General features: G+C 35.8%; 5 protein-coding genes and 1 long non-coding RNA gene across 10 annotated transcripts; 2 read left to right on the top strand and 4 right to left on the bottom strand.

The window, feature by feature from the left end:
- Nucleotides 1–3,144: 3,144 nt before the first annotated feature.
- Nucleotides 3,145–12,007, top strand: LOC142617363 (putative disease resistance RPP13-like protein 1). 5 transcript variants are annotated; one of them, XM_075790188.1, is made up of 9 exons: nucleotides 3,145–7,241; nucleotides 7,935–8,171; nucleotides 8,285–8,381; nucleotides 8,871–9,063; nucleotides 9,312–9,474; nucleotides 9,607–9,730; nucleotides 9,935–10,143; nucleotides 10,476–10,804; nucleotides 10,927–12,007. In XM_075790188.1, exon 1 carries the CDS (start codon nucleotides 3,473–3,475, stop codon nucleotides 7,205–7,207), a length of 3,735 nt encoding a protein of 1,244 aa, XP_075646303.1. In that variant the 5' UTR covers nucleotides 3,145–3,472; the 3' UTR covers nucleotides 7,208–7,241; nucleotides 7,935–8,171; nucleotides 8,285–8,381; nucleotides 8,871–9,063; nucleotides 9,312–9,474; nucleotides 9,607–9,730; nucleotides 9,935–10,143; nucleotides 10,476–10,804; nucleotides 10,927–12,007. The 5 variants fall into 5 exon arrangements, with proteins under 5 accessions (XP_075646303.1, XP_075646304.1, XP_075646306.1 ...); XM_075790189.1 differs by having other exon boundaries at nucleotides 9,554–9,730; XM_075790191.1 differs by lacking the exon at nucleotides 8,285–8,381.
- A 9,468-nt stretch (nucleotides 12,008–21,475) lies between these two features.
- Nucleotides 21,476–25,434, bottom strand: LOC142616866 (potassium channel AKT1-like). The gene is made up of 11 exons (XM_075789625.1): nucleotides 25,400–25,434; nucleotides 24,968–25,333; nucleotides 24,790–24,847; nucleotides 24,372–24,692; nucleotides 24,002–24,247; nucleotides 23,778–23,876; nucleotides 23,558–23,591; nucleotides 23,243–23,439; nucleotides 22,758–22,952; nucleotides 22,578–22,653; nucleotides 21,476–22,332 (listed from the first exon to the last, which is right to left on the bottom strand). The coding sequence occupies exons 1-11, from the start codon at nucleotides 25,432–25,434 to the stop codon at nucleotides 21,476–21,478; spliced, it is 2,484 nt and encodes an 827-aa protein (XP_075645740.1).
- A 10,404-nt stretch (nucleotides 25,435–35,838) lies between these two features.
- On the bottom strand, nucleotides 35,839–36,916 carry LOC142614780 (uncharacterized). Its single transcript, XR_012840574.1, has 4 exons — nucleotides 36,746–36,916; nucleotides 36,354–36,520; nucleotides 36,051–36,240; nucleotides 35,839–35,923 (listed from the first exon to the last, which is right to left on the bottom strand). It is a non-coding gene; the product is annotated as an uncharacterized LOC142614780 (long non-coding RNA).
- Nucleotides 36,917–38,870: 1,954 nt separating this feature from the next.
- LOC142618082 (fumarate hydratase 1, mitochondrial-like) lies at nucleotides 38,871–40,653 on the bottom strand. The gene is made up of 6 exons (XM_075791049.1): nucleotides 40,508–40,653; nucleotides 40,056–40,166; nucleotides 39,822–39,905; nucleotides 39,528–39,578; nucleotides 39,388–39,437; nucleotides 38,871–38,975 (listed from the first exon to the last, which is right to left on the bottom strand). Exons 3-6 carry the CDS (start codon nucleotides 39,900–39,902, stop codon nucleotides 38,915–38,917), a joined length of 243 nt encoding a protein of 80 aa, XP_075647164.1. The 5' UTR covers nucleotides 39,903–39,905; nucleotides 40,056–40,166; nucleotides 40,508–40,653; the 3' UTR covers nucleotides 38,871–38,914.
- Nucleotides 40,654–41,754: 1,101 nt separating this feature from the next.
- Nucleotides 41,755–42,808, bottom strand: LOC142616865 (serine/threonine-protein phosphatase 7 long form homolog). The gene is made up of 3 exons (XM_075789624.1): nucleotides 42,537–42,808; nucleotides 42,354–42,444; nucleotides 41,755–42,180 (listed from the first exon to the last, which is right to left on the bottom strand). The coding sequence occupies exons 1-3, from the start codon at nucleotides 42,806–42,808 to the stop codon at nucleotides 41,770–41,772; spliced, it is 774 nt and encodes a 257-aa protein (XP_075645739.1). The 3' UTR covers nucleotides 41,755–41,769.
- A 4,143-nt stretch (nucleotides 42,809–46,951) lies between these two features.
- Nucleotides 46,952–48,977, top strand: LOC142616864 (uncharacterized). The gene is made up of 4 exons (XM_075789623.1): nucleotides 46,952–47,072; nucleotides 47,181–47,700; nucleotides 47,842–48,183; nucleotides 48,485–48,977. The coding sequence occupies exons 1-4, from the start codon at nucleotides 46,952–46,954 to the stop codon at nucleotides 48,975–48,977; spliced, it is 1,476 nt and encodes a 491-aa protein (XP_075645738.1).
- The last annotated feature ends 12,047 nt before the right edge of the window (nucleotides 48,978–61,024 follow it).

Below are 61,024 nucleotides of genomic sequence, written 5' to 3'. Positions count from 1 at the left end.
GGGATAAAATTAGTGATGTAAAGAAAAACTTTTATCTATATTTTGGGGGGGGGGGGGGGGGGGAAATGATATATTTTAAAGTTTAAGAATGGAAAATGAAACATTTCCAATAGTTTAAGGATAAAGATTTTTATTTTTTAGAGTTTAGAGACATGAAATTCATGCAAATATTAGGGATAAAAATAATATTTCAGTCCAGTCAATATTAATCACAAAATAGATTTTACTGAAATTGGGATCATCCAATTCAGTTTCACAAGTTTTCTTTTTCGATGAAAAAGATCCTTGCTCATGTTCACATTTGCTTCCTTTTTTTTTTTTTTTTTTTTTTTTTTTTTTTTTTTCTAGGTCTATAAGCTTGTTGACGGTTTGTTTTGCCTTTCCGAGGATAGTAGGAATGATATCGGATGGGGTCAAACTTTGGTTTAGATTTGGAAGACAATTATCATATCTGCAGTATTTTGTTGGATCCCAATTTGTTAGTTCAGAGAAATCATTGCCCATACTTGCGTATGTTGTTCAGGTGCTAGTGTATTGTTTGATACGGGTTGCTCTTTGCTTCTACTCATCGAGTATGGAATGATAAGTTACTAGATAATGGACTAGGATTTACTCATCTGTTTTGAAATTTAGTTCTTGAATATTTTTGTTTATAAAATTTTGGTGAAAAATAGAGAGAATAGGAAGATAAAATCAATATAGATTGATAGAGTATTTACACTCATGGAAGCAAGTAACTAATAATTTCAATCTCTAAAAATATGATTTACAACATTATCAAACTGCCCCTATGAAAAACCCTAATCTATATTGATGCTTCATTTGGCCCACTACGATTCGTCCTTGAAACCCCTAAACTAAAAATTGGTATTACTTTCTTATTCAAAATATGAGACAATATCTCTAACACTATTCTATGGTGAATATTTAGTTTCATGCATTTTAAAGGTGTAGTGTCTAATTTTACGAGACTTTGAGACATTTATTTTTAGATTTGTGAAGCACTAAATATTCACCAAAAGCTTTATAGCTCAACTAATTGAATCATCTAATGTGTATATAATATTTAAGGTTCAAATCTCCCCTCCCCGTTGTAACTATCGAATTATTGAATAAAAAAAGAATCTAAAACAATTGAGAGCAATTATATAATCATTTGATCTTCGTTGTCAATCAATGAACAAAGAAATGAAAGGCAGAGAGTAAAGAAAGGGGTGGACAAAACAAGAAAAGAAATTTCCTTATTCTAATTTTAGGATACAAATTCGTAGAATGAGAGCCACGATGTTAAAACTATCATAGGCAATTCATCCTGTCGAAGAAACAGTAACTACATATCGTGATCAATTGTATACAAAACCAGTCTTATATTATATTATATATTTATTTTCATAAAAAAAAAAACAGTGAAATAACATTTAAAAGGCTCTGTAAGGATCAATCAAACACTCCATCTCCATCTTCATACTGGATAGAACGAGCAATACCATCAGCAACCAAGAAACACGTAGAGAGCCATTCACATAGTCCCATCCAAACCTTTGTGGCCACCCAAAGTATTGCACTTGCTCTCATTGGCATTATAAATCCTTCTGCTTGTGCTTTTTCTCTCTTCTTCCAAATACTTGAACATAAATAAAAATGAAAATGAAAATAAAAATAATAAAAGAGGACTCAATAGAATGGCATGATACAACCTCTAATTTCTGTAAGTCTTCCTTGAAAAAGAAAAAAAAGAAGAAAAAGAGATGCATATAAAAGAATTTAGAGAACAAATTTAAAACCTCTTCCCAACATCTTGGAGCCTCCCAAAGGATTCATCCCTGTTAATGTGTGTAGGATTGGGGGGGACTGCAAACGCCAGAGGGAATTGTCACATACTCGAAGAGATTTGAATACCCTTGTTTGTCCCAAAAAAAAAAAAAAAAAAAAAACTAAACTAACAATATGTGGGTTGTTCTTATCCTCATTTTAGAGAATAAAACCTTGACTCCTACGAAGTTATAGGTTTATCCTGCTTAATAGTTGACATTTTTACAGGTATTTATTTCCTCCTAACTTAGGACAGTGACAGCCGTACTAATGAATGTGTCAACGTGGTTAAGCTGCTTACCAATTATGAAAAACATATATAGTGAAATGAAATTAATGAATAATGAGATTAGCATATACTTTGTGCGCAAACTATGTCAAAAGGATTTGTTTATATTAAATGTTTTAGAGTACCTGGATTCTTCCTATAAAACTCGAGTCTATCAAGTATCAATCCCTAGCAGTTACATACTTACATCTGCGTAGGTGATGATGGTGGCATGTGCTATTGGCGTTGGGATTTTAGAGTTACTATAGTATGATAGTACTAGTTGATTGTAAATAATTAATGTGTAAACCATTTCTCATTTTTTTAAATTACCTTCACCTTTATCTCTCAATGACACAATTTTTATTATGCACTAATCATATTAAATCTTGATCATATCAATTATTTATAAAAAAAGATTATAAACAATGTTGTGTTATTAAAATTATATCTTAAATTTTATTGGCTGATTATTTTCACTGGGGGGAGATTTTTTTTTTGGTCAGAGATGGGGGTGTTCATAAAACTCTCAATAGTAAAATAGGTTAAAACCCCTAGAACATTTTATACCGCTACGCCACTACAATAATATAACGTTTTTTCACACCAATTTTGTACATAAATCTTGATATCATAACAAATAGATCCTTTTTGTCTATTCTCTTACTATTTTAATTTTTTCCCCCGTAAATTGATTAAAAGAAAAATGAAAAACGACTCAATCAAGTTAATAACGACTATTATTCTTCTCAGTAAAAAAAAAAAAAAAGTTAACGATTATTATAATGGTTTTCAATATTGGCAAAAGTAAGAAGAATGCATACACATCACTTTTGATTTGATTGAAGATGGTACATAAGTGATTTTTCACAGAAATTCTATCATAAGCGTATTGCATTGTATATTTAAATATATAACTTTGGGATTTAGTCACCTAGAAACCAAACGAAAGAGCATGCACTTTCAATTCTACCATTGCTGCCACATTCCTAGAGAGTAGTGGCCCTCATCAATTAATCTGGAAAAAAAAATGTTTTCACTAAGGTAAGCATGTGGAAAGATTCTCAAAATTGAAAAAAAAATTCATAGAAATTGGCAAGGACTTTCTTCCAACGAATACGATTACATCTCATTATATTATTGACTCTCTGCCAATCATATTGGACATGTCTCCACCTCCCATCATAGTTTATTGATCATTCACGTGTGTTAGGTCAAGTCAAGCAGGCGGCTAGGTTGTCCATGTGCAACCCATGAACTCAGAAAAAGGATCTCTATCAATCTAAATCTGCCAAGAAGTTTAGACTTTTACATCACAAACTGCTTTCTGCCTTATTGCACTTTCTTCTCTCAACTCTTTTTTTCAAGCTTGTTCAACCAAGAACAGAGACTATGGCTGGGGCTTTGGTGGGTGGAGCTGTTCTCTCAGCATTTCTTCAGGTGGCGTTTGACCGAGCGGCTTCTCGCGAGGTCCTAGACTATCTCAACGGAAGGAAACTGATTGATCGTTTGGTGCAGAAGCTGAAGTTAGAGCTGATGTCTGCTGGTGCTGTGCTCAATGATGCGGAGGAGAAGCAAATTACAGACCCAGCTGTGAAAAAGTGGCTGGATGAGCTCAAAGATGCTGTTTATGTTGCGGATGACCTCCTCGATGAGATTGCCTACGAAGCTATGCGATGCAAGTTAGAAGCTGAATCCACTAGTACTAGTAAGGTAATGGATTTTTTCTCTACTTTTGTTAATTCATTTGACAAAAGGATACAATCCGAACTAGAAAACATTCTAGAACAACTAGAATCTATTACAAAACAAAAGGATGTTCTCCGTCTAGAAAAGGTTGCTACTGCTGCACAAGTACCATCACGACCATTGACAACTTCTTGCCCTGAAGAATATGGTGTGTTTGGCAGAGACAAGGATATGGAGGCGATATTTGATATGTTCCAATCAGATGATGCAAGTGTTAATGGTATATGTGTTGTTCCCATAGTAGGTATGGGTGGGGTTGGTAAAACAACTCTCGCTCGACTTATATACAATGACAAGAGAGTCGAGGAGAGTTTTGATCTCAAAGCTTGGGTTTGCGTTTCGGAAAATTATGATTATTTTAGGATAGCAAAAGCTATTTTTGAAGAGGTCACTTCATCTGCTTGTGACATTCAAACCATAAATTTGCTGCAAAATAAAATCAGAGAGAAATTTAATGGGAAGAAAGTTTTCCTAGTTTTAGACGATGTTTGGAATGAAAAATATGAAGATTCAGTTGAGTTACTCAAAGTTTTCAGATGTGGGGCACTGGAGATTAAAGTTATTGTTACAACACGCAGTAAAATAGTCGCATCTAATGTAGGCTCAGTTTCAGCTTATATTCTAAATGAATTGTCAAGCGAAGACTGTTGGTCCTTATTTGAAAAACATGCATTTAAAAATGGAAGCTCTAGTAAATTTCCCATTCTTGAGAAAATTGGTAGACAAATTGTCCAAAAGTGTAAAGGCTTGCCTTTAGCTGCAAAAGCACTTGGGGGTTTGCTGCGGTTTGAAGAAGATCCAACAAAGTGGACAGAGGTTTTGAAGAGTAATAAATGGGATTTACCTATAGAAAACAATAGTATCATTCCAGCTCTAAGATTGAGCTACCACTACCTTCCCCCACATTTGAAGCATTGTTTTGCATATTGCTCAATCCTTCCGAAGGATTATGAATTTAAAAAGGAGGAATTAGTCCTACTGTGGATGGCTGAAGATTTATTACAACAATTCGAAGGAAATGAAAGGATGGAAAGAACAGGTGAACAATACTTTCATGATCTAGTATCTAGATCGTTTTTTCAACAGTCAAGTAACAAAAATCCAAGTTTTGTAATGCATGACTTAATCAATGACTTGGCAATGTTTATAGCTGGAGAATTTTGTTTCAAGCTGGAGATTGATGAGTCTTGTGTAATCACAAGAAAGACTCGTCATTTGTCATATGTTAGAACTAAATATGATTCCTCTAAGAAATTTAAGGTGTCTTACAAGGCCAAGGGTTTGCGAACCTTCCTTGGATTAGATTTGCCACAATCTCAATGGTGGTTAAAAAGGATATCAATGATGATGATAGATGATTTGTTGTTGACATCTAAGTGCTTAAGAGTTCTTTCATTTTCTAGCTATAGAAACATGAGGGAGTTGCCTAATTCTATTGGCAATTTGAAACATCTACGCTATTTAAATCTCAGTGACACTTCAATTAAATGGTTACCAAATTCTCTATGTACTTTGTATAATTTGCAAACCTTGTTATTGTCAGGCTGTCACTCCCTTATCAAGTTGCCTACTGAGATGTGGAGATTAGTCAACTTGCGCCACTTGGATTTAGTTGGTACAAAATTGAAAGAGATGCCACTGCATATGGGTAAATTGGGAAATCTTGTGAAATTAACTGCTTTTGTTGTGGGCAAAGATACTGGGTCTAGTATTAAGGAGTTAGGGGAGCTCCATCATCTTTCTGGAGCATTGTCCATTTTTAACTTGCAAAATGTTCATCATGCTAGAGATGCAAGGGAGGTTAATTTGAAGGATAAGCAGTACTTATCTGAGCTAGTGTTTCAATGTGGCTTTGACAATGAAAGTTCAGAAAATGCAAGAGATGTTCTTGAGCAATTGTGTCCTCATTCGAAATTGGAGTCTCTCACCATTGAAGATTACGGGGGTACAAAATTTCCAAATTGGTTAGAAGATTGTTCTTTCTCCAATATGGTGTCTATACGCCTTGCCAATTGTAAGTATTGCTCATCATTGCCTTCACTTGGGCACCTACCTGTCCTCAAGAAACTCTATATTCAAGGTTTTCATTTTGTATTGCGTGTGGATCGTGAGTTCTATGGGGATGGTTCTTCTACAATTAAGCCTTTTAAATCCCTTGAAGTATTAAGCTTTAAAGACATGCCAGAGTGGCAGGAATGGTTTTTATTTGAAGGCGAATATGAAGATGAGGGTGGAGTTTTCTCTACTCTCAAAGAGCTTTGCATAATTGAATGTCCCAAGCTAAGCGGTGGTCTACCCAGTCAGCTTCCCTCTTTAATCAAACTTGAAATTGAAAAATGTCAGCAACTTGTTGCTTCAGTTCCTAGAGCTCCGACTCTCAATACATTGCAATTAAGTGATTGTGACAAGGTTGTGTTGAAGGAATTACCACCCAAGTTGGATGACCTCAAAATTAGAGGAGGTCGCATCTTCTTGCAGTCTTTTGTGGAAATTATGACGTGTCTCACAGTCCCACGAAGTGGTGTACTTACTACATTAAAATCACTTGAAATCGAAGGAGCATTTCAGATCACAACTGGCCATTGCTATCCTTCTCTTGAAAGTTTGGAAATAAGGGATGACTCTGACTCACTCTGGTCTTTTCCCTTAGATGCGTATCCAAAACTCAAATCTCTCCAAGTGTTTGAAAGTAAAACTCTTGAATCTCTTTTCGCATCAGAGGAATCTTACCGTGATGTTAGTTCTCTCTCTTATTTGGCGATTCGGTGTTCCCCTAATTTTGTATCCTTTTTTAGTGGAGGTATCTGCGCCCCTAATTTGACAACGATGACGATCAATTATTGCAACAAGTTAAAGTTATTGCCTGAAAATATGCGCACTATACTCCCATCCCTTGAGTTTTTGACAGTCGGTGGGTGTCCAGAACTGGAATCGTTTCCTGAGGGAGGTTTGCCCTTAAATTTAGCAACACTTAGTGTTTGGGACTGCGACAAACTATTTTCCCGTCGCATGGAGTGGGGATTGCAAGATCTTCACTCTCTTACCTATATCTATATCTCCAGAAACTGTAAAGAAGTGGAGTCCTTTCCGGAGGAAGCGTGGCTGCCTCCCACTCTTACCGATATCTATATTAGAAGATTTCCAAATCTAAAATCACTCAAGGGTTTTCAACATCTCACCTCTCTTGAAACCTTGTATATTGGTGACTGCGATAACCTCCAGTACTTACCAGAAGAGGGCTTTCCCACCTCCCTTTCTTCTCTAATTCTCAAAGGCTGCCCTCTTCTAAAACAACGGTGTGAGAGAGAGAAAGGGGAAGAATGGCCAAAAATTGCTCACATCCCCAACATAGTGATTGACGATGAATTGATCACATGAGCTATGAGTCAACAAGCGCTTCTGCCCAGATCAGGTAATTTTGTATTTATAAATGCACCATCAAGTTGGGAGTATTTGTTTGTTATCACCTGCAATTCCTTTTCAAAAAATTGGGGCTTTTTCTTATGGCACGTTTGATTTAGGCAGCATGAACATTTTTTGATAACCTCTTACAATATATTTCTTAAATTCTTTGAGAAGCTTGACACTGATTATTCAACCAATAAAAATAGAGAAAAGATTTTTCAAATTATTTGTCTGGAGGTGTACAGGATTATATAGCTAATAGTGGTCAACGATTAAATTATTTATTTGCATATTTTTCATCATTGTGTATAATTGTAAAAACAATTAAAATTGACTGTATAGTGATTTATTTAGAATAGGTCCTTTATGTATATAAAGATATCACATTCCTTAATCATAAGCTAGACATAGCATATCTCCTGAACATCCACAACAAGAGTAAAGCTTTCTAGTATTAAATATACTTGGAAGTCTCCAATGTTGGAGTTATTTTTAAAATATAATATATATATATATATATATATATAAATTGCAAAAAAAAAAAAAAAAAAAAAAACTCTGGGTCTTAGGAAATTTTAGGCAAAAAAAAAAAAATGGAAGCTTCAAATAATGGTACGGCTACATGATTTTTATAAACTATTTGATTTTCAATGTGGGGATGTCAATGTAGATACTAAGTTCTTTGCCTATTCTTTTGCAGTGTCACTAACAAATCCTCCAGGCTCCAAGCATCACTTTTGTGCTACCTGGCTGCTGGTCCTTTTGCGTTGTACAAACTACTGAATTCTTAATCTGTTTTCAAGTCACCTGTAGAAAGCTCATCCTTCTTTCCTCATAATGGTATAGCTGCAGTTACTTCATTTTCCGTTCACTACATTTCACCTTTGGACATTTGAAGTGTGAGACACAGACTTTGAAGGAATAATTATCCTAGATGGTAATTTTTTCTAGCATATATATGTCTTTGATGATTAATGAATTCTTTTTACAAGTACAGACTACAGAGTACTTTTTGTGATATTGGCTATTGACTTGGGCACAATATGGCAGGTTATTAATTTCAGGTGGACAATGGGGTATTTGAAGCTAGTGTTGCTTTAATACCTACAAACAGTATGCATGACAATCTTTTGATTGAATGATGCTGGTCAGTATTCCCTAATGCTTCCTCTTATATCTTTTAATTTTGGAGAGGAAAGCATGTAACTTACAAGGGAGGAAATTGAAATAGATTTAAGAAATAACATATTTGGAAAATCAGTGCAACATTTTTTTTCTTATTAAATGCTTGTGTGACTAAAATAAGAAATAAAACTGTGTAGCATAAATTTTTTCTCTAATGCTGAAAATTTTCAAATCATTTTTAAATACTTCTTTTAATGTTCCGTCAGCCCAAAATCTCAACTCATTTATTATTGCATTGCTTTTCAATTCATTTGGTCACTACTAGGATATCCCTGATTTAAAATTTTTTTCCTTGTCTTCCCCACTAATTGAAAATAATGTAATTGATGTTCAATTTCTGTACACTTAAATCAATAATTTCTTGCAATTGTTGATATCCTTGCCTCTTTAAATCTAATAAGAGAACAATAAAATTCTGGTGAATGTTTTATTTATTGATTTGTTTTTGCAGGATAAACTTTAACTGAGCAACCCAGAAAGAGGCATTAATATTGTTCAGTTACATGAGAAGGTCTATAGTTTCTCATTCATGAGTCAGAAAATAAATTATCAGGGTATAAGGCCAAGCACAATTCAAGCCTCCCCATCCCCCGTTTCACTCCACACAAGAGATAGCTAGCAACAAAACTCAATTTTATTGTCAGGTACTTCTTTACATCCAGCTTAGTATGAAGTTAGTTTACTACTTTTCTAAATGATTTTTAAAACTGATAAAACAGATATGAGAGGTTTCAAACTACAGCCAGAAATTGTAAAGGGGTGGAATTCTTATGCAGATTCACTTCAATTTTTCAACAAGCACAACACAAGCCCAGCATCTATTTGGCTTGATATCAGTGCTTATTTGTCCTCTTACATCAATCACACTCCTAAATTTCTAATATGCTACCAGGTCACTAAAAAGTCTTCTTATCTTGAGGATCTATGGTTGCTTGACTCCTTCGCCAACATTCCAATTGGAGGGACCTGCAGCATTATTCAGCTCCTTCATTTTGTGTCCAAACTTCCGGTGGTACAACAAGCAAGTGGGAGATTGAGGGATTGACAAGTCTCTGGTAGTTTTTTTTTTTTTTTTCTTTTTCCCTTAAGCTTATGTATTTAATGACTAACAGATTGTTTCTTTTAACAATTTAGACTATAAGAAGTTCAAAATGTGATTGTAACATTTGTCTTGAGAAATATGGCAGGCTATTTGACCATATTTGACAAGCGGCAGGTGGAACCTAGTGCAGAATTGTAGCTTCCATTATCACATTTTTTTTTACTAAAATCACTTCTCATGAGAGAAGTTCTTTTGATTGAACAATGCAGGTCAGCTTCACACTGTGCTTCCATTCTTATCATCTAACTTTGCTCTTCTCAAGAGAGGAAAGCAGTAATTACTTCTACTATGAATAAGAAATGGAATAAAAGTAGTAAAATGTTCTCATGGACAGTAAAAAATGGTATTAAAATTATTAGAAGTAATCAGGGTTGAATGCTCATCCGTATAATTATCTAAATGTCAAATTCCAGATGTAACAGACACATCATATGTGGGTGGATAGGCCTTCGTATGACATCCCTTGTTGGAGTGTCTAATCATGAAGAAATCAACTTATGGAGTCTTTTCTGCTGGAGGTCCTTGCTTGGAATTCTTGTTTTGTTGTCGATAATGAAAACTATGTTTTCCTGCAACTCTTGAAACACAAAAAATCCATGCTGGATGGATCATGAAATTAAAGGTGGTAAACTCATCTTGTTCCAACAATTTGTCATTATTTTCAGATTAGATTAGCATTTATGGGAACATCTTTTGTAACTAAAAAAATTCATCATCATTTTTACTTACTATTTTTGAACCTTTTGGTGTTTGATACTGCCAAGTTATATGCCTTTGATTGTCTTCTTTATTTATTTTATTCTTTTTATGTTATTTGCATCAATGACCTTGCTTGATATGACCAAACGACAATCATGCATTCTGTTATTTAAACATATGTGCAATACTACCACAGTGGCAAGTACATTTTGTAAATTCCATATGCACCTGTTTAAATGTTGTATACATTCTCAGGTCAACAAACTACCTCTCTCTAAGCTTTGGGAATTGATGGTGGATGGAAAACAGTCAGTCCTCTCCAGATTTTTGGTACTTTCTTCTCTTCCACACTCCAGAGAGTTCAAAAGACTCAGCACATCATTGATCTTGTTGTCCTTGCAGTCCTCACCAGTAGGGGATGTGCAACTCCATTGTTACTATCAATAATTCTAAATTGTCCTACGCTGAGAGTGTCATGCGAGAGGCATAGAGGGGGAAACTTTTCCAAGATGACTCAGGTGCTTGTTCCATGAAAGATCAAGGTCATTCTTGAGGCTGTGTCTTGTCACTACCAGAAATTACCAGTACGTGTTTTCAAACCACAGGGTGCTCGGTGGTTGATAGTTTTGTTCAATTGAGCTGTGTTTCCTACATAAGATTTGGACCTCCAATCCTGAATGATGTTTAAATCTTAACTATTTTGCAGGTTTTAAACAAAATATATGCAACATGCTGAGGCTTCTAACAATAACATCCCTGACAAATGCTTGACATCATCCTATTAATGAATACAATAATTATAGGCTTGGTTTTAAGATCTGAGGTGCCTGCTATCAACCAAATTTGACCTTCTACAACCAATGTTTCCAAAGAGATAAACTTACATCCAACAAGCAGCAATGATATCTGTCCTACCTGCCTGTTCTTTTGAACTCCATATCAAGTTTGAACCTCCTTTTGTGAATTGGTACAATGAAGAGCAATGGAGAGAATTGTGTAGCTCCATTTTTCTGATTCTAGATTTGATTGGAAACATTTCGCTTAGGAAATTTGTATAATATCAATTGTGATTATTACATTCAAGAACTTGATCATTTTCCAAATCAGTTTGCTCAGATGTAATCTAAAATATTCTTGAATTTGTATTTCGTTGGTACTTTTCCAATGCTATTGAGATTTCATTAGGAATCTAAGGAAACGGAAATGTGCACTCGACTCAACTGAGCATGGCAATGGAAATTTATATTTTGAAAATAATAATGAGACTAAAGATTTTCTTGGCAACAAAAGAGTGCTCAGTGGTTTAGTTTTGTTCAATATGAGTTGTGTTTCCTACATAAAATTTGGACCTCCAATCCTGAATGATGTTTAAATTCAATCTATTTTGCAGGTTTTCAAACACAATAAGTGCAACATGTAGGCTTCCAACAATAACATACCTGACAATTGCTTGACATCATCCTATTGATGAATACTATATTTATAGGCTTGGTTTTAAGATCTAAGGTGGCTGCTACCAACCAAATTTGACCTTCTACAACCAAAGCTTCCAAAGAGCTAAACTTACATCCAACAAGCAGCAATGATATCTGTCCTGCTAGCCTGTTCTATTTAACTTCATATCAAGTTTGGACCTCCATGTGTGAATTGGTACAATGAAGAGCAATGGAGAGAACTGTGTAGCTCCAGTTTTCAGATTCAAAATTTGATTGGAAACATATCGCTTAGGCAATTTATGTAATATCAATTGTGATTGTTACATATCAAGAATTTGACCATTTTCTAAATGAGTTTGATTGGATATACTCCGAAATATTCTTGAATTTAGATTTTGTCGGTACTTTTCCAATGCTATTGATCTATCATTAGGAATCTTGGAAACAGAGACATACAATCGACTCAAGTGAACCTGATTAACATTTTGGCAATGGAAAATTATATTTTGAAAATAAGAATACAAGACTAAAGATTTTCTTGGCAACACTACTATGAAAAGCCTTCCAGATGGTTCTATTGAGAACATGATTTGCTAAACCCCAAAAGTTGAGGGTTAGTGGTCAAAAACAATTACAGACATAAAATTACACCAAAAACACTATCACTGAGGAATTAGATGCTGTGAATAAGTGTAAACTGTGTAACTAATCTACTTCACAAAATTCTAGCACTAAAACTCCACCTTTTGTTACAGACTGAACTCTTTTACTCCCACCACTAATCTCCCATTCCACTGCTTCTATTATACACTAAACACTTGAACTCCAACCCCTAAAAGAGTCTGTTTGTCTTTCCAAAGACAATGAGCCTCTTGAGAATGGAAAAATGCAAACAATAACATGTTCCTCACACACTCTGCTGCCCATGCTATTTGTCATATAAAAAATCTTTTCAGCAGAATTATCCAGTTACTAGCTGTATAAGCACATTCAACAAATAAATAGTGAAGAATTCCCCAAGTTCAGTTCCAAACACACTCCTGGCCATTTTTAGATGAAACATGCCTACAAGTAGTAACAGTGCCTGAAAATTGACATCATTACTGGTTTTTTCTATCTAAAAGAAATTCCAAGAATCTGCAGATGTATATAGCTTCCAATAGCATCAGGTAACCAATTATACCGTCCTCTTCCTTGTAAGTTACCATTGGTAGATGTTCTTCTTAAAGTATGCAAGCTGTTTGGATCCAATATTTAATGGGTATGTGTGACCTGCATAAGCATAAAATTTAGAGTATGTTCAAGCACAAAATGCTGACATTATATTCTGCAGTTCAGCAAAGAATAACTTGATGATGTAAAAGAACCCCGGAGATAAAGAAACTAAAACTTCAAAACATTGTGTCCAGTACCACAATTGAAGTAAAGAGAAAGGAATACACCATATGTGAAAGTTTTATCACTTTTCCTCCTATGTCGACAGCACAACAAGAACCTACAAGCAAGAATCTAATATGTAGCATATATGTTGTGTATGCGTATAAATCAAACTGGAATTTGAAAAAGAAAACAAAAATCTTATATGATGACTATGCAAGCTATTGGATTATCTTGGGTCAAAAATCTTCTGTTTTCTCCTCTTTAAGCTGCTGCTTAGCATATAACAGTGGTAGATCCATAGCACAGCACAGCTAGCAGGCAGGCATTTCTTCTTATGAGGATGGGAATCTTTGGCAGGATCATCAGATACTTTACAAGATGATAATCTGCAATACAATGGCTACACGTACAAATGCATGCAGATGGAACGTTTTCAATCCAGGAAAGTGGTGTGGCAATTTTGTTAGCTTAGGATAGTTGTGAATCTCAATATCCCTCCCTTCAACTCCAGAAGAAGACCACTCCTCCCATTGTAGCATGCTGTCAAACTTTAAAGTCTCCAAGGATGGAAAAGGCATAGCAGAAGAACACCCATCCCTGCAGAACTCAATCCCTATTCTTTTTATTCTATCCATTCCTTCGACTGTGAGGTTTTTGAGAGAGGGTAGTTGCCCAAGTGGTGGCAGAGAACTACAATTTCTACAATTATTAAGTCTCAGAAGAATCAGATTAGATTCAGCTTCCAGCTTACATCTCAGAGTTTCAGTAGCAAGCTCATCCAATATGTCCTCTGCATCATAAAGAGCATCTCTAGCCATGTGCAGCCACTTCTCCACTGCAGGGCTATGGAATTGCTTCTCCTCAGCATCATTAAGCAATGCAGTGACAGTCAGCACTGTGATCTTCAGCTTTTCTAGCAAGTCATCAAACTTCCGTTAGTGCAGTAAGTCTATGAACTCGCGGGAAGCCAATCTGTCAAACAGCACTTGAAGGAAAGCAGAGAGAAAAACCTCTGCACTCGCCATGATTATCAAACCAGATACCAAAAACAAGAATGAAGAAAGACAATGCAAAGAGAAGTGGAGATGAAACTGAATATGATACAATGATTGTTTTTGTTAACCTTACTGATTTAAATCCCTTAATATCTAATGTTATGTAACAAATAAATAAAAAATTTAATCTCAATTTTTTTTTCGTGATAATTAGGCTGCCACGAAGCCAAAGAGATCACCCTTCTCTTTAAATAATTGAAAGATACCAAAAATAGTGACATAGTAATCCAAAACTAAAGATATTAATTGTTCAATGCAAAATGAAGCAGTCAAACAAGACTATTCCAATGGTGGTTCAAAAAGTCTCATGCAAACACAAGTCATGCTTCTGTTTTTGGAGTTCTTGCCAGTATATATATATATATATTAAATAAATAAAAATTTAAAAAAAAAGAGTTCCAAAAAAAGAAGAAGAAGACTAGTGGTGGCAAGTACTACTATAAGTTAGCTAACAGTCACTGGTTAAAGCATCTATATCACAGAGGCATATTTAGATGCAGCAAACAAAAACAGTGAGTCTGTGTAGTCAGGACTAATACAAACTAAAACATGCCCCCCATGGATTTAAGTTTACAAATAAGTAGTGGACACTTTCCCCAAGTTCACTGCCCAAAAACAATTCTTGCCTCTTCTAATCTACCAAAGACTTAAAATTGAACATGTCACAAGTCAATTAGGAAATTCAATTTCATATTAGGTGCTTCTCATTTTAAAAATTTTAATTGGTAATACCCCAACTTAAGGGAAAATACCCTTTTAATCACAAACACAAATTCTAATTAATTATTAGCATTTGATCATCATATCCAATGAAAGGTCCAAACCTGTAATTGGGCATTGCAGTTTCCCATATGCATCTTCGATTTTACATAAAGAAATTTAAATCATCAAAAGCCTCAAATTTGGTCAAAGTCAAAATGTATATGTGTGTAAAGCTCCCTCCTGAAGTATAAATTGAATGACCATTATGCCAAAGGTGTGCAATAGTAGTATTTTAGGAAAATCTTATTATGCTGTAATGACCATTACAACGTACCAAACGTGTCCTTTGTATTTAAACCAAACCCTAAAAGCAGAGATTTAAATTTTAATAAATAATTAAAAAATAATATTCGGCTCAATTTATAGTTTAAATCTTCAATCTAAGATCTCAACTACATGGTTTAATGATAGTTGGAAGAAATTAAATTGGAACAAAAAAATACCCAAAATCAGGGCATTAACCTAACCTTAACTTTGAAATTTCCTTAATTCCCACAAGATCAATCTAATTTAAGAAAAATTGAAATCAACTATTGAATGAAAAGTCTTGATTAATATATCAGAGAGTAAGAGAGGCAAGGAAATATAAACGGTTCCAAAGGTTCTATTTAGACAACGCAATTTAGAATTATAATATAGTTATTAGCCAAATGTCCATGCAATTAGGGACGGGGCTATTCCTAGGCTCCTAGGCTTTAGGGGGCAACCCTTTAAAATATACTAGTAGCTAATCCGCGCGATACACAGGAAAGCTATTGGTAATGAAGGTTTAACATTCTCAATTATTTAATAAATGTATGAAAGACAAATTTAAAGAACAAATTAATCAAGATGAACCACAACAATAGCAAATATGTTAACCCATCCAACAACAAAAATACAACTCATAAGCTTAAATTATATCCAAACACAAACAAACGGGAAAAAAAAGGTCTCATATTAATACAAAAAGAGAAACAAAACAAAAGGCTAAATGTAAATTAAAATTATAAAACATTAATAGTGGTCGTTGTAAACCACAAAACAAATACATGACTATTTAAAATCACTACTATCAGATGAACTGTCAAAAGAGATAGCACTATTAATAAAATAAACAATCAATACTTTTTTTTTTTTTTTGATAAGTGTATGCGCACTTAATATAAAATAATATAAAAAATAAAATAAACAATCAATACTAAATATAAAATAATATAAATAATAAAATAAATAATGCAAGCGCATGAAGTTAACACTTGATGGACGTGGCTGAGACATATACACTTAAATTTGAAAGCTTCACAGGCTTGATTAGGCAAAGGCACACAAAAGAAAATAAGGTTGAGAAGACAAAAAACGAAAGCAAATAGAAAGGAGCTTGAGCAAAAAAGAAAGAAAGGAGTCTTGGCGAAGAAGACGAAGAAGATGGAGGTGACAGCAGCTATCTGATATCGACTTCCGTTTTTCTCTACGCATTTTTTTTTTTTTTTGGTGGATAATATTTAAATGATCTGAGTTTTGAGTTTTGGGGGAAGAAGGTTGTAGAATGTAGCGTGAGAATATCAAAAGAATAATTCAGATGTTAAAATATTGAGGTTTATATTGCTTTTCTAGTATTCATAATTAACCTCACAAATTTGGAAATAATTTATCAACGTTTGAGTTTAAGTTAAAGTTAGATTTGTTAGAGAGATAGAGTTTCACTCTTTATTAATGAATATTATTAATTATAATATTTATTTAAATAATGCCGATCGAAAAAAATTTTATAAATTTAAAATATTATTTATTTCTAAAAACTTAATTAGGATTGGCTTGTTACCATATTTTCTCTCTCCACTTGGTTTATTATTATTTTTTTATATCAAAAACTCTTCACTTGGTTCATAATTCATTCTTAGACATGCATGACTTAAATGGATTTCAATTAGCTCAATTCAAAAAGTCTCTTAATAGACGTTATAAGTTGAAATAATCTCTAAAATCAAAAAACAAAAAATACATGCATGGGTTAATATTATTTATATGTTTACACTTTTTATTTTATCAAGTATATGTCTACTCTTTAAAAGAAGGGTTGTTTTTGCCAAATATTACTTAAAACTTGAGTTTGGTAAGGGTCTGTTTGGATACAGCTTATTTTGTTGAAAACTGAAAACATTGTAACAAAATAATTTTTAAATGTGTGAATAGTGCACAAGACCCACTGAACAGTACTTTATGTCTCCTGAAACACGTGCATAAAAAAAAAATTAAAAAAAAGGAAATGTAAAACGCTGGAAACGTGAACGCAAACTCTCAATCCAAACGCGTACTAAATTCGATATAACTTAAGTTTGTTAAACTCGATATAACTAAATAAGTTTAGAAGAGTAAAAGAATGGCTTAATATTATATATATGTTGACACTATTGAAGAGGAATAAAAGGAGTCACCTTAGGTGGAGGTCGGACAATGGATCTACTAGGGCTGAAGTCAAGCTGTGTTCCTTTCATAGGCTGCTCTTACTAGAGGGCAAAATCACTGGTTCAATCTGGACTGTACCTATATAAACAGTAAAATTGTTTAATTACTAGGCGATGTGGGATCAATATGTATGCTTTAAGGTTTTTTTTTTTTTTTTTTTTTTTCAAAGGTGCTTTACTCGCTTAAATTTTGATGAGGAAGTTACAATTTTGATTCTTATTTTAAAAGTAATTCTTCATTTGATTTTAAAATACACATTGATAATTATAGTAAAACAGTCATTATTGTTACAAATTATATTCCATCTCAAGCAAAAAAATTATTTCTATTCTATTCCATGCTTGCCATGTAATTAAAAATCAATTACTATCATTTTAGACTATATATAAACAGCTCTATCTTTTTACAATTTTTCGACTATGTTTTACCAGAATTTGGAAACGATGCTTAAATCTTTTGTACTTCAATTTTCTCTAAGGTTCTCGATTTATTATTATTATTATAAAAGCAGAGACCTCATGCGGGAGTGTATGAGGTTCTGCCAAGTGGCACATCATTTGCAATAGTCTTTTTATTAACTTTCCTCCCACCTTCTCTCAACTCTTCATCTCCCCCATCAAATCTAATTGGCCAACATTATTGTCACTAGCTTGGAATTAATAACCAATTACTCACATTCAATGCTTCTTAATGTTTTGGACTTTCCAGGTCAATTCATTTCACTATTACTAAATTTACTATTATCTTCCCCACTTTATTCTCTTCTTAACCTTCAGTTGTCCCTTGGAATTTTCACAGCTAACCTTCAGTTTTCTAAAACAATCAAGAAGGATACATGAACAAAATGATCTATACATCGCTAGCATCAACTTTCGTCTATTGGTACCATTCCTCTTTATGGTAGTCCCTCTCATATATCATATCTACGTACGAATCGACTCTTAAGAGTGATTAGGAAAGCACTGGGTTTTCATGAGGTTTTGCCAAGTGGCATATCATTTGCAATAGTCTTTCTATTGACTTTCCTCCCTCCATCTCTCAACTCTTCATCTCCCCCATCAAATCTAATTGGCTAACATTATTGTCACTAGCTGGGAATTAATAACCAATTACTCACGTTCAATGCTTCTCAATGTTTTGGACTTTCCAGGTTAATTTATTTCGCTATTACTAAATTTACTATTATCTTCCCCACTTTCTTCTCTTCTTAACTTTCAGCTGTCCCTTGGAATTTTCACAGCTAACCTTCAGTTTTCTAAAACAGTCAAGAAAGATACATGAACAAAATGATCTATACATCACTAGTATCAAATTTTGTCTATTGGCACAATTCCCTTTATGGTAGTCCCTCTCATATATCATATCTACAAATCCAGTGGATTTTCATTTTTTTTTCTTAATTTAGCCGGTGTTTAAGGTAAAATTCATTTTTTTTTAATTAATCTATTGTATAGGTAGCAATCAATTATGAAGAGTGATTATAAATATGGATATTCGGTCTTCGATTTATAAACTTGAAGATGAAGTTGAATAAATAATCAATGGAAACCTTTATTCTGTTAATAGTCTTCCATTACAATACATTTCTCATTGTTCGCTGTGCATTATTATGAAGATTGATAGTATTTGAATATCAAATTGAGTTAGCTAACTTAGAGCATAAAGTTTGATCCACTTGAATTTTCAAATAGAAAGAAAAAAAAAAAACCTACAATTTTGACTTTCTTCAGATTTTTTTAATGGTGGTTATTTTTTTCCTTTTTAAAATTGGTTTTTGATTTGTGGTGCTTTTGTAGTTGCCATTGGAGAATAATGTAAAAGTAGATCCAATAGTTGTGCAAATTGATAGGCTCGATTTTTTTTGGTCCTACAGGATAACTCTAATATGGATGCATATAAGTGTCTGGTCAGGTATTGTTAGTTGCTAACTTGCTCAATGTCATGTTGTTTTATATTAGAGTGAGATTCACTAGATTTTTAGTATGTTAATGCTTAAATTGTTTGTTAAAAATGTTTTCAAGAAATGAATGCACCCTGCTTTGCTCAGTTGAAATGATATAAGTGTTGTTCCATTTGCAATATATCGGGAAGTCTATATTAGATATTTAGCAAAACAAACATTGAAGATTTCCCTTTATTTGTTTTCAAGGAAAATTAATATTTTGGAAGCTAGTTTCAAAAATATATATATATTTTTTGGAAGCTATATGCTGGATATTCCTAAAATCTATGTGTCAAAAAAAGTGTTGTTGCTTTAGATTGAGAAGGAAGATAAAAGCTATTCTCCTTTGACTTTTATTTTAGTGAAATAATTTTTTTCCCTTCATTGTTTTGTTTTGTATTTATATTGTATTTTTCTCTTGAGAAAATATTGGAATTTAAATACCTCTCATTTTCCTTATGTCAAAGGCTTCAACAAAATCTTGGCAAAAACAAAAAAGGCTGAGTTGAAATTTATCAAGGAGTTTGTAAGTGGTAGTTAAGCAATATGAAATAGCCTATGGAGAAGAAGAGAAGTTTTGCTTCAAAATAGTTCCATCCATAGACACTCTGTGGTGATACTGGTAAGTGGATAAAAAAGTTCAACATGTACTAAATGCTTTTATTTTTTAATTAAGTTTTAAACCTTTCTTTTCAAAACCCATACTCTGATACTTCTTTATTCTTTCTCTCTTTATCTCTCATTTTCTCATGTTCTCTTGCATCATGTGGTATTCATAGAAAAATCTCAATATAGTAGCCAATCCCAAATCTAGGCAAATTAAGGAGGATTGCAATGGTTTAGTTAGTGTAAAATTTAGACACTTTATAAATTATCACGATTAGTCTTTTAAATATCCATAGCAAACCTTATAGTTTTGGGATTAAGGTTTTGTTGTTGTTATTGTTTTAATGTTAATCTCTTTCATGATAGATATAAAATGAATTTGATATTTATGAAAAAGCAATTTTCATCCCTGAGAGTAAAATCTGATCAATGATTTTCATGATAGTGTTGAAATTTTTAGAACTGAAAAGAGGAATGCAATTACAGCTTTCTTAATCATGCTTTCTAAACTTGTAAAACAAGTATTTTTAAAACTAAATAAAGCAGTGCTTATAGGCCAGCAGAGTAGTATTGTACACTAAATAGTAGATCAGTTCTATTGCACATTTCTGCAAATGTAAAGCAAGTAATTCTACTATATTAGTTTGTTAATGGACCCGAAATATCAATAAAGGACTTGTAAAATATGGAGATATTTAACAAAATTATAATTGCATGACGAACCCAAACCTCAGAAGACATGGAAAAACTGGACTATATATCTCCTCTGTTAATGTCATTGTGCAACTTGCTCAAGGCCCTGGCTGCCAATTTCAGTTGCAACCTATTTTAGAAGACATTTGCTAGCTGCAAATCACATCAGGAAGCATTTTGGTTTGGTATAGGAGTGTATAGGCTTTGTTGCTAAGGCTGCTAAGTCTTTACTTAGACTCGTAATGAGCTAGGCTTTTTTTTTTCTTATACTTAATTCATTTTGATGCTTGTAATTACTAGCCCCGTGACCGTTTCCTCTTAATTGTTAATATATCAGGAAACAAGTGCAACAAGGGGTACCAAGGTGCAAGCTATTTCGCTTAACTCAAAAGTATTCCATGACATTCAGAGCTGACATTATTCTGTATTGTTAGTAGATTATTGTAAAGGAATATGAATGTCCATTTAGCATGCGGAAATTAAATTTCAATGTAGCAGAAATTGGAGAAATTTTAACAGTGAAGAATGCTGACCCTATGTGGTGCTAGAATAGGGTCGATGGGTTCCCTTTATTAGAAATTTGTTTCTATTTATTTTTGTTTCGATTTGGTCGGGGTGTCCTTTTACCTTGGAAAATCGTACAGTTACCTCATGGGGAATTACCATTTGCCAATTTAGGGTGTGAAGTGTGAACAGAGCTCCCTAGAATGAAGAATGATAAGCAGTGTGCGAGAAACTGTGGAGTTCACACCTTGAAGGATGCTAAAGCCATAAAGAAATTAGTGCTAAGAAATTTGGGATTGTGCCTGCTAAGGTTCTAACCATCACATTGAAGGATGCTAAATAAAAAAGGAGGAAAAAAATAAAGATAAAATTCAATCTATGTATGTACCAAAAGCATCCATTGGTTTGAGAGCTTTTGCTGTTAGATTCCTAAATTCCAAGATAACTGACAAAAATAAGATGGTCACCATCTCTAATTGCCTCTATATCATCATTTTCAGCTCCATCTTTACTTAGGACCTTCGAAGGCAGGATCCCAAATTTCTTTGCAGCAATATCAAGTAGCTCTTGAAAACTCCCTGGAAGTAGCACAAGTTTTCCACTAGCTTGTTCTTTTTCTGGACAACTGATGGTCACTCTAGCAGCTTTACTTCCAGAGTCTCTAGCACTTCTTATCTGATTAGCAGGGAATAGAAGATCTTTCTCCTCAGTGTGTGCAGCTGACATAATGCCAAATAGTGAGTTGTGGAAATTATTAGCCCTACGCCTTGGACGGGTTTGGCTCCATGATTCAAATGTTATTCCTTCGAAAGAGACTTCCTGGGATAGAGGACTGATTGTTGGCTCACTATTAAATCTGCCAAGGAACTGATTGCCACTTCTCTGCTCAGGCATTGCAATGAAGGATTGATTTTTGGGCTCTCCACTAGATTGGAAAAGTAGTTGAATGTTTTCATGTCCTTGTTGTTCAGCTAGAGCCCTTGGGGTCCAACCATCAAAGTCTGGTTTGTCAATATCAGCACCTTTGTCCAAAAGAAATCTTACTATTTCAGTGTTGCCTTCACAAACTGCAATGTGGAGAGCTGTGGTTCCATTGGACTTAGAATGCGTTACATCTCCCCCCAGACGAATTATTTCCTTGAGCAACTTCAAGTTGTTTTGCTCAGCAGCAGTGCATGCAAATTGACCAATGTCTCCGGAGTGTAATTTTGCTCCATTTTCTAGTAACAGGTTGATCACTGGTTCATGACCACCCAGCATTGCCACCCACAGGGGCACATTCCCGTCTGAGTTTGCATACACAAAATTGAATTCATCGCCTTATATTACATATTGAATCAATCCCCAAAATGATCCATGCTTGACAATAACCCAAATTCCAAAATCAAATGAAATAAATGGAAATTTAACTAAACTGCATTCTTAAAACAAAACCAAGCTATATCATTGTCCCACATGGTTAATAGCAGAACATTGCAAGAATTAAAAACAGGAAAAAAGCAAAAGGTTAAGCTGTTGGGCTAGGAGGTACCTCTATTGTTAGGATCTGCCCCATATTCAAGTAATAGATGCACACAATTCTCACTTCCTTTGGCGGCTGCTATATGCTGATTTTACATAAAACAAGGGAAGAAATTTAAGAGAGAAAGTATCAGAATTCACATCATAAGAAGTTTAGGAATAAGATCAGAAGTGGAAGCATGTCACACACAAGAACTGTCCTGCCACTGCTGTCCAATTCATTTGGATCGAGACCCCATTTCAACAGCTGTTGTAACAACAAGTCATCTCCCCTAAGAGCTGCAAAGCATAGACTAAGAGGTAGGTCCATTCTACCACGAGCTAGCATGTTCTCTGTCTCCACTAAAACTTGTGACATTATTGGGTCATTAAGATCTTTCAAATGCTGCCCACCAAGAAGAAAAGGCATGTAGCACATAATATGTTAAAGTTTGTCATATTTATAATCAGAATTACTTCACATTACACAAGTTCTTTATATTATACAAAACCAGCATCTACTAAGCTTCATCAAAGACTAGGGAAATGGGATGAAAATCTTATACCATAAGGACACAATTTAAAGTGTAGTTCTAAGTTAGAAAAGGCAGCAAAGGTGCAGATTAGTCTAAGTAGGAAAAGTGTTTCTCCATTGATAAAGGTTTAGATGTCATGAGATACTATAACTTTACAGACCTGAAGGAGATTATTCATTATTATTGTCCCATCTCCAACATTGGACTGAACAATATTGAAGAATGTGGCACGGTTTAGCCTCAGTAGCTGGCTCAATCTTTTGGTCCGCACTGTAAATAGCTGTGGCCTATAACAAAGTACCCCAATCTCTCCACAGAGATCACCGGCTTTTGCCTCTCCAGCAACCAGCAACCTGCAATCATTTTTCATTATTTTATCAGTCAACATCTTGTATATCATGGACACCAGGAAAGATGTTTGAATTTCTCATGCATCCATTTAAAGCTGTTCAGAAAATTTGAAAGATCATACTTGCCTGTTCAACTCCATTTTTGAAGACCAATAGCTCCTGTGATGCAATTCAGACATTAGAGGAGAGGCCATTATTTGCTATATTAAAGAAAGGAAATAGCAATTCTCAATTGGGAAAAAAAAAATTGCAAAACAATAGTGCAGCTATATTTAAATTAACTAAAAAATTAAATTAAATTCAGGATTTTAAGATTTTGAGAAACAAAAAACACTGAATTATTACCACAGCACCAGTGACAAGTATGTAGAAGTCCGTAGGTGATTCATTCTGCAAGATCACATCTTCCTTAGGAGGAAAATATTCGGGTTTCATCTCCGAGACCTTTGAAATTTATATAAAGAAAAAATTGGTCACGTTAACATTTATTCAAGAGAGGCCACGCAAAAATCACTTTAAGGAGAAGCATTCAAAGATTAGAAGTTGAGGCAGCTTTAATGAAATATTACCAGCTGAAAAAGCAAATCATTTGAAATTCCTTGAAACAAGTACACCTTATCCACAAGCGAATAAAAAAGATTATTAGAAATGCTTGACCGGATGGCTTTAGGAAGGGAATCGAAAGTCTCTTGCTGCTGGAGCCCCTCAGAGTCTGTTCTGAACTTCAAACTTAAATGTGCAAGCATCTGTTCTTGCAAACGAAGAGGCAGTCGGTTCCTCTTAGCGAAACTTGAGGCAGCTTGAATGGTATCCCTCTGGATATTTGTCATAGAAGACAAGGAAATGGTACTAAGAATGTACCAGGAATCTAAATCCAAGTCTTTATGTTTATATATGTATGACAGAGTATCACTCTCAATTAGTACAGTTTTTACTCACATATTTACTGGTCCGACTGGCCCCATTGACAACCAAGTTTGTCATGTTTCCAATCAAATATGATGTCAATCCAAGGTTACATAGCATGAAGAATATGTCAAAGATCATCTCCCTTGTATTCACTGCATGTAAATCACCATAGCCAACAGTAGTTAGAGTAGTGATGGCCCAGTAAATCGCCGTCACATAGGAGATCCACAATTTCTGTTCGAGGAAGTTGTTTTCCATTGATGATCCAATCCATGTTCTTTTCGGGTTACCATAACGTGATGCCAGAAGATAAAAGAAACATCCAGAACAATGAAGCCAGAAAAGTGTAACCTGTATAAACAATATCCAAATCATAAGACAATTACATTGTGCATGCTTTTTCTTTCACCTATAAAAATAGTCCTCTGAGTTATTTAAAAAGACTTACACATAGAAGCTTTGTACATCGAACCCAAAAGTAGTTGTAGTTCTTATCTTTTTCCAATCTGTATTGAGGAACAAACAAACCCCATGTTAAGACTTAAGACAAAAACAAAATAATGTTCTTTCATATTGTTTTACAATGGCTCGAAGGCATTCATAAGATGGGAAAAACCTCTTCACACCTGGAAAAAAAGGCACTAAATCTTCGGAGACGCCAAAGGCGAAGCATGTTGAATAAGCCATATGACCTTAAAGGTGATGGAGATATCTTCCAAGCAAGCTCAGATGGGATTATGGATATGACATCAAAGACAAACCAGGAACATGCATACTTCCATGCTATCTTTCTTGGGTCATCCACAAGTAGGAAGGTTACTCTATCAAGGTAAGCTACAAAGAAACTAATGATAATATCCATAGCAAAGAATGCATTGACAACATTATCAGCAATGGAGAGAGGTGCATGTTGCTTCCTAAGGAATCCGAATTCAAACGGGGACACCCAAGCAGTATAGATGACCAGAAAAACAAGAAAATTTTCCCAAATCCTGCGATAATCAATGTAATCTTAGCTTAGCTTAGCAAAAAAAATATTGTCATTTCAAATTTTAGACAGGAATTTGTTAATCTTAGTAAGAGTGCATGTCATATATTGTTTTATTTTATTTTATAGATATAATAGAATTTAAACAAATATTGTAACTAAGTTTTGCTCCAAATATGCTCTAAAGTGTTTTGAGTGTGATGGAATGCGAGTATCTTGAGAGGTCTGGGGAAGAACAGGACGAGCTCCAACGGAGCACTAAGAGAGTTAAGGAGGTTTCAAACAGTGGGGACCAGGTTGAAGAAAGCCATGCTCTGGATGACACCAGGACTAAGTCCTACAAGGAAAAACTCGTGGGAGACTTCCCAGGAGCCCATGCTCAAATGTGCTTAGTAAACAACTACCAAGCTGGAGACGAGGAATCGTATAATGAGATGGATGATGTTACTGAAGGTGTTGCTGCCGTGATGCTTTCAAAAGAGACCAAAACAAGGATTAGAGGTGCATGGTCCAACGCTCTCATTGTCAAGGTTTTCAGCAGAACGGTGGGGTATCATTACCTACACAAAATGGCCATGAGTATGTGGAAACCGCAATGTAGAGTAGACTGTTTGGACCTAGGAAGCGATTTTTTCCTTTTCAGGTTCGAAGCCAGAGAAGACATGGATAAGGTGCTGGAAGGGGGTCCATGGTTCTTTGGAGGACACTTTGTAGCTGTGAGATTATGGGAGCCAAATTTTAAGGCTTCCACTACAAAGTTGAACTCCATAGCGGTATGGGTGAGATTCAATGAACTCCCCATCGAATACTATGACGCGTATGTGTTCTGGGAAATCCCACCTTAAATTTGTTAAAATCGATGTAAACACAGCGACAGGAACGAGAGGAAGGTACGCTCGTATCTGTCTTCAAATCGATGTTTCGAAACCGTTAATCAAAACAGTGCTCATTGGACGTTTGGCGCAAGAGGTAGTGTATGAAGGCATTGGGGCTTTATGCTTTGGGTGTGGAAGAGTCGGGCACAAGAAGGAAGGGTGTCCCTATGTTGTTCGAAGTCCGGCTCCTGCTATGGATAGTAAACAGGGACACGAGAATGCCATGACCGCGCAAGCAGAGGAAGGTGACGGTAAGGTTGAAGGTAGCTATGGTCCCTGGATGGTTGTTAGTCGGAGAAAGGCAGGGCCTAAACGAGCTGGGGGGAATGTGCAGATTAGCGGTGTGGATGGCATGAATATAGTAAGTTAGGCACTGTTTGAAACTATAAAGGAAAATAACAACTCGAGTTTTTGAAACTCGAGATTTACATAAAAAATCGAGTCTCAGAAACTCGCTTTATGCTCGCTTTGCGCGTGCTGAGGTGGACAAAATGCCACCTAGATCTCAAGTCTCTAAAACTTGTTTTACTCCAGATAAAACTCGAGTCTATAAAACTCGAGTTTTACTGTATCTTATTTTTAAATTATGTTTTCATAAGCATGAAACTCGAGTCTTAGAGACTCGAGTTTTTCCAGAGTAACTCGAGTCTTATAGACTCGATTTCCTCTGGACAGTTTATTTAAAACCCAGCCCGTGGCATTAACACTCACAGAGACTCACATTAACACACTCACAGAGAAAGCCTAAAACAGAGCTCCTCTCAGCCTCACTAACTCTCACTCATTCACCCTCACTAACTCTCACTCACCCATAACTCTCTCACACCACTCACTCTCACAAAACCACATTGTCCACTCTCTCAAAACCACATTGTCCACTCTCACTGCTCTTCCCTCTTAGCAAATTCATATCTCAGGTAAGGGTTTGCATAATTTGATTGTCATTTTAGTTGGATATGTTGTCTATGGGTGTGGGTTAAAGAGTTTTACCATTTATTTTGTAGATAGTTAACATAACTTAGTTAATTTATCAATATTGTGAATTATAGAACTTTGTTTTGTTAGTGTTAATTTTTTGAGTATTTATTTGTGTAGTTTTTGTTATCAAAATTTTATTCATCATTTCTAGGTTTTTATTTTTATCATGATCTTACAAATTTCTTTGACTTTATTTATCATTGGTTTGGGTATGAAATGGGTAGTGAATGAATGTAATGAATGGGAATGGGTATGTAATTATCAAAATTTTATTCATCATTTCTAGGTTTTTATTTTTATCATGATCTTACAAATTTCTTTGACTTTATTTATCATTGGTTTGGGTATGAAATGGGTAGTGAATGAATGTAATGAATGGGAATGGGTATGTAATTATCAAAATTTTATTCATCATTTCTAGGCTTTTATTTTTATCATGATCTTTCAAGTTTTTTTGACTTTATTTATCATTGGTTTGGGTATGAAATGGGTAGTGAATGAATGTAGTGAATGGGTATGTAATCATGCTCCTCTACCCACCTAGTTCTTTCAAAATCCTTTTAGGCATTATAGGTCACCACACAATGGAGTAATAGATAATTCCGTCTCTCCATCCACTAGGATTAGAAGGTTTACGTCTTGGCCTTTAGATATTAATGGGCACTCTATAACCTGGCTTGAATATGTTCATTGGTAAGATTGCATTACTTTTTTCCCTCACTTTACGACTATGTGATTTAACTAACATAGGACTTGACTTGAACAGGTTCACAATGCCTGATATTGTTATAATCATATACCACGGTGGTCCGCTTATCAATCCCAATGCGAACAAGGGATTGCCATTTGAGGGGCCGGGTATGAAGACCTATTATGCCCAAGTTGATCGTAGGTTGAAAACCCTTGATGAATTGAAGATGTTTGTCATGGAAGAGTTGTGTAAGAATCCTGATGTGCACAACATACAAATTACTTATCGTATGCCAAATGAAATCTTCAAGCACCGTATTAATTACAAGTATATGGTGATAGAAACAGACAAACATGTAAAGATCATGTTTGACAAGTTGGAGAGTATAGCTGAAGTAAGTAACATTGAGTTGAACATACAGTTGGAGCCGCGTGCAGGATGGCAAGAGGATATCCAACAAACAACCACAAGCTTACAAGTTACGATTCCGGATGCTCAATATGAGTATTCTACACATGTAGAGGATAATAATGTTCATGCCGATGGTGATGATGATGATGATGATGATGATGATGATGACGACGACGACGACTACGTTGATGAGACTACTGCCGTTAACAATGATGATGACAATGATGATGACGATGATGATGACGACTATGTTGATGAGAATCTTGCCATTAACGGTGAAGATTTTGCCGATAAAGATGAGTATGAAGACATGATTGACAGAGGGGACTTTCGGGACTTTGAGGACTTTGAGAGGGACATTGATGACGATGAGACATTGGATGGTACTGAACCTGATGCAGACAATGTTATTAGTGTCCAAAACATTACGAACACAATCCCTGCCTACGCACCTCCTGCGTTGTCATTCTCTGCAAATACTTGGAAAAATATGGTTGATCCTTCGCATATTGAGGTGCCATTTGTGTCTACTTGGAGAGAGGGGATGAATTTGTGCAAAGGGTTGACTTTTGCCAGTAAAGTGGAGGTGAAGCGCGTATTAACAATTTGTGCCCTCAAGGAAAACAAACACTTTAAGATCACTAGGTCGACGAGGAAAAATTTTTGTGCGAAATGCGTGCATGAGTCATGCAAGTGGTATGTCTATGCAGTTATGAAGCCCGAGCTCCAAAATCTATGGATGGTCACCGTGTATGTGGGTCCTCACACGTGTATACCGACTGGGGTGCGAAATGATGGTAGAATGATGAGTTGTAATTTTATTGCAGCAAAAATCCATAACAAGTTACGTGAGGATCACACCACTCAAATTAAGCATCTCAGATCTCTGATAGAGGCGAAATATAATGGCCATAAGCCTTCTTACTACAAGGTATGGGATGCGAAACAAAAGGCGATTGCGCTTATGTTTGGAGATTGGGAAGAATCTTACTAAAGGCTGCAAAAGTTGCTAATGGCGTATATTGATCAGGACCCGACTACCCAGTTTTGCTATCGTGTCACACCCACCGATGAAGATCACACTGTATTGTTGCATTATGTGTTTTGGTCTTTCGGTCCATGCATATCAGGATTCAAATACTGCAAGCCGGTTATCAGTATTGATGGGACCCATCTGTATGGTAAATATCAGGGAAAGTTGTTGGTCGCAATGGCAACCGATGCTAACAACAAGGTATTCCCTCTCACCTTTGCTGTTGTGGATTGTGAGTCAGGGTCCAGTTGGAGGTGGTTTTTACGATGCCTCAGAGAAACGATTGGCCACCTGATACCTGACGACGGCATTTGCATAATTTCTGACCGACATCTCGGTATCAAAAACGCCATTGCAAACTGGCCTAGAAGGGATGATGGAAAAGCAGGGGTATTTCATAGATATTGTCTTCGACATGTTGCTAGCAACTTCAACACCCATTTTCAGAACTCGACTCTAAAGTCAGCGGCGTTGAAAGCGGGATATGCTAGTCAGGTAGTTAAATTTGCTACCATAATGGACTCCATTAAGCAGGTGGAAATTGAGGCCATTAGGAAGAAGAAGAAGGTGACGGGGAGGGATGGTAAGGAAAAGAATCAAGATTATCTTTCATACACATACCTAATGAGCGAGGATGTGGACATGTGGACCCAGTCATACGATGGTGGGAGACGTTTTGGAGCAATGACAACCAATATATCAGAGTATTTCAATGGTGTGCTGAAAGGTGCACGGGGCCTTCCTATTGCCGCGTTGGTTGAGTTCACTTGGAACAAACTTGTTCAATATTTCCACGACCGGCACAAAGAATACCATTATGAGTTGTCAGAGGGTAAGAAATGGAGTGAATATGCCTTATCTATGTGGGATGGAAATAAGCGTAAATCTGAGAAACACTATCTCAAGCCATTTAGCAATGAAGAGCTGATATTTCAAGTAGTTACCCAACTCAACATGTGTAGCGCAGGAGGGGGAAACCACAGTTACGAAGTTCGGTTACGGGAAAAAACATGCAGTTGTGGGAAATGGCAAAATATAGGGATCCCGTGTTCACATGCAATTAGAGTATGTGACTATTTACATATTGATTCGACCACGTATATTCACCCATGTTATGGTTTGAACCATGCCCTTAACACTTATGAGCATGCATTTGTGGTTCCTAAGTCACAGTCATTATGGAGGAATCCCATGGGGCCAAAGTGGTTGCCTAATCTGGCATTGTTGCGGGCCAAAGGTCGATCGGTGAAGTCACGAATAAGGAATGAGATGGATGGAGTGAGGAATAAGGATCAAGAACCGGGATGACAGAGGGAGGACGCAGATTTGATAAAGAGTCAACCCAAGCAGACATGTGGACTGTGTCATGCTTCCGGGCATAACCGCAGAAAATGTCCGCAGTCCCGTGGTGCTTCCACAAGTGGCCATGTTCCACACTAGGTAGGTTGGCAAAAAGTTATGCATCGGTTAAATAATTGTTGTTCATTCGATGTTTACCTAATGTTTACTATCTTGTCTCCTAACGTAAATACTCTACGTTTTTCAGGCATCCTTCCATGGACGACGTTTTTGTCATGCGGACCGCTGATCTTAGGAAACGTGACTACGTTGTATTGGCTCTATGTGAACTTTTTGATTGTTGTTGAATGTACTTGTAATTCTCTATCCAATGTACCTCTATGAAGATTGTGATTTGAGTAGTATGGTTAGAATTGCAAATTAAGCGTGGTTGGACATGTTTAGAATGGTGATATATTGAGAATGACTTTTGTTGTGATTTGAGTGCATTTACATTGTAAAACTATGCCTGAAACAGAGCATTTTCTGCTGGGAAAAAAAAAATTTGCCCAGTGAAAATCGAGTTTTAGAGACTCGAGTTCCACTGGGCTATATTCACTGAAACAGAGCATTGCTCTCTGCCTGAAACAGAGCATTGCTCTCTGCCTGAAACAGAGCATGCTTCTGCTGGGGGAAAAAAAAATTTGCCCAGTCAAAATCGAGTTTTAGAGACTCGAGTTCCACTGGGCAAATTTTTTTGAAACAGGGCATGCCTCTCTGCCTGAAACAGAGCATGCTTCTGTTGGGGAAAAAAAATTTGCCCAGTGAAAATCGAGTTTTAGAAACTCGAGTTCCTTGGCAATCTCGATTCTTTAATACTCGAGTTATAGTGGAAAATAAAATCGGTCCATTTGGTCTAATTTGGTCCATTCAGTCCACTTTGTTCCATGTTGGTCAGTTTCGATCCATCTTTGTGTACTTACATATATAATTGGAGACAACAGGTTTAGGTTGAGAGCCCTTATTCTAAATCTAAATTTATTATAACAAATTCTCGAGTTTGGGGGTCAGCTGTCCACCATTGCTACACTGATGTTCGCAGTGCTACATGTGCTGCTCAATAGCTCGACACTGTTGAACCCTATCTAGTCATATCATTCACACTCATGTCAATACACAGATCTGCATCCTTTTGCAATGCACTGTTTTCAAGGATGCAGAAGACCCCTGAAAAGTTTATGATGCATTTAACACAACTCGGTATTGTCTTGTCAAGTTCATGTCAGATGAAACACAAGCATGCTAAATACTCTTCACATGAATACTGTCCAGCTGAATAGTCATGGCAGTACACTGCAACTACTGCCCAGAATAAGAGAATCTCACTGTGACATTGGGAACATTTGAACAAAAAATTCGTATCGTGGTTTTCCAGCCTGTATTGACATGACAAGCCTGAATATGTTAAATTTTATTATTGAATACACAGTGGAATGAGGTTATAAATGTACCACAATTCTTTTCTTATTCCTACACCACTAACTTTGTAGGTTGAGTAAGCTATGAGTCGCAACGCCTCAACATCATCTCGTACACGTAGAAACAAGTTTCAATCTACTTCAACAAATGAATTATCACAAGTTTCAGCAGATCAACAACTACAAACATACACAGACCACTATGCAGGGAAATGGGTTGGAAAGAAGAGAGATTTCGTTAATATGCCAATATACACGTACGAGAGTCTTGGAAGCGTTGGCCACATCATGGTCGGCAAACCTACAAAACTAAGTACAGATACCACCGCAATGGAGTTCACCGTAGCAAAACCACCATGGTCAACCCTATACGAGAAGAGGTGTGAGTTGGAGGTGTATTGTCGATGGCACGGGTTACGAGTTCCTAAGGCACGCTCAGCCGAGTTACCTAGAGATGAGCCTGCCAACATACTTGCTCGCCTTGAAGAAGAGAACAATCAAATGCAAAGGCGGCTAGACCGTTTTCATGCAGTCCAAAAAGCTAGGAAGCATCTAAAGGGGAAGGCGCAAGAGCGAGCCATGAAGTCTATTAATGAAATTACTGCGTTAGATGATGAAAGTGACATTTCAGACTTCTCAGATTCAAGCAATGATGACTTCCAAAAATTTCTACCTACGAACATTCAACGTTGTTGTTGATGTCTACACGTTTTGTGCAATACAAAATGTTGTTGATCGTGAGGGCAAATGATCCTATTGTACGTGCACCTTTTGCAAATCTAAAGATGAATTGTTCATTACTTTTGGCTAAGTTTATAGGAAATCACTTGCTCATTTTTTCCCTGTTGTTCGTTGTTGGTATGTTATGAAAATGTGTACTTGTATTAGTGTTTGCAAGAATTATAAGTGCTTGGTGAAAATTATGGTCTAAACTCACATAATGTACATAGCATATTTCGACAAGTTAAACTCAAATCGTATGCATATCAGCATATGGATAAAGTCAATTATTTCTCTCTAACTCCTGTCAGTCTCAAACCTTGGATCACTCCCAGCAGACAAAGTCTTAATTGCTTCAATAAAAACATCACACAGTTGGTATTCCCCACCATGAATACACAGTACTTGCTAACTCCAAAGTTGCAGTAGTTTTGAATATGGCTCTGCTAAATATTGAGAGTTTGACTTAGACATTAATATGCTACATAGTTGCAAACTCATGTTCGCATGTATTGAATTGTATATCAACTGATCAACATTCAATCGAGTTTTATCTTTATCTTTTTATCATTCAAAACACCAATAAATACCAAGCATACTAAATAATTAATGCCTTCAATAACCACAAGGTCCACAACTTACTCACTGAGGATTTCATTTTCATATTTCCCCCTTTCATTTTCACAAAATTTTGAACCATCCTATTCTTAAAAAGAGATGTTGATAATAAGTATCCATATTATTACTTTTCTTCTAATGATGGTATCAATTAAAATTTACCATGAATGTTTCACTAGATTCTCTCGATGTTTTTTTTCCCCCCCTTCTTCTTCTTTGGTTTATCAAAGGGATTTAAAATAATCTTCCATTCACTAAAAAGGAATCACAAGAAAAAAGAATTTACTCGCTTATCACCTTTACTAAAATATAAGTATTAAAATCTGAAATCCGATAATTGACCAATGAGCAAGAATATATGAATCAACAACGCCACCCTCAATGAGGTGCAAATATATCAATTTGTTCGGACCTGTAATTGGTCCAGAGAAGAGACTATGATGACAACAAGCAGCTTTCAATTTACTTAAACCCATTTAGATTGAATAATAAATATATCCAGCAAGATATGGTACATGAACCATTCTCAAATATAAAATGGTCTCTAATCATCTTCACAACAAATTTTGTATTCACTGTGAATGTTTTCTATGCCAACCCAGAAAATTAAGAACCCAAAGCCGAAGGATCCTTCAATTGAAGACACCAGCCTTGTACAATCTGCAGATTCTCAGAAGAGGAAATCATTAATGCACTTCTTACTCATGCTCAGGTCAATCCGCTCATCCATCCTCAACTTCCCCGCATTAAAACCAAACAGCCTACAATCACATGGAAAGGGTGAAGTGTAATTGTCAAAACTTGATAAAGGACAAGGTACAAAGCCTACAAATTAGTACGAGGCATGCATATGTGTGATCATTTAAACTAGAAATCTAGAAGCAACCAAAAATCTCCAACTAACAGAAACATCACAAGAAGATACAAAGTAATTTCATATTCTGGGTCTAGATGCATCAACAAAACTAATCCAAATCTCAGATAAAAGTTTCATGTGGGTATCAATGGCAAACTATGAAATGCCAACAAGTGTGCCTGTGTAAAAAGCACAAAGGGAATATTCTAACCATAAGCACTAACTCTAGTCATTTAAACTTCATCACATAAACAAATAACAAGAGAAGGTCAATTCAGCAAATACCACATGAAAGGACAAGATCACAACTACGTTCAATTTCATGCATAAAAAAAAGTACTCTAAAAACAATTATAGAAATCAGAACAAAAAGCTGCTGGTTCGTAGGTTTTCGAAAGCTGAGAAGCAAACAGTAGTTCACAAGACTTTTTAGTTTCTGACGGTATCGATCATTACAAATGCAGATAATAGGAATTTTGGAAATCTTGATGCTAGCAATAAGGTCAGCAACTCCACCCCTATCTCCAGCAGACATCCCATCAACCTCGTCCATAATCAGCACAGTTTTTGGATGCTTTGATCTGCAACTTCAACAATAAACTTTAGCAGAAATTTCAAACAATCATATTCTATGCGCTTATGTGAGATATTAATAAATGCAAGACCAACCGATCCATGTTGACACTGAAGGCCTCATTGCTGACAAGTTCCTTTCAGGGCCGGCCCAACAAAATTTGGGGCCTAAGGCGGAAACTTTATATAAGGCCTTTTTATATATAAACATTAATTAAATAAATATATATAATACTAATTAAATTAAGACTAATTTGATGTAAATACAAAAATTGATGAATAATAATAATTAAACTAAGGTTAATTTCATACAGAGGATTGAATATTATAGTTGAAACATAAATTTAAACAAAAAGAACTAGAAATTTTTTTTTTTTTTTAAACTTACTTTAACTTGGATATATAACTATGCATAGTTAAGTACAGTTGTAACCTAAATTTTAATTTATATATTCTTTTTAAGAGAAAGAGATAGATAAATATTATTTGGTGTGTGGCTTTGTAGGATATTAGTTTACAAAAATTAAGATCTCAAACTATTAGAGGAGATTAGTCATCATTGATGATCTATCACATTTGCAGCATTTTTTTTGAAACATTTTAGGGTTTCAATTGGTTTTAATTTCTATTGGTCTCCTATTTTGGAAGCCTTGTTAGAAATGAAAAAGAAAAATACTAAAGATACTGCAAAATGTTCACAATATAATGTGATAATGACTGTAATTGATGAAATTCAACAACTTAATTTATTTGTGTTTGAATTTATTTTTTATGTGATTGGTGACATGTTAGTTAAATTTAAACTTAAACCTATAGTAAAATTTGTGGTATCTTTAACATCACTTAAAAAAAAGTTCTAATTATTTAAAAATGTTATATTTTTATAAAATTTTGGGCCTTTACAAATAAAAATGGGGCCTTTTTTTAGTAGGGATTTTTTTTTTGGTTGTGGGGCCTTAGGCCTAGGCCTAAGTTGCCTAGGCCTTGAGCCGGCACTGGTTCCTTTATAGAATTCGCATTGCTTCCACCAATTCCTTTCTCAATTTTGGCATCAGCCTTCCCACCATTGTCACTAGCATTTACCTAAACGAAATAAGGGAGATCAGGAGGGCAAATGAAAAATCATACCATTGATTTATATGTCTTAGGGGTGAAACTCATGATCTAGATGCTCAATAGAAATGTGTATCTTGGTAAAAAATTACCCCACCTCTATTGCCTGGAAATCGAGCATCTGACTAACCAACTTTGCAGAGGTAGTTTTTCCTATACCAGGAGTTCCACTTAATAGCACAGCTTTTTTGGCACCAGAATCATTTTGTTTTTTTTCCCTTTTTCTTATTTCCAGTATCAAGAAATTGCTTCTTCCAATTTGTCAACCAGTCATGATGTTGCTTAACCTGCACATCATTCGATAACTAAATCCTTTCAATTCTTTTTCCAGATTGAGATAAATGAAGATATAAATTTAGTTCCAAAAGCAATGGCAGAAAATGAGAACTAACACACATACCAGTAACTGATTTCCAATAATATCATTTGGAACCTTTGGCCTATATTTTTCCGTCGATGTTAAGTCACTCTTAGCAACTGTTTTAGTTTTATGCTTAGCTGGGGACACCCCTGAGGTCCAGCCTTTGCTAGATACATTTGTTGCCAACGAGTTGCCAATGCTATCTTCTACAATAATCAATTTGCCAACATAGTAAGAGAAAACAAAGGAATAACACAGTGTGTCATGTGACAATCACTGGACATCAAATTCAAATTGTGTATATGGATTCATATTTCTTAACTATGTATGCAACACTAAATTTTAGATGGCCTTATGCATTTATTTCCATAGCCCTATAGTTGGCATCTAAACAGGTCATGTATGCTTGTGACTGAAAGGGGATGTAATACCTCCAAAACTTGCAAAGGATCCAATGATTCTCCATGATTATGTAGAAGGCGAACAGCAGCCTTAAACATTGGCTCCTTACCATCCTGTGGATCCAAATACATATCAAGTAACCTGAGTCATCATAAACAAAGGAAGGAGACAAAGTGCCTTAACCAAATGCTACACAATTGTTATATGTACACATATAAAAAATTTAAGGAGAAGAGACAAAAAACGAACTGCATATAGGCATCTGATATGCCAATCTCTGCACAGGTTTGATCTACAGCTCTGACAATGCCTGTACAGATTCTACAAATATTCAACACTTGAATCATGGGGACTTTTGAAAAAATAGACACTACATGATTTCAACCTCCCATATCATATTCTAACAGCATCGTTCTCTTAAAGAGTAAGGTGGAGAATAGGGATGAGGTAGTGACTTGTGGCTTCAAGACACATTAGACGAGCAATTAGTCGGTATTCTCTCTTCCATCAGAACTATCAGTGCTGGTATTCAGAAAACCAAAAGACTTGGTTCAGTGGTTGGTTTTGAAGGTCAGGAAACCAATATGCTCCAAAACTGACAGAGATGCCCCTTAGATGGGATGGGAGATAATGGAGATGTGAGAGAGGGAATCTCAGACACACCAGCTTGCTTGGTTTTAAAGGTCAGTCTGCAAAGAGTGAAGGAGAAGGGGTTTGGAAGGCAAAGAGATTGAGTGAGGAAGATAAGGTTTTGGGCCATTTAACTTGAGACCATGTTGATGGGGCTTAATGAGATGGTTTGATTTCCCAAAATTCTAGGCTATGCAAAAAGAAGACATTAACAGGCCCATTACTTATGCAAGAAATCAAGCCCACTGTTCTACATAGAAAAGCATTTAGGTTTGTTCCCTTAGTTTATCTCCATCATCCATTTGAATTTTCGATCCACTATATCCTTCTTTAAGAACTTTGACTGGAACAATGCAACATGAAAATTAAAGAACAGAAAAATAAAAGATAAAGAACCTAGGAGGCAGCACATATGTCTTGTTAAAGTCAACACCAAGTAAAAGAGGACCTCTAGGAGTTAGCACCTAGGGGCTAGGGTTGGGTGGAATCAGTACCATACCATTGAGAAAATTTCAAGAGAAATCTGTATTCGTCATCAAAAGAATCCATTGAGCCCATTCAAGCGCCTCTTGCTGCTTATCTTAGTTTCAAAGGTACTCAATCTACCACTACCAACAAAATCGACCAATGAACTGATATTCCATCAGTTTCAGTTGATTTGATTTTTTAATCTGACAACCAGTGATCAGTTTTTAAATTTTAGAAACTGATGATGTCGGTTCAGTGGAACAAATTCCTCAACACCAACAGAATTACACTCATAATAGTGATGCTTCAATAAACAAAAGCATCATCTTCCTGCACATCAAGCAGTCTAGGGAATCAATTAATTTTTTTTACAACTGAGATTTTGGCAAGCTACTGTTTGTGGTTCTAATAAAATTTTAAAATCACCCCCCCCCCCCAAAAAAAGAAAAAAAGAAAAGAAAATAGGTGAATAATGGAAAGCTCCAATGGCACAAATTCTAATAAAGACAGATTTAATTCTATTTGAGATGGGGGGGAAAATAAATCTCTCCTTACTGTATAAAGTACAAAAGCTGACAAAAATTTTAGCAAAAGAACAAATAAAGTAAGCAAAAAGTGTTATGATGATGGACTGTGCAAGATCATGCTGAGACACTATCTATTTCAAAATTCAAACAAGAATGAGCCATTTGAAATCCAATTAAAGTAATTGTTTCCAGAAGGAAGGTAAAAGGTCTGAAATTCTCCATTTCAAATGTCATTGAATAAACCTCTCTAACAAATTATTCATAACTATAGATAATGTCAATCTTAGTAGAAGGAAGTGCCATTTGAGTTGGAGCTTGTTGGCATGAGAGCCTATGTTAAATGATTTCAAATATGAGAGCCTAGGTTCAGTTAAGTAATGAAATTTGGGTTTTTAGTTAAAAAGGAAATAAATTAAAAGAATTGTGGAATAAGATGGGAGCTTTACAGGCACAACGTGGACCACTGTACAAGAGAAACACAGTGAAAACCTTAAAGAGAACCGTAAATAAAAAATGCAAGTCACACTAGGCATACAAACCTTCCTAATAAACGTATGTCATTTGAAATCTTCATCAGAGAAGCAACAATTGTGTTAAGGGCTCCACTGGTTTCAACAAAAGCATCATGTGCAGCCTGCCAAAAATGAAACATATGAGCATACAGCCCCACTCGGTCTCAAGTAGGACAAGATGAAAAGTAATGAATTGCTCATACAGTAAAACATCCCCACAACAGAAAAGGGATAGAAAATGAACAGACAAAAGGTTTAGAGGAAAGAATATAGAATTCATGTTCATTATTGCCAAATCCATGACATGATTTACAGTTTTATCAGAATAATTTTCTGAAACAATAAGGAAAAAGGTGTTACAATGGCAGATAGGGAGGAGGGGAAATCATCTACAGAAAGGGCAGAGAAAATTGATAAAACAAAGAAAATCAAGCCAGGGGAATGAGAACAAGTAAAGATACTTGTATTTAGAGCAATACACGTCACAAAATACCAAAATAAGTAAATTGCTTCAACCTCAAAGCAATAACATACCCTTTCTTTGTGTTCAATCCAGTGCCTACAGCAGTACCACCCTGTGCAAGCTGCTCAAATAAAGTCTCCAATCAGTCAGAACTAAAAGGAGAGAACAAAAGAAAAAATATTAAAGATTTAACACTTTAAGAGTTTATAACCTGATAGATCCGAGGTAGCGTGCAGAAGACACGGTCAATTCCATATTTTACCTGCAACAAAAGCACAAAGCAATCAGAAGTCCATCCCAGCAAAAGCAACAATAGAATGAATCTAATACAAAGTCAAACCACGTGACTCAAAGGGCTGAATCCAAGTGTACAACTCAAAGTTAAAAAGGTTATCCAAAGATGAAACATCCAACACAGTCTATAAGACATGGAGCAGCAACAACAGTCTAATTTAGCCATCATGTTTCAATCTGGTGTTGAAAAAGGATGAAATAATCATCAAACCTTTGAATTTAGTGAGGTATGCAAATGTTTCAAATTTGGTATCAATCTGGAATTTATTTCCATTGCAGCTGCAATATGCATTACCTGGATACAAGAAAACCGCATTACTTAACAAAAGACAGCAAGAAACCAGTTGATTGGACAAGGAAAACAAATAAAAACAGAAGGGAGGAGTGATTCCCTCCAAGTGGTGGAAATGAACAAGTTAAAAATAAAAGAAAAAAAAAGACTTACAGTGGGGAAGGTGTCATTAGAAGATTGTGATCTGTTCACATGGTCATTAGGGTGCACAACCTTTTCACCACGCTTATGGCCAAGGATCTCTGCTGCTCTATTTGCGATGACCTGGAATATTACATGATTAAAACACAATTTAGAGGCAAAAAATCATGTTGAAGACAAAACACTAGAAGTCAGAAATTCTAGACCACCCAAACACTGGTAAATCCACACCGTGCATAATTTGCAAAAGGTATATGCTTAATAGAAGAAGAACTATATGCTTCAAGGATAAACCACACCACATTTTGTCACAAACAATTGCTTCAAGGAAAAATCATGTAGAAGCACTATCACAAACAATTCAACAAGTAAAGAAATCAAAAAATTCCTAAAAAGCATGTGGCAAAAATGAATTAAAAAGCAGCCAAGCTTGGAATTAATTTTACTGTAACTCATTGCCTCACATTATCTACATCCACATCCACCACATTTCAGGTATTGCTTCTTTTTCAAGATTCACCAATTTTGCGTTTTTTAACCCTTATGTAATGTTTGGGCGCGGGGGGAGGAGGCTGTGGGGCATCATCCTTAGGCTCATCATCGTGCTGCAAAGACATTAGATGCATACAATCAATATTCGGTGTAATGATAAGAATAAAGTGAACCACAATATATATCATTACATTGTTGGTAATGTTATCATACCATAGAGCTGCCTTTGTGTCCTATTTTGTGTCCACCAGTCCCACAAGTGGGTGCTCTTCTAGTACGTTGTGGTCTACCTCGTGGGGGTGAGGGCTGCTGAGGGGGATGCTGGTCCGGTACATCAGTGTCAATCCCAACTGGAGGTCCTAAAGGGTCGGATGAGGATGAGGTAGGTGGGTAATGATGCTCTGTATAGCTAGGAGTGGGGATCATTGTCATGGGCAAAGTGGGTGCATTGGAGCTAGTGGGTGGGTATGAGGGTGTCTCAGGGTGCGTAGGAGGGGTCATATGAAAATCAAAACCAAGATCAAAACTGGGCTGCGAAGGTGGGGTGGGTGAAAGGACCTTGAGCTGAGGAGATGCATCTGGGATGGGTGGAGGAACCTCAGGTGGAGGAGATGCGTGTGGGATGGGTGCAGGTACCTCGGGACTAGTTACAACCCGAGGGGTTGTTGCACGCCAACCACGGCCCCTACCTACACTTGTGCTTGGGCTTGCTATAGCAGGCCGACCACGGCCCCTAGCTGCACTTGTGCTTGGGCTTGCTGTAGTAGGCCGACCATGGCCCCTAGCTGCACTTGTGCTTAGGCTTGCAGTAGCACCTTGAACACGGGTCGATGTACTTCGGGGTGCTGCATTTGTGCTTGGGGTTGCAGTAGTTGTTGACTCAGTCTCATGCCCATTGTTTGCCTGCCCATTTGCTGCAAGACCACCACCAAGCCCAGCCACATTATTTAGGACACGTCGGACATGGTTGTGTGCTCGGCTGCCTACAGGAAGCATCTCCAACAGTGCTAAATGGCTTTCAACCTAAAACGGAGAAAGAACCAGTACAATCAGATTTGATCTACTCAAATACTCAACTAAGAACAAAAAGTGTTATTAGAATACTATATGTAATAGAAAGTCTTTTTAATTGGAGGTCAGTCAGATCAAACTAGATTTGCTGAAAAAAGAAATCAATTGATTCTACGTTCCTACATGTACTGAAGAAAAAACAAAGTAGGCAATAAAATCTAATTTAACACATTACCATTATATCTAATTTAGCGCTGTTGCGGTCGACATACTTTCGAGTGACTAGACGGTACCAGCGGTAATAATCATGATTGCGAGGCATCTCACCAGTCTGAGGAGGTGCATGGCAAAGTCGTTGTTGTCTCGTATCCCATGTAAGGATATACGGTCCATGTTCCTCCCTCCAATTCTTTTCCACCTTCCCACGCAAGTCTATTCTATGCAGTCTATCATCGTACACAACATGATCGGGCCGCTCTTGCGCCAACCCAAATTGTCGAAGGACACGATCTGGGTGGTGTGTCTCTACTATGCAAAAACACACAAGTGGCACCCTTGCCGTCCACGTATCCCTCCCTGCGACGCAGAAGTCAGGAAGGTGGCCGAAGTCTGCCTCATATGGCTGCCATATAATCTACAATAGAAACAAAAAACAATTATCATAATATCTTAAAATGTGAAACAAAGGAGAATACATAGATAAAGGGAAAAACAAAAATTAAAATAGAAGATATGTTAAAGCAATGATTTCAACATATTCTTAAGGAAAATTAACATAACTTCCACAGAAATTTTGTATATTATTACCTGGTCCGGCTGCATTCTAACTAATTGCTCACGATAATGGATCAACGCCGTGCCGGATGGCCTACTCTTCGGGCTTGGCACCCGCACCCACCTACAGTTACGATCGAATAACATAAGATATTACCACTTAGTTACTAAGAATAGTACATTGCATAACACACTAAGTATCAGGAAAATACTTACTTAAATGCAAGTGGAGCTTTTGGCCATGGGCCATAATCGCATCCAGGTGGTGGCTCTATCCTCGGGCACAAGAATGGCAACCTCGCCCATGCCCAATACTGGACCAATTGCAACGCCCCACCAATCTGCGATGCCTCTTTATCACTTGCCCGACACAACTCTTTATACAACCATGCCAGGCAACCACTACCCCAACTATACTTTGGCGGATCATGAAGGTTCCGCAGGAACTCCATGAACATCAGATGCACCCTATCTCCCGACTTGTCCATGAAAATCTTATCCCCTAGTAGTGCTAAAATATAGCACCGGGCATACTGATGTACTTGCTCCTCCGTTGCATCATGAGGTAGTGGCTCTGCAATGCGCTCAACAAGGCGGCTAATAAGAATTCTTTGCCCCACCAAAGTTTTGTTGTCATTCTCCGGAACGCTAAAACTAAGCAACTCCACGCATAGTTGCCTCCAATTCCCATCCACCACAGTAGTCGGCCCAACCAAGACCTCACCGTCTATAGGAAGTCCAAAAATGACCTCCACATCTTCTAGGGTGATTGACATCTCACCATGTGGAAGATGGAACGTATGAGTCTCCGGCCGCCATCGCTCAACTAGGGCCGATATTAGGCAATGATCTATCTCTCTGGAAGGGACCCTAAACAATCCTTCTAACCCCACCAACTTGATAATATCAATCACCCGATTATCTTGCATCGTTATCTTTGCCATCTCCTTAGCGCGACCACGGCATGTAAGTGAGCCCGAGTCCTGTAAAATGGATAAAAATTATAGCGGTTGTTAGAATTAGATATACAACTTTCAAAGAACTTGCTAAAAGTCAACGACAACGTAAAAATTAAAGTAGTTGTTAAAACTAGATATTTCACCTCGCCATTCCAAATGTCCTCTGATCGATGATTTCGTTGTCGCGTCAACAATGAAGGATCTTCTGGACCAGGGCGCACAATCTCTGGCTCCTCATCGATCCCAGGCTCCATACTGCAAAGAGTGCAACAATATTCCATAGAATTAGGTCTTCATAAATAACTCTAATGCCCACAAACAATTATATTAAGCCTAGTTACATAACCTCAACAAACAAGATATGAAGAACATATATCCCAAGTCAAAATTTTGGAGCAGTTGTGGAATGGATTATCTTTCATTGTTACCAAATGCTACCAAAAGAGAGACTTATTTCAAATGCTACCAAAAGGTGGAATGGATTATCTTTCATTGTTACCAAACATGATTTTACTCATTTAATAGATTTTCACCTGTTTATATCTTTATTAGAACCTTCAACGTTCCAGGTTTTATAGTCTTACAAAATTTATGATTAGTAGGTTGTCTTCTCCAAGGATGCAACAGTGAAGATATTAGTAGCCTACTGAGCACATTTTATCGACAATACTGATCAGTATCTGAAGTCTCTCCTTTACTCCAATGTTCTCTACAATTCATCAAAGTACAACAAGTGTTTTGGAAAAGTTGAGATTAAGTACTACAGGGTTCCAGGTTTCAATTTGACAGGACCTGCTACTCAAAAGGGAACTAGTACAGGAAATGTTTACCTTGGGTATACCAGGGTAAACCATGGAAAGTATGCAGTTAGTGATGTGCGAGCCCACATTGGCACAAGCAATCTTATTTGGGATTACTTCTATACAACAGTTGGTGTCAGCTTTGGAACATACAACCCTGCCATTGTTTCACAACTTCAACAAATCTTTGATGCTGACTGGAGTTCGCCATATGCTATTCCGGTTGAAGAGTTGGATGTTGGTCATGCTTGTCCAAGATGAGGAGTAATTGAACTTGATGATTTGGGTTAGTTCCAAATCAGTATAATGGTCTGAAAGTAATTAAAGTCGAGGAGTAGCTGAACTTGTTGCTTTAGGCAAGTTCCAAACCAGAAAATGATAGGCTTGAAACAAAGGGTTTAGTACATTTGATGTAAATTAGTTAAGGAATTGGATTTGGTATTACGAGGAATAAAAGTTTGTAATTGAATAATTATTCTTATTCATGTTTTTGGTTTTAACACTAGAACAAAATTACATTTTCTCCAATTTTTATAGATATCCTTATAAAATTATATTTAAATTTTTTGTGGGTCTCAATTAGCATCATGTTGTATGAAAATTAAGCAATTGTATAGTTAATGTCTCCATGAACATTAAAAAAATTTGGTAGCATCTCTCCCCCAAAAAAATTATCGTGGCATTTAAACAAGATACTGTCAGTAAACATCCCTGGATTTTATATTAGAACCCCAATCAATGCCAAAACCAAGCTTAAGCCTTTGAAATATCTCTCACCTTCACTTTTATTTTATCCAACACAAACAAAATAAATAAATCCAAATGTGTGAAAAATAAATAAATCCCATAGAGGGAGAACCCAAATTCAATTTATGTAAGAATTCAGGACAAAAAATTGTAATCATTCATGAAAATTGGTTGTTCATCTGATTAATTTATTGAAAATTATAATTTCCATGAATTGTGGGAATTCTACATCTCTCCTTTTAGTTAAGGAGATACCAATTCTCACATATCTTGCTTTTGTGAGAATTACTAGTGTGACATTTTAATTTTTCACATATTTCCCTTAAAAAATATAGTGTAGTGCTAAGTGATATTGAGCTCTCCTAGCTGCCAATATTATACGCATATTGGAATGTCAAAAGAATTTTGAGTGTAGTTCAAAGGTTCATTCTCATATGGTTGTGTAAGCTGTGTTTTCCTTTAAAGAAAGGAGAAGGCCAATTTTTGATGTCTAAATGTTGCTATATCAGTAAAAACAAAATTAAATTCCTAAATTCATGCCTCTGTGAATTAATCTAGAAGAACCCATTTCAGAAAAAGCCATGTTCAAACAAATTACACCAAAACAGAGTAACAGGACCAAAAGGTGTAAGCACCCATGGAATTAGGGAAGAGAGAGAGGCTTACCGGCGGTGTTATGGCGGACCGGCAGTCGGTGTAGCAGCAGCTGAGAAGCGAGAGAGAGAGGGTTCTGAAAGAGGAGAGCGTTAGAGGGTTCTGAGCCGAGAAGCGTTAGAGCGTTAAAGGGTGACTGGTTTCGGTGTTTGAGAGATTGAGAGAGAGCGTTTGAGACACTGAGAGTTGAGAGATTGAGAAAGTGTTTCAGGATTTTTGAGAGAGTGAGAGTGTTTGAGTTAGGCGTTTGAAAGGGGGAATATTGTGAAGATTTCGAGTCTTATAAACTCGATTTCTACGTGGCTAAGTTCCTCCAGGTGGAAAATTTGTCCACGTAATGGGAGTAACGAAGACCATAACAAACCCCATAACTCGAGTTTTAAAAGCTCGATTTTTAATTAAATCTCGAGTTTCTAAAACTCGAGATGTTAGTTTCCCAAATTCTCTCAAAACCAGCCAACTAACGAAATCATTAGCACAGTAACGTTATTTGGAAAGGGTGTTCCGAGCTGTGATAGAGAAGGGGAAGCTAATGAGGACCAACCAGGTTGATGCCTCTAGTTTGGTTAGGCCAACTAAGTATGCGAAGGAAGATCAAGTGAGGTAGAACCAAGTAAGCAGCCCGAAATATGATTCAAACGGGCAACTTGACTCAAACGGCCATATTGTGGGGCCCAAGGAGACTGTAGACGAGACTGTGGAAGTGCAAATAGCTAGTCAACGGATAAAGGCGGTAGGTGTTAGTCCCAATAGCAACACGTGTCTGATAAATAAGGCACTTGAGTGTGTTAGAAGTTACGAGCCCATTCTTTTATCTGATGGGCAAGGGGGTGGCAGAGATGTTGGGCTAGTGTTTTATCTGATGGGCAAGGGAAAGGCTTAACTAAGCATGGAAGGGGAAAGAATTCCCGGACCCATAAACAAAAGAAATTAAAAGTCTTGTCCACTGGTGTTGGAAGAACACAACCAACTTGCAATTTTGTGAAACTCAGTAGTTTGGGGCTGGTCCGATGTGAATCAAAGGGAAGCATGGAAGAGCATCCTTCCTCTTACTCCGGTGAGCCAGAAATTGGGGTCGATACCCACTACGGATCCAGCATGGCAACTATGGCCAAACCCTTGGTGGAGGGTCATGATGGACGAACCAACTCCACCAGAGGAAAGGAAAGTTATGTGGAAAAGTTACCAGAATGTTTTGCCAAGGCCGGCCTTATTCGAATCAGACAATCCAGTGGTGATGATAGAGAGAAGGGTTATGAAGCTAATACAGGTGTGTCTATCAATCAGGAAGTTCCAATTACTAGTGAGCTTGAACGAGAGAGAGATGGGAGTCCTAGAACACATGGTGATGCTCTCTGCAAAGGAAGAACAATCGAAGGCCCAAATAGAGGGGATGGGATGGAACTTGATTTCTCAGGGGAATACAAAGCCTCACTTTGATAGGGGCCCTGCTCTTGGAAATTTAGTATCAATGAAGATCATTGTGTGGAATTGCCGCGGGGCACTCAGCCCGAATTTTGGGAGTAATGTGGAGGATTTGGTCAGAGATTATTCGCCTTCAATGATGATTATTACTGAAACCAGATTGGGAGGTGACAGAGCTAAAGCAATTACGGATCGGTTGTCTTTTGATGGTGCGATTCATGCGGATACGGTGGGATATGCGGGAGGGATTTGACTGCTTTGGAATTCTGAGGCAGTGGAAGTCACTCACCTTTCATCAACAGAGCAAGAAATTCATGCCCTTGTCAAGGTGATTTGCTCAAACCTTTCCTGGATTATTTTTGCTATTTATGCAAGTCCTAGGTTAGCTGAAAGACATATTTTATGGCATAATCTTTCTTTGGTTAATGCTACTCATAATCTGCCTTGGATCATGCTTGGTGACTTTAATGAGGTGTTGAGTGGTGAAGAGAAGTTGGGAGGAAGACCGGTTAATGCCTACAGAGCTAGACCCTTTCAGGATTATATTAATGAGTGTGGTTTTATGGACATGGGGTTTTCTGGACCTAAGTTTACGTGGTCAAATTTGCGAAATCTCTCGGACCTCATTCAAGAGAGGCTGGATAGGGGGTTCTGCAATGTGGGTTGGAGTTTACACTACCCGGAGGCAACTATTGATCACCTTACGAGAGTTAATTCTGACCATTGTCTGATTATGGTCAAGTTGGAGAAGCCGCTGGGTATGGAGTTAATAAGGCCATTCCGTTTCCAACCCGGGTGGCTCTCTCATCCAGATTTCCCAGGGGTTGTGCGTGATGCTTGGAATGGGGGTTAAAGCCTTGAGAATTCCATTCAAACTTTCATTGAGTCTGCGAAAAAGTGGAATAAAGAGGTGTTTGAAAATTTATTTTCTCGAAGGAAGAAGATTGAAGCTAGGCTGAATGGTGTTCATAAAGCATTGGCCAATAAACCTAGTGACTTTCTTGTGGAGCTTGAAAGAACTTTGAGACAGGAATATGTTGAAGTCAAAGAACTTATTGATGAATATTGGGCGATGAAGGCTAGAATCAATTGGCTGGTTTTGGGAGAGTGTAATACCTCCTACTACCATGCGTCGGTTGTTAATAGGAGGAGAAGGAATAGAATAACCAACCTCAAAGATAGTGTGGGTAATTGTATTACTGATGAGATTGAGGTGGCTGCCTATATTAGGAGGTGGTACATGAACCTCTATACCACAGACATGGAGGAATCGCCAAGGTAAACATGGGACATTCCTAACTGGCTTGTCAATTTGTTCGAGGGGGAAGCCCAAGCCTTAGCAAGCCCGATTGAAGATAGAGAGATCAAGGATGGCTTGTGGGCTTTGAAAGCTTTCAAGGCTCCTGGACCGGACGGTCTCCATGCAAGCTTCTCAAAGATTTTGGATGATCACGGGGAAATCAATTGTGGAGATAGTTAAAAAGGTGTTTGAGAGGGGATGTGTGCTGGCTTACTTAAACAAGACTCTCATTACTTTAATTCCCAAGCATGCATGAGCTGATTCTTTGGGGAGCTTCAGACCCATCAGTCTTTGTAACATTGTTTACAAAATTATCTCGAAGGTCATAGTAGCGAGGCTTAGGCCTTATTTAGATAGTTTGATTTCTCTCTTGCAAGCGGCTTTTGTCCCGGGCCGAAAGGGGATGGATAATGCCATCATTGTTCAAGAGCTTCTTCATACGTTGAGCTTAAAGAAGGGTAAAATGGGCTACATGGCAGTAAAAATTGATCTTGAGAAAGCCTATGATAGGCTTGAGTGGAGTTTTGTTAGAGATGCCCTTGCCTTGTTTAACATTCCTCATTTTTTGAGTAAAGTGATTTTGAGTTGCATCTCGACGGCTACTTGTGAGGTTCTATTTAATGGAGGTGCCCTTGAATCCTTTAATCCATCTAAAGGAATTAGACAAGGTGACCCTTTGTCTCCATACATATTCATCATGTGTATGGAGGTTTTGGGTTTCTTCATTAAAGACAAGTGTGATGCTAATCTTTGGGATCTTGTCAAAACGTAGAGGGGAGGTTTGGTAGTATCTCACATTTTCTTTGCGGATGACTTTGTGCTTTTTGTAAAAGCTGACATGAAGAATTGTATTAGTGTTTTGGATGCACTTGAGGATTTTTGTGGTATCTCGGGACAAAAAATAAACAAGGACAAATCTAGAGTTTATTTCTCCGCCAATGTGGATGGCAACAAGAGGGAGGAGCTTTGCGAAGTGTTGGGTATTCGGTCAACGCCCAAGTTGGGTAAATACCTTGGTTTCCCCCTTAAGCAACCGGGATCAAGCAGTAGGGACTTTGATTTCATTGTGGAGAGAGTGCAAGCTAAGCTTGCGGGTTGGAAGGGGCATCTTATATCTTTTGTTGGGAAGGTAGTTTTAGCTCAATCAGTGCTTACCACAATCCCGACTTATGTAATGCAAAATATCATGCTGCCTAGCCGTACCTTGGAAGCTCTTGATAGAGTGACAAAAAATTTCATTTGGGGTTCCACCCAAGACAAAAGGAAAGTTCACATGATTGGATGGAGTAAAGTGACCAATTCGAAGGAAGAAGGAGGACTTGGGTTGCAAGCAGCCAAGCCAAAAAATCTTTCTTTACTTGCGAAGTTGAATTGGAGGTTTAGAATGGATAAGGATAAGGATTGGGCTAAGGTGTTGCGTTTCAAGTATAACAACCCAAAGAGATGTGGTTCCAATGTGTGGTCCGGTCTGAAGCAGGGTAAGCGTGTCTTCATGCAAGGAGTTAAATGGAAGGTGGGTGTTTATAGCACCCTTAATTTTTGGAATGATAAGTGGTTAACTGTGGGGAATTTAAGAGGCATGATAGAAGGTCCCCTTAGAAGAGATGAAGACTTGCTATCAATGATTGATATGAGGAATGAAGGTTAATGGGATTTTAATATATGCTCCTTCGACCTCCCTGGCAATCTAATCGGCCTTCTTAAGGCTGTGCCTGTTCCTATGAACCATCAAGGAGAGGATAGGCTTGTATGGGCATCTTCTCCTTCAGGTGAGTTTAAGCAAAAGAATGCGTATAGAATTGCTAAAAGTGATTGTGAGCCAGCCAACGCCTTTAGAGGGAAATGGATTTGGAAGATGAATGCTATGCCAAAAATTAAAATGTTCTTTTGGAAGTGCTTCTTGAAGAGCATTCCTGTGGGAGAAGTACTCCAGGATAGGGGTATTGTACAAACTGCCCAATGCCGGGTTTGCAACAATGGGAGGGAAACTATCCTTCTTGTGTTAAGGGACTGTTTGTTTGCCAAACATATTTGGGGTAAGCTTGGCATAGCTGATTATGATCAAAACTTCTTCAATGAGAACCTGTGTGAGTGGCTTGAAAATAATGTGAAGAACTCTTCCTTTAGAACTGATTGTATCCCCTGGTGTATTCTATTTCCCGTTGCTGTCTGGAAACTATGGTTGCACAGGAATGATATGGTGTTCAAGGAGAAGCGGGCCAATGAGGATTTGTATAGAGGGGTAGTACATGCTGCTCATGAATACCTGTACTGTGTGGGGAAGGCAGATAGGAGGGTCATCCAAGCCGTGTTGCAGGTCAGATGGAGATAGCCATGTGAAGGTTGGTTCAAGCTTAATTCGGATGGGTCAGCCTTGGACAATCCTGGAAGAGCTAGCGGAGGTGGGCTGATTCGGGATTCGAATGGCAAGTGGATAAGGGGTTTCATGTGCAACATTGGTGTTGCATCCAGTATAGAAGCAGAGCTTTGGGCATTGTGGGATGGGTTATCTTTGTGCATTTTCCTTCATATTGAGGCCTTAGAAATAGAAGTAGATGCTATGGTTGTTTTGGATTGGATGACCAGTGTGCACTGCATTAATCTATACCATTCTCCTCTTATTATGGACTGCAGGGCCCTTATCAACCAAGAACCTCAGGTGAGATTGATGCATTGTTTCCGTGAAGCTAACAAGTGTGCGGATGCACTAGCGCGCAAAGGTCCTGGCCTTCAGCAAGATTTGGTTATGTTTAAGAGTCCGCCTGTGGACATTTATATGCTTTTGTATTATGACCAAATTGGTATGTACTATGAAAGGATTCGTCCTCAAACAGTTGGTTTTCTTGGTTAGTTTTTAATGCAATCCTCCTTTTACCAAAAAAAAAAAAAAGAAGAAGAATTTAAACACAAATTTGTGGAAGTAGGAGTAGGAGAGTCAATCCCAAGTCTCCCTTATTTGACAACACTTACTTTTCAGCGTGAATAAGAGTTATTATCAGTTCTCTCTTATTTTGGCAATAAGACTCTTTAAAATCAACTTAAACCCAAATGTGTCATTGTTTAAACTTTAAAAATTTAGACCTGACCTCTTATATAATTTCAACAATAATTCAAGAAGAAAAAATTTTCTTAAAAAAAAATGCAAATTAACGAGAACCAGCCCCTAGTTTCTCACTTTTAGAATACCAATCCGAGACTGAATTTTTTTAAGAAAACTAGTTTGGTTGGCATGTGCAAGGCACGTGTTGCCCCTTTGTGTGAAAAGAATTAAAAAAAAACTTCTATTTGAAGAAAAATGAAGCCATGTATTTAAATTTAGAGTAACTAATTTAATATATGAGTATTTATTTGCCATGATAGTTTCTTAGAAGTTAGAACCTATTTGCTAAAGGTAATATCAATTCACTAAAAACTTCTAAGAGTAATAATGAATATCATTTTGTTTGGATAATAAGCAATTGAGTTTTGCTAAGACATTGTCATAATATATAAATTTTTGCAATGAATGATGTGATCATATACTACAATTGAAGGTCTTCATCAAATACTTGCAATTATCTACAATAATGATTTTGTTATTTATACTTCCTTTTTTATTATACTACATTTTATGAGTCTAGCCACGATATTTAGCTTACTTAATTTTTAATAAAAACCCTTTTAAGTAAGAAGAGAAATAAAAAAAGAAGAGGATAACAAAAGACGTGTCATTGAAGTTTCAATTAGATAAAATTTTAAGTCTAGAATATTTAAACTTAAGAAAATCAACATTCTTTAGTTAACAAATAGAACACCATATATCACCATTCCAACTTTCTAAATATGACTACCACATAAAACTTAAAATACATAGAAAATTTTTTGGGATATTAAAATTTAGTAAGTGTATTTTAGACATTCTACAATAGAATATTTTAAGAATTGTAAGATTTCAAAATGGACAAAGTTTAGCTACAAAATTGGTTGTAACTTAAGGTTACAAACTCACTCAATAAAATAAATATTACAACATATTTTGAAAATCTAACCGTTGAATTGCATGTTCTTTACGCTCTTAATACACATGTTAAATTTTGTATCAATCGGATATTATTTACTATATGATCTATAAGTTTATATTTTGTGCATAATTTAAATTACAAAAACTTGCAATTTAAAAAATTTATTGATGACATAACTATTGATCTTTAAATTTATTGAAATTTTGCAAGTATGGAGGATATAAGAAGAAGATGTAATCTAATGGTGGATTTGTCAAAATTCACCTCCAATAAAAAGATATTAAGTAAGTTTGTAGCCTAAGATTATAAGTAATTTTGTAGCTAAATTTTGTCATTTTAAAATAGTTTAATTAAGAGAGTAATAGTTAGGGGTATTTCTTTGGTTTTAAAGTTTAGGGAGGAATAAAATTACCCAAACTCAAAGGGCCCAATTTTATTTTTTTACTTTTGGTGTAAAACTGTCTTTATTTTATTTTTTTTACTTTAAACTTTAGAAAGAGTGTAAGAAAAAAAAAAAAATCAACCCAAGAAAATTGTGCATGAAAAAGTGAATTTTGGCTTACCAAATTTGACCAAAAAAAAAAAAGTCTAGGAACACAACAAAATATCAGAACATTTTCACAATATCTCTATTTTCAATTGTGGTGGATCTCAGTCTAATATTTTATTATCTTATTTTGACCTATAAGAAATTTACACCTCAATAATTATGAAAATATTGTGATAACAACAAAATTTCACAACATTTTCATAATACAATACCTTTATTTTAGTTGTGCTAGATCTCGGTTTGATATTTTATTATTTTATTTTATTTTAGTTTGACCCAAAATAAATTAACACATGTCACAACATTTTCACAATATTTCTATGTTTACATTGTACTTGCAATGTAAATTTATATTTTAGACACACAAAAATTGGCAAATGTTGTACGGATTTGCAAAATTTGTACAATATTTACCATTTTTTTACAAATATGTATAATATTTGTCACTTTTTGTGTATCTAAATTTTACGTTGTAAGCTTACATTGTAAAAGTACAAAGTAAACATATAAAAATAATTTTTTTTAAAATAAAACAAAAACAAGCTCAAACTAAACTAGCGTACTTGAAGAAAAAAAAGAAGAAGAAGAGAGCTCACAAATTCTCCTTATTTTAAGGCTTTTAGGTAATAGTATTAAATATTAAGTGTTAAGTCTATAATATTTTTACAACAAATTTTTAGCAGAAAGTTATTAATGAATTTAATTTGAACCCGCTACTAAAATTGGTTTTTCCTCATCAATAATAGTTAATAATAAGTTGCTACTTAAGATAAGAGATTTATTGTGAAAATATTGTGTACATAATATTTTTTAATATTAAAAATTTTTCATTCTCATCTAAACTCACATTTTTGGCTTATTACAATAAAACAAAAGTTGAATAAACCAAGGGTCCTGTAGCTAGAGCCGTTGGCTCTTTTTATATAGTTAGTAGATAATAATAATAATGATAATCTTGATTGTTATACATATCTTTTAGGAGAAAAAAGTGTCATATGAATTGTAGCTTATTTCTGGAGAGGAAAAAAGGAGCTCATTATTGAGAAAAAAAGCAAGAAAATTGTATTTTGAAAAAGCTATAAAGCTTTTTCGGCATGAAATTAACTAAATAGTTCAAGAAAGATTACCTTTTAAACCATTTAAGGAGAAAATTTTCACCCAGATTGGAAAAATACTCCAACAAAAAGCCATTTACTGAAAAGTAGAACTAAGAAAATACATAAAATAATAATATTAAGAAAATTAAACAAAGAATGTATATAGAACTCAGAAAGAATGAAAAGTAGGAGTGGCAAGTTGATACATCTAATTTGTTTAATAAATAAACAAGTGTCCAATACAAAGAACCCATTTGTTCCATCTAATTAAATTTTAATTTATCAATATACTCTTTAAAATCTTAAATATATAAACTTATTAGTTTTTGTGATTTATTTTGTATGACATATTATAATTTGTGATATAAGATATGTTTTAGTTATAAATAATTATTTGTGAGGCTGTTAATCATGAATTTTATATTTAAAAAAAATCTGATCTTAGCTGTTTAATTGTCACTACAAGAAAAAAGACTTAATACAACAAAATAAGTTGTTGCAATAACAACTAATGTCATTGTAATATGTGTTATTGCAATGATAAAAAAGTCGAAGCAAGCTGTTGTAATAAACTCCAAGGCAATAGGTTTGTGCAACACTAGATTTTCGTTACAATAAGTTCCACATATTGTAATGATTTATTTTGAAAATCTCGTTGCAATAGGTGTTATTGCAATGACAAAAAAGTCGATGCAAGCCGTTGTAATAAACTCCGAGGCAATAGGTTGAAAAAATCTCATTGCAATATGTTGATTTTTTTATCAAAAAATTTAAAAATAAATAAATAATTTTCTTAAATAATCATTTTTTCATTAACCTGTTTTGTAATTTAAAAACCATATCTAGGAACTATACTAATAATATAGTTCAATGTGAAATAAAAGATTACCTATTGTAACAACATATATATCTCAATGTATAATAAGTTACCTATTACAACAACACATTTCGATGTAACATAATAACTATTGCTACAATCTCATATTGATGTAATAATTTTAAGTTACTATTACAACAAAAAACAACTTAGAGATGCAATAGTATATATATTACCTCCATTATTATTTTTTTTTTTTGCAATAATACTTGTTATATTATCTTTTTTCTTGTAGTGTGTTATCCCTAATCAAAAGTCAAAACCTTTCTTTTCTGAATACTCAGATTTAAACATGCACTCGTAAACAATAAAAAAGTATATGGAAAAACAAATAATAAATATAAAAAAAACCCCCTTATTTTGATTTTTTTTTTCTTTTGCCTTCCCGGGCTCTAATTGTAAAAAATGCAGAATGGTATAATCGATGTTCGAATTCTGTACATGTAATAGATAATCACATGCAAATGTTGATTTTCTTGTCTCCTAAATCTTTTTTTAGTGAACAATAAAATTTTGGTGACTGTTTTTATTTATTTATCTTTATTGCAGAATAACTAATTGTGCAACCCATGAAAATACATTGAGATAGTTCAGTGACATGAGAAGGCCAAGATCAATTCATCATGAGTTATAGAAAAGAGATTATCAAGATATAAAGGCCAAGTTTGATTCAAGCCAAATGATAGGCCAAGTGCCTCCCTTTCTTATCTATGATCTATGGAAGGCTTTAAGAAAAAGGAAAATGATGCCAAAAGAAGAGAAAATTGACGCAAGATGACTCACAATGCCTGCAAAAGAATCGATAATGAAGTTTTGGAGGGTGCTAAAAACTCAAGACAAGACCCAACCCCCTGTCTCAGTCCACACAGGAGAGAGCTAGAAGCACTACTCAATTTCATAGTCAGGCACTTCTTTACTACCAGCTTAGTATAAATTTTGTTTACTGCTTCTTTTCTAAATGATTTCAAAACTGATAAAACAGATATGAGACGTTTCATTTCATGCTACATCGAGAAATTATTAAGGGAAGGAATTCTTGTGCAGATTTACTTCGATTTGTCAACTAGTGCAACCCAAGCCCGACATCTATTTGGTGTAATATCAGTGCCTATTGGTCCTCTTGCATCAGTAAAACTTCACAATTTCTGCTACATTTCCAGGTCACTAAAAATATTTTTATCTTGAGGATTTTTTATCATGTGACTCCTTTGCCAACATTCCAACTGGAGGGACCTGCAGCATTATTCAGCTCCTTAATTTCGAGTCCAAACTCTCGGTGGTACAACAAGACAGGAATGATTGATGGAATGGCAAGTCTCTAGTTGTTCAATTTTTTCCCTTAAGCTTTTCTCTGGTACTGACATATTCTGTATTGTTATTAGATTATCTTAAAGGAATATGTATTCCCTCCTCCAGCCTCCAATGTGAGCGAAATAAAAAAGGGAGAACGAAAAATTAAGCAGATGAAGGGAATAAATTACTTTTTTTTAATAAGAAATTATTTCACAAGTTAATTAGGAACAGGAGCAGGTTGCTTTTGTTCAATACATAATAAATCAGTTGAACAAGACTGTCTTAAAATGGGGCTTCAAAAAGTCTCACACAACACAAATACGTGTTGTGTTATTTAAACAACACAACCAAACGAACCCTCTGTTTTTGAAGTTCTTGTCTGGTATAAAAAAAGAGCTAAAGAAAGAAGAAGAGCCTAGTGGTGGTTTAAAAAGTAGTACTAGTACCACCGCGCACCCTTGATACGGTGGTCACTCTATAAGTATAAGTGCTTGTGGGGTGTGGGAGGCAAGGGCCGGGATTTAAGTCTCCAGGAGGGAGTTTCACACATATATATACTTAAATTAGGTTAGAGCAAAAATTTTATCTTGTAATAATAAAAAAAGTAGTACTAGTTACCTAACAGCCACTGGTTCATTATTGACAATTCAAAACTTATGTAGCGCAGAGGCATTATTAGATGCTTCAAGTCTCTAATGGTAACTTCACTAATTTTATTACATACTGAAAACTTTTACTCCCACCCCAAAAAGAGTGTTATTCCTCTAAAGTCCAAAGTAAGTCTTTGTAATCTAGACTAATCCAAACTAATACATACTCCTCATGTAATCTGCTGCCCAAGCTATCTCCTCCCCTTAACACCTTACATCTTGGTCAATTATAGCATCTTTTCAACAAATAAATAGTGGACACTTTCCCCCGTTCAGCCCAAAAACAATTCTTGTCTCTTCCAATCTACCGAAGATTTACAATTGAACATGCCACAAGACAATTAGACCATTCAATTTCATATAGGTGGTGCTTCCCATTTTAAAAAACTAAATTGATAAAACCACAATGCAAGTGGACATCCCCTTTTAATAACAAACCAAAAATCTAATTAATCATAAGTCTTTTTTATCATCGTATCCTATAAAACGTTCAAACCTGTAATTGGGTATTATCTACTATATATATCTTCAATTTTACATTAAAAAATTTAAATCATCAAAAGCCCAAATCATATTAATCCTCAGAGAGTGTTCAAATAAGCAAAAAAAAAAAAAAAAAAACAACGAAAGGTGGAAGTCAGACCAATGGGGAATGCAGGCTAATGTGAATGTCTTATAAGACAACGGAGAACTTCGTACACTTTTCTTGGCCATGGTAGGTACTCGTGGACACATGAACACATCCGTAGCAGCTACATTATATAACCCCATTTGTGTCAGCGCTAACCATCTTCCATACCACCTTAATGCCCCCATCTTTAGTTCTTAGCACAGTGTCACAGGCCTGAGCAACTAAGCTCGGCAATCTCATTGGCTCTAATCCTACAATATAACGAGTAAACTACTTTGATTATTAGGCAATGTGGGACTGGCATGTTTGGTTTTTTAAATACACATAGATGGTGGTTTTAAAATTTTCTATATCAACCCAGGGGGTTGGCTGAGTTGGTTGGACTCTCGGTCTCAAGGTACTTGTACTGGGCTCGACTGGGTGTGCTTCTTAGTTCGAGTCCTGCTACCTGTACTTTGAAAAGAATTTCTTGGGCCAGCGTTTTACCCCTCTGTAGGCTCACCCAGCGTGAATAGTGATTAGTTTCTGGTTGAAAGTTTTGAGGAGGAAACACTGTGGGAAACCCAAAAAAAAAAAAATTTCTATATATATATTTTTAAAAGTATATGAACCTATTTCTTCTAATTTTTACGCAACTACTTTGTAAAAGTATTCACATCAAATTATTTATTATACACCATTTTTTTTAAATAATAATTTTTTTTATTATATCTCCTACCCACATCAAAACACACACTCTCTCTCACTTCTCAAAAAATAAAAGCTTCTTCTCCTCAGCTCTTCGTTGCTACTTCTTTTTTGTTGGTTTGCTGTGCCTCTTCTTCTTTTTATTCTCTAGTTGTGATACTAGGTCTTTAAAAGAAAAAAAGTAGTCATAAATTTGAAATTTTATCGTATCTTAAAAAAAAAAAGTGCACCCAAATAGGATCGGTGACTTGCTGCTATGAATAAAAGTTTTAAGAGGTTTTTGGAGTTGGTTGGAGGTTCCAGTCATGAACATAGGTGTGGCATTCGTGGACCATTCAAAGGTTCTAAAGCCGTAGAAACTTTCTACGGTTAGTTCATCTATTGATTGGATAAGCTAAGTTGGAAAGCAATAAATTAAATACTAGTATTTTTCATATTGCTAGATTTAATAAAAATCAATGGTTAAAAAACGTTGTTTCTTTAACCTATATATATGAGAGAGAGAGAGAGAGAGTTGGGTTTTTGTGAAACTTTAAGTGATGTTACACTACCTAATAACTTTTATATGATTAATATTTTAAAAATCTCATCATTATATTACATTTTTTTTAATGTTTTTAAAATACATTCTAACCGGATGTTGTTTACTCTTAGATTTATATACCATCTTTTATGCATAGTTATAAGATACAAAAACTTGAAATTTAAAATTTTGATAAATGAAATAGTTAACAGCATTTAATTAACACTAAATTTGATTTGCGTGTTAAAAATATAAAGGATATATAATTCAACTGTTAGAATTTTAAAATAATAATTCAATAAAAAGTTATTAAATGGTGTAATATTACTTAATTTAAAAAAAAATGAAAGTTATTTAAAGATTTTATAATCTTTCATAAATAAAAAAAAAAAAAAAAGAGAAACAAATAAAGGTTAAGAAAGAAAGATGTCCATATTAATTGCTTTGAGTAAAAACAACACCGTTTCTTATACCCAAGCTAATTGGACTCCCATATTAGAATAGATCACAGAAAGTCTAATAATGCATAAGGGAACCGTTAACATGCTTAATTTTCTGACCTTGTTTCTGCATCCCATTCAAAAAAAAAAAAAACCCTAAGGTCGGCAAACCTTTTTTTTTTTTTTTTTTTGGAGAAGAAACTAAGTTCGGCAAACCTAAAAGATGTGTCCATATTGGAGTATTATTTTGGTTGGTAGATTAAAAGATGTGTATATTAATTGCTTCCAAACTTTGACCATTGACAAATACCCAAAGCCTTATAAGTTATAGACTTATAGTATAGGTGAGGAAACTTCTATTCTTATTTGTTTTGTGAGATTACTGGGGTGTAATTGAGATTTGACTTTCTTGAGACTTATATTATACATTATTGTGTCTCCTTATTTTTTGTAGTAAATTTTTTTAGTTGTCGCCATGGAGGTAGGCAATTTGCGGAACCACATAAATTCTTGTGTTCTTTAATTTATGTGTGCTTGTTATTTAATTTCAGCTTATTTGTTGTTATTGATTTGAGTCCAGGGGTGCTATTCGCACAACACCCTGAAAACATATTCGATTCTCAATCAAATGAATTAGAAAAACGTAGCAACATCACATGGAGAGGAGGTACAGAACTATGGGTGCAATCCGAAGGACTATGTCAAGGTTAGCAGAAACTGGGAAGGCTATGTCAAAGTTACCATCCGATACCATCACAGATATACTTTCTAGACGTCCTCTTAAGTCCACCGTTCGTTTTATGTGCGTTTCTAAAACCTGGAAAAACATGCTCACATCTCCACATTTTGTCAACCACTGCCTTGCTAGAACACCCACTACTAGCCTATTGCTTTTGAATCCCTTTAATGGGATCCTTAAGAGAGATTGTCACAAACCAAATGTGCAACTTGTTGATGTCATTAATTAGTGCCTTGGGACGATGCAGTTTTGTCAAGATTCGACTCCCTAAGATGATTTTCTCTTCCACCCAAATAGTTAGTTCTTGTAATGGATTGATTTATTTCTTTTAAGTCTCTTTCTTGGGGTAACTCAATTTGCAATCCAAATCACAGGAGAAAATGTTGCAATTTTAAAACCAACAGTTAAACTCAAGGAAGTCTTTGCGTTTGGGTTTAGCTCCTACACTAATCAGTACAAGATCTTACAAATTGTTAGGACAATGGTTGGTCAAAACTTGGTTAATCCAATCCATTGGTATAGTTCACACACTAAGAACTAGGGTGTGGCGAAGCATAGGACATGCCCCTTTCCCCCTTCATGATCACTTATTTGGTGTCCCACTCAATGAAGCGCTTCATTGGATTGTTGGCGATGATAATAGTTCTGAATATATATGTGTCTTTGATCTCAAGAATGAAAAATTTGAAAGTTTCCCTCCACCTCCTCAGTTAGAAAAGATGAACGCATCCATGTACTTGGGAGTGTTTGGAGGTTTTCTCTATTTAAGTAATAAGACCGACTCTAATCATCAGGAAATATGGGTGATGAAGTATATCAAGCTTAACGATTCTTGGAGTAAGGACTATGTCCTTGAAGTACAATCACATTCACATCTTAACCCACTCAAATTTCAAGAGGATGGAAGCATATTAATGAACCACCCACTCTTTGGTATTGTTATTATTTCTAACATTGTTACTTACAAGCATGGGTGGAATGACTTTAGATCTCTTAATATTATTAAGATTTGCGGAAAGGTGGAAGCAATCATTCATAAATCAAGCTTAATTTTGCATAGGGATGTCTTAAAGCATTAAAAGCTCAGTCAAAATAGATGCCCACAACTTCCGCTTCAAATTTGGAGGTATTCTTACTAGCTTGTTAATTTGGAGGTGTTCTCACTGGCTTGTTACATCTTTTGAGGATAGGTGTATTTCTAAGAGTTACACTTGCAATCTTAATACTTCAATGTTACGTATGTTATCTTTTCAATTCTATTAATGCATACAAGATGTGCTAGCTATTTTAAAGGTAGAGTTATTTTTTTATAAAATACATATTTATAAATT

The sequence above is a fragment of the Castanea sativa genome, chromosome 11 (assembly GCF_040712315.1).
Source record: "Castanea sativa cultivar Marrone di Chiusa Pesio chromosome 11, ASM4071231v1".
In the NCBI taxonomy this organism is placed as follows: domain Eukaryota; kingdom Viridiplantae; phylum Streptophyta; class Magnoliopsida; order Fagales; family Fagaceae; genus Castanea; species Castanea sativa.
Note: the sequence above shows the minus strand (reverse complement) of the source record. Positions and strands in the feature narration are given on the sequence as shown.

What these genes read in the sequence shown, in the direction of transcription:
- LOC142616864 (XM_075789623.1), top strand. Translation starts at nt 46,952, where the DNA reads ATGAAGATCATTGTGTGGAATTGCCGCGGGGCACTCAGCCCGAATTTT. An exon ending in TACTGAAACCAGATTGGGAG is followed by an intron (nt 47,073 to 47,180) that starts GTGACAGAGCTA and finishes ATTCTGAGGCAG; the next exon opens with TGGAAGTCACTCACCTTTCA. An exon ending in GACATGGAGGAATCGCCAAG is followed by an intron (nt 48,184 to 48,484) that starts GTAAACATGGGA and finishes GGGGAGCTTCAG; the next exon opens with ACCCATCAGTCTTTGTAACA.
- LOC142617363 (XM_075790191.1), top strand. Translation starts at nt 3,473, where the DNA reads ATGGCTGGGGCTTTGGTGGGTGGAGCTGTTCTCTCAGCATTTCTTCAG.
- LOC142616865 (XM_075789624.1), bottom strand. Translation starts at nt 42,808, where the DNA reads ATGGACAAGTCGGGAGATAGGGTGCATCTGATGTTCATGGAGTTCCTG. An exon ending in AAAGCTCCACTTGCATTTAA is followed by an intron (nt 42,445 to 42,536) that starts GTAAGTATTTTC and finishes TCGTAACTGTAG; the next exon opens with GTGGGTGCGGGTGCCAAGCC. An exon ending in TTAGAATGCAGCCGGACCAG is followed by an intron (nt 42,181 to 42,353) that starts GTAATAATATAC and finishes TTTCTATTGTAG; the next exon opens with ATTATATGGCAGCCATATGA.
- LOC142616866 (XM_075789625.1), bottom strand. Translation starts at nt 25,434, where the DNA reads ATGACATGCACTCTTACTAAGATTAACAAATTCCT. An exon ending in TTTAGTGCCTTTTTTTCCAG is followed by an intron (nt 24,848 to 24,967) that starts GTGTGAAGAGGT and finishes TCCTCAATACAG; the next exon opens with ATTGGAAAAAGATAAGAACT. An exon ending in CAAAAATGGAGTTGAACAGG is followed by an intron (nt 23,440 to 23,557) that starts CAAGTATGATCT and finishes TGAAAAATGATT; the next exon opens with GCAGGTTGCTGGTTGCTGGA.
- LOC142618082 (XM_075791049.1), bottom strand. Translation starts at nt 39,902, where the DNA reads ATGCATATTGCAGCTGCAATGGAAATAAATTCCAGATTGATACCAAAT. An exon ending in ATACCTCACTAAATTCAAAG is followed by an intron (nt 39,579 to 39,821) that starts GTTTGATGATTA and finishes CTTTTGTTGCAG; the next exon opens with GTAAAATATGGAATTGACCG. An exon ending in CGCTACCTCGGATCTATCAG is followed by an intron (nt 39,438 to 39,527) that starts GTTATAAACTCT and finishes TTATTTGAGCAG; the next exon opens with CTTGCACAGGGTGGTACTGC.